General features: G+C 50.7%; 1 protein-coding gene across 1 annotated transcript; it reads left to right on the forward strand.

Annotated features, from left to right (window-relative positions):
• Nucleotides 1-5,518: 5,518 nt before the first annotated feature.
• On the forward strand, nt 5,519-52,296 carry LOC108538098 (uncharacterized). Its single transcript, XM_017885951.1, has 7 exons — nt 5,519-5,660; nt 10,261-10,415; nt 13,550-13,634; nt 18,212-18,262; nt 49,168-49,299; nt 49,656-49,788; nt 51,273-52,296. The coding sequence occupies exons 1-7, from the start codon at nt 5,519-5,521 to the stop codon at nt 51,979-51,981; spliced, it is 1,407 nt and encodes a 468-aa protein (XP_017741440.1). The 3' UTR covers nt 51,982-52,296.
• The last annotated feature ends 18,513 nt before the right edge of the window (nt 52,297-70,809 follow it).

A 70,809-nucleotide genomic window follows, 5' to 3' on the forward strand; every position in this document is an offset into this window, starting at 1 on the left:
TCCATCCATTTATCCATCCATCCATCCATCCATCCATCCATCCAAACATCCATCCATATATCCATCCATCCATACATACATCTATCCATCCATCCAAACATCCATCCATCCATCCATCCATCCATCCATCCATCCATCCATTCATCCATCCAAACATCCATGTGTCATCCATCCATCATCCATCCAAACATCCATCCATCCGTGCATCCATCTATCCGTCCATTTATCCATCCAAACATCCATCCATCCATCCATCCATCCATCCATCCATCCATCCATCCAAACATCCGTCCATCCAAACATTCCCCAAATATCTATCCAAACTCCCTACTTCCCTCTTTGTAGTCTATGACAAGCATTCTTCTTGGCACTGAGGATATAGGGTGGACCCTAGTTCCTGTTCTCAGGAGCTGGGAAGCTCTGAAGAAATGATGACACAAATAATTCTACTGGAATTGTGAGGACCACCAGGAAGGAAGGCATAGCACTCACTAAGAGTGTATAACCAGGCCCCCCTCACCTGGTGCTCAGAGTGGGCTTCTCTGGCAAGTAAGCTGAGATGAATTGGATGAGCCAGGGTGACCTGGTCAGGAGCAGAGAAGCGCAATCCCAGTGGGAGGAACAGAATGTGCAAAGCGTCTGAAGAAAGAAGGGCTTGTTGAAGTGGGAAGAACAGAAAGAAAACTGGTGTCTGTAGGGGTTGGTGGGCAACATAAAGAGGCTGTGGAGGAGGCGGGGGGCTCAGGCACTGGGTCAGGGGGGCGATACTCTGATGATGCTGACACACTTAGGGTCAGGTGATCACTCCGGGGTGTGAATTCAATGTGGCCCCCTTCCAATTCTGTTTTGCAGTCTCTGCTTTCTCAGGTTACTCTGAAAGGGGACCGCAAGGTCAAGATGGGCACGGGGAGGCTTTGGATGCCGAAGCAGTTTTATTTTGGCAAGTCAGCCTAAGGAGCACGTGCGCCTAAAATTAGGCAAGAGTGTGAGCTGCACACAAGTTCACACGCTCAAAACTCCTGTGGGCAGGGCCTGCGCAGCTCTCCTCTGTCTGTTAATGGTACAATCTGTTCAGACCTTTGGAACATTCCTCAGCTTTTATTTAATGTAGGAAGAATCATTTCTGGAATTAGCATATAAATTGGCAGAAGTCAGCAGCTCTAGCAGAAGTCACTCTCTGTGTCAGGACAGGAGAGGGAAGGCCTGTGCATGGATGGGAGGTCCACTCCCCTGGCGCCCTTCTTTCCCCTTCAAGGGGCAAATACATGCTCCATTTAAAACACTCCAGCCTTCCCAAAATGTGCAACTTGGGAAAGAATCTGTGTCCCTTCGGCGGTGGCTGCAAGGGGAGAGGGGTCGTGGCCAGGGACGGGGTGCTGAGGAGAGCATGGGAAGCGTTTCTGGCCAAATGGCTTGCTTCGGGAAAATTTTCCCACAGGAGTGGCCCCATGGCCTGGCTGCCAGCACAAGGTTATTGAAAGGGGAGACAGAGAAATGCCTACTACCCTAAGCTGTCTTGTCTGGTCTGGTCAGGGGCAGATATTTTACACATTTTATAGCTCTATTAGTTTTAGGTCTTTTGGATAGGGGTGACCAGTTGATCATTAACTGTTTGCTACGTGTGGCATTCCGAATTCTGGCCCCAGATAGCTCAGCCCAGCGTGCTGATTCCGCCTGGCCATTGGGCCATGGCTGGGCGGGCCACCGCCTTCCCCAGTGGTTGGGGAGAATTCCCCTGATGCCAGGGCTCGGGCCCTTGTGGAGGCCTCCCTGGCTCCCTCGGGCTCTGATGTGAACACTTCATTATTCTTTCTGGGAGTTCAATCCCCTTGTGAACCCTCCCCCATGAAATCTTCATGCCTACTGTGGGCGTCTTCCCTAAAAAGGCACAAATGATTTCTGACATCCCTACTTTGGCGTGTTTCCCCCAGAATAAAATAGCAATCAGGCTGGGCATGGTGGCTCACGCCTGTAATCCCAGCACTTTGGGAGGCCGAGGCGGGCAGATCACGAGGTCTGGAGATCGAGACCATCCTGGCTAACATGGTGAAACCCTGTCTCTACTAAAAATACAAAAAATTAACCAGGTGTGGTGGGCACCTGTAGTCCCAGCTACTCGGGTGGCTGAGGCAGGAGAATCACTTGAACTCAGGAGGCGGAGGTTGCAGCGAGCCGAGATCGCGCCACTGCACTCTAGCCTGGGCGACGAGTGCGACTCCTCCCCACCCACCCCCACCTGAAAAATAGCAATAAAATAAGGGCTCTGTCTACTTCCTGGACAACCATGGGGTCTGGGTGTCCTCTTCTCCATCTTTCGACCTCCAGGCCTGGCCAGGACACTGTCCTGTCTTCATTGTAAGACTCGCTTTTTTGATGTTCTCTACCTACAAAATGTTCCTGCCAAAGTGCAGCTTTTGGTCGGGTTGGGAGTCCCCAAGAGGCTTCTTGGACAGGAGGGTTGGACAGGTCGCTAGGGTAGGAGTTGGCAAGTGGTCACAATCATGAGTAGATTCTCGTTTTGCATGGATCACATTTTCTACCGGAACTTCCAGAAATGTTCTCTTGCAGAATCAAAGGCAATTGCAAGGCATGAAAAACCAATGTACCACTCCAGCCTGGGCGACAGAGCGAGACTCCGTCTCAAAAAAAAAACAAAAGAAAAAAACCAATGTGCCTTCAGTGTGTGGGCTCCAGTCTCACCCTCAGCTGTTCACGTTGCCACCCAGCCCTGTCTTAGATCTCATCAGGCCACCTGTTCTCCCTCCCCACCCCCAGCTCAGTGCCATCTCCCCTCCTGGCAACTCCCTCTTCTGACTCCTCTCTTTCTGGGGCATGTGGCCTCTGGTGGGCACTTCCAAATGGTCAATGTTGTCACTCACCCTGGGCTTAGAACTGTCTATGGCTCTTCAGGATTCAATCTAAGCGAAAAACCCCAACCTGGTTTGATCCTAGAATGCCTGGCGAAGCCCGGCCCCGCCTTTCCCACACCTGTGCTCAGGGCAGCTTCGAGCAGCCCCTCCTTTCCCCACACTTTCACTCAGGGCAGCCTCGAGAACGTCCTGCAGCTGCCTGGACATGGCACCACTGCCTCTCTCTGTGCATGTCCACTGCTGTTCCCTCTGCTGTCTCTCTCTGTGCGTGTCCACTGCTGTTCCCTTGCTGTCTCTTTCTGTGTGTGTCCACTGCTGTTCCCTCTGCTCTCCCCTCATCCCCACCTGGCCGGCCTGCCTCGCCCCGACGCCCTTCTTCAGGAAGCCTCCCCATCCCCGTCTCTGGTCTCTAGTGCTGCATTCACCACCTTATTCCCTTTCCATGAGTTTCATTTCCTCCCGGGCTTCCTTCCACCTCGGTGCATTCTGGGGCCAGAGGCAGCTCTGAGCACTGTGGCTGTGAGATAGACGGACTGGTGTGTGTGGGGGTGGGTGAGGGGTGTGCAGTTTTATAGCTCAGCCCAGAGCACAGGCGGTGGAGCCAGACAGACCTGGGCTCAAGCCCAGCCCTCGCAGCTGTGTGATCTGAGCAAGTTACCTGACCTCTCTGAGCCCGGCTTTTTCACGTGAGGACGTGAGGCCATGCGACAGCACTTCTGGAAGGTCAGGAAGCCTGTGGCCCGGCCCTCACTAGGAAGTGCTCAGTGATGGGTTTGGAATATTGCGGGGACCGAGGGCTGGGGACATTGTCGCTGACTGCGTGAGGATGGCCCTGGTGTATGGAGCAAAAAGACAAGCTGGCCCCTGGGCTTGGGGGCTGGGGGTGCCACAGGGAGGTGCGTTTATGTTCCTGCCTTCCAGAAGGGGAGAGTCCAAGGCCTCACACAGGAAAGAGAAGGACCTGTGCCAGGTGCCGGCTTCATGTCCAGCTCTGCCACCCTCTTTCGTGGGGACCTAGGGCCCCATTGTTCACATGGGGGTGGCCTCTAGGCTCCTGGTGGTCTCTTGGGAGCTGCCCTTGGTGATGCTGAGCTGTCTACAGGGGTCCTTCTGGGGCCTGAGACCAGGTGGTCACTGGGTCCCTGCCCCTCGGCCCCTTTGTGAGCCTAGCACAGCCTGCACCTTTGGTGAGTGACCTGCAGCTCCTATGGCCACTGTTCCAGAAACCCCTCTGCCTGGCAACGGGGCCTCCACCGAGGACTCCTGGTGCCGAGACGCACGGATCATGATTTCCTTCTGCCTGCACCAGACTTTGCTTAGAAGAGAAAATGCCGGAAACAAAAAGACTTGTCTCACCCTCAGCCTTAACAGGATTTATTATGAATAAATGAAACTCCCTTGCAGGGTCGTTGCTCTGCGGCCAGCGTGGCCTAGCAAGGCTCAGCTCCAAGTGATCAGCTCTGTCCTATGGAGACTGAAGCTTGGAGCAGCTGGTGACAGGACCACGGGCACGTAGCCTGGATTTGGGAGAAAATGGGAGTGACCATCACTAGTGTTTGCGGAGCGCTTGCTAGCAGGCCTGAGCCAAGGATGTTATCTTATTAATGTATGTTATCTTATTTAATCAGAGCCTGCCAAACATCCCAGTCTGCCTCCAAGTCCCAGGCGACGCCTGTCACCCTGGCTTCATCATTCATACCCCCCTGAAGGTGAAAACTCTCAGAGCGCCCTGTGGAGCTGATAAGGAGCATGGTTTCGTTGTGTTTAGTCCTCGGTGGAGCCCTCTGGAATATCCCTATGATGTGGATGAACAAACTGGGGGTCAGGGGAATGGAGGGACTTGCTCAAGGTTACCAGCTGGGAGGCAGGGTTGGCTTCCAGGATTTATAATCTCAGAGGTGGGATTTAAAGGCACGGCCCTCTAATCCTTCCCAAGCGATGGAAGGCTACGGAGTGCATTTGTGGTGTCAGGGAAGGTGGGGGGAAGGCAGGGACGGGGGTCCCTGCAGAGGCCTGGCCTTCCCAGGATCCCTCAGTGGCGGTCAGCAGCCGGGGTCCCGGGAAGAATTCTGCCGAGACAGAGCTTTTTCCCCTTCAAGGAATAAAAAGCACACACACACATTCCTCCGAATCAAAGGTGTGTCCGGAGAGAGGGAGGGCAAGGCCCCTTGACCAGCAGCTGCCAGCAACCTGGGCACATGACAGCCCCCGAAGGCTGCTGGCACCGACTCCAGCCAGGCATTTGCAGTGGACGGTGGTGCCAGGAGAGGGAGGGCAGCCTTTCACCAGCTTGGCACCTCTGCCATGTGACGGCCGCCTCCCTTGGGGGAGGGCGGGGCCGCCCTTCGGGCAGGCGGGTGCAGCCCCAGGGGTTCTCCGGGCCACCGCGGGACCTTCAGGGCCCAGCTCCTGGCACTGGCCTCTGTGCCTTGGCCATGCCTGGGGCGGGGCATGGGTCAGGAACTCGCACTCTCACTCTCGGGAGATAGGAACTCAGTCCCGTTCGTAACCCCACGGTGTAACCCGGAAGGCACTTTGAAGTTTACAAAGCCAGTCATAGCCGGTGTCCTTGAAGGAGGCGCTGTCACTGTCCACTCCCCAGAGAGCAGCCTGCGGCCTGGGAGGGGGCTTCTCTTCCCCGACGTCACATGGGGGGCCGTTGCCTCGTTGGGTTCCAGTGCAGGGCGGTGATCTGGAGTCCAGGCCTTGCTGGCCGGAACCCCCAGGACAAGGGCGGCCGTGACGTGTGTTCTGGCACCTTCAGTACTAGTGAAAGAACGAGCCGGCCATGTAAGCTGGGAGATTTCCTGCGGCTGCCGTAACAAAAGATCACAAACCAGTGCGGGCTGAAAACCACAGAAATGTCTTCTCTCCCAGTGCTGGGGCCCGGAACCCGATATCTAGATGTAGGCAGGGTGGCGCTCCCTCCCAAGGCTCCAGGAAGGGCCCCTGGCCTCTTTCTGCCCTGGTGCCTCCAGGTGCCCTGTGGCTTGTGGCTGCACTGCTCCGGTCTCCGCCTTGTTTTCACGTGGCCCCTGTCCTTTCTCCCTGTGTCTCTCCTCTGAGCCCTTAGGAGGAGGCTGGTCACTGGATTTAGGGTCCTCCAGGATGATCTCATCTCAAGGTCCTTAAGTGCATCTGCAGATGCCTGTTTCCACATAGGGCCACATTTGGTTAGGACGTGGACATATCTTTCGAAGCCACCATGCAAGCCGCTACAGGAGATTTCATGAACTCATCTCAATTTCCAGAGCACCTGGTGTTGCTTGGCTGGCCCCCTCCAGCAGTGACCAGAGGTTGCTGGGTAGCAGAAGCTTTAGGTAGGGCAGTCCCTCACCTGTCTACCACAGCGAACCCCACCCTTGACCCCCTACCCTGCCTGGGACCCCTCACCTGGTCTTCCCAGTCCATTTCACAGCCAGATAAACTGAGGTAGCTCAGGGTGAGTTATTGCCAGGCCTGGGCTGCCCAGGGCACCTGGCCACGGGCAAACCCCAACGCAGCCCTCACTTTACCAAGGAGAAGCTGGGCTTGGTCAGGGGCCACAGCCAGCCTTCTCATCACATGGAAGCCACCTGGGGGCTCCCCAGGGTGTTCTGCCTGCTCCCCTGTCCCCAAGGGTAGCTTGTGTCAGGTTGGGATGACTCAGAAGAATCAAATGTGGCCATGTCTTTTGGGACGAGCAGCCATTTACCGTTTTTCCTGGGGAGCAGGGTTTTTCCCTCTGTAAAGCTGAATACTGTTGCCTGGTGGAGCCCTAGGCAATGTTACTTTGAAGGCTGAGAGAGAATGTGGAAGTGTTTTGGAGCCTGAAGAGAAGAGGAGGGAGAGACCGTGGTGAGCATCAGGGACAGTGCGGCGTCCCCTCCTCAGCCATACGGGGAGTGTGGTTAGGACAGAAGGGAGAGACCGTGGTGAGCATCAGGCACAGTGCAGCATCCCTTCCTGAGCTGTACGGGGAGTGTCCTTAGAAACTTCAGGAACTCGGCCAGGCGCGGTGGCTCAAGCCTGTAATCCCAGCACTTTGGGAGGCCGAGACGGGCGGATCACGAGGTCAGGAGATCGAGACCATCCTGGCTAACACGGTGAAACCCCGTCTCTACTAAAATACAAAACTAGCCGGGCGAGGTGGCGGGCGCCTGTAGTCCCAGCTACTCGGGAGGCTGAGGCAGGAGAATGGTGTGAACCCGGGAGGCGGAGCTTGCAGTGAGCCGAGATTGCGCCACTGCACTCCAGTCTGGGCGACAGAGCGAGACTCCGCCTCAAAAAAAAAAAAAAAAAAAAAAGAAACTTCAGGGACTCCCTCCGTGGAGTTTCCCTGTTCTTTGCACCCATCCTGTGCTCAGCCCTGAGCTAGGCACTGGGGAAGGGGAGAGAGAGAAGGGCCTCTGTCTCTGTCCCTCTGGGTGTTATGTGACTCCAGGAGCTGATTATTGAACGTCACAGGCGTGGCAGCCCTTGGCTGCCCGAGTGGCTGGACGTAGGTGGTGGGTGTGTGGGGCAGGAAGGATGCCTGGCTCAGGCCACTGGGGACAGTGCAGCATCCCCTCCTGAGCCATAAGTGCAGGAGCTGGGGCAGCAGTGAGTCTAGGATGGAGGATGCATTGTGGGGAGACCACAGGGAAGACCGCCCGAGGAAGAGCTCCTGTGTGACTGGTCACCCACAGAGAGATGGTGGTGAGGCCTCAGCATGGCTGGCTCAGAGCCCCTTCCTGAAATGGCCTCGCATCACGGTGGTACAGGAACGGAACTTCGGAGCAAGGGGAGGACTACCATGCCTCTTTTCTGCACTCTTGGGGGCAAGGCCAGAGCAGGAATTGGGTGTGGTGGGGGTCCTATGTTCACTCTCTCCTTCCATTTATTTATTTATTTTTGAGACAGGGTCTGGCTCTGTTACACAGGCTGGAATGCAGTGGTGCGATCATGGCTCACTGCAGCCTCGACCTCTGAGACGCAAGTGATCCTCCCACCTCAGCCTCCCAAGTAGCTGGGACTACTGCTATAGTATAGTCCAGTGCCTAGACTACACTAGGACCACAGGCACATGCTGCCACCTCTGGCTGATTTTTGTATTTTTGTAGAGATTGGGCTTCACCATGTAGCCCAGGCTGGTATCAAATTCCTGGGCCCAAGTGATCTGCCCGCCTTGGCCTACCAAAGCCCTGGGACTACAGACATGAGTCACTACATCTGGCCTAATTACTTATTTTTTGGGGGATGGGTCTTGCTCTGTCACTCAGACTGGACCGCAGTGGCAGCATCATAGCTTAAGCAATGGTTTTGTCACTGTTCTCAAGCCCGGGAAACCTCAGACTCCTGGGCCCAAGTGATCCTCCTGTCTCAGCTGCCTGAGTAGTTGGGATTACAGGCATGAGACACCACATCTGGCTAATTAAAACAATTTTTTTTTTTTTGGTGGAGACAAAGTCTTGCTGTGTGGCCCAGGTTGTTCTCAAACTCCTGGCCTCAAGTGATCCTCTGAACTCAGACCCTTCAGTAGCTGGGATTACAGGTGTGAGCCACTGGGCCTACTTCCTTTCCTTTTAGACTAAAAATCCAGTGTAGGAGCTTTGTGGTCCATTGAGTCAGCTACATTGCCTAGATTCCCTGTTGCTGGAGAAGTGTATCAGTTAGCTTTCACTGTGTAACAAACCATCTCAAAACGTTGTGACTTAAAAAAGCAAGGGTTCATTATTCCTCCAGGTTCTGTGAGTTGGCTAAGCAAGATTTCTGATCCAGGCTGGCCTGGCTGTGGCCGGATGGTTGGGGATGGCCTCTCTCCCATGTTGGGGGCCTCTGCTGGGACAGCAATGCTCTCTCCATGTAATCATTCCTCCTCAGGGGACCAGCCCAGCCTTGCTCATGTGCTGGCGGGAGGTCCCAGTACCGAGACAGCAGCATGCATGTACAAAAGCTTTTCTAGCCTCTGCTTGCATCCTGTTTGCTTCATCCCTTTGGACAAAGCAAGTCACAGGCCAAGTCCAGATTCAGGGGTGGAGAAATAAACGTCATCTCCTGGTGGGAGGAGTGACAGAGTCAAACAGTCATATGGGGGAGTGTGAATAAATTAGGGATCATTACTGTCATGATCTACCACTGAGTGTGTGACTCAGTTCTGGCCAATGAGATCTGAGCAGAGTGGGTCTTTTAGGAAGTCTCCTTCCAGGGAATAGGCACACCTCCTTTCTCCCTTCCACATCCCTTGCTGATTGCAATGTGGATGTGATGACTGGAGTTCTTGCAGCCATCTTAGACTATGAGGTTGAGAACCATGCCCTGGGGGTGGTGAATTAGTTGGAAGGAAGCTTGGATCCTGTTGACTTCTTGGTGCCTTGGACTGCCTATCCCTGGACTTCTTTTACATGATAGGAAAGTTACGTGTGGTCAAATTTCATCCTGCCTGATACATTTGGCAAACACTTCTGTCTCTTAGAACATGAGGATTTGGGTGGCCTCTCGGTGTCCCCTGGGTGTTGTATGGATGGACCTAACACACATGAGGAGGGCAGCTCAGGTGCTTCTCAGGGGCCCAGATACCAATCATGGGCTTCTTGGGAGAGATACTCTGGGGGAACCTCTGGATTTAGGGCATTAGGGGCAAACCAGCTTTGAAGATCTGTGATGGTGAGAGTGGCAGCAAGTACCACTGTGCCCAGCACTGGCCTCACCCATGTAATCCCACCACCAGCCCCTGCAATAGCTCTGTCATTATTTTACAGGTGGAGTAGCCAAGGGGTGAGGTGACTTTTGTATAAGGCTGTGCGACCCAGTGTGGAGTGAAAATTCCAACCCACAAAGGACCTCAGGACCCTGACTCTGAGCCGAGCCTGAAGCAGCTCATTTATTCCTTCACTCACACACTCATCCGTTCATTCAGCACTTTCTGAACACCTTCCTTGAGCCAAGCACATGTCACAGTGCTGGGGCACCGCCGGGGTCAGAACAGACCAAGTCCTGTCCTTGTGGTTCGCATTCTCATGGGATCAGAGACTCAGCCGCCTGGGGACGTGATCTTGGCCCAGCATCAGGATGGGGAGAAACGGCAGCCTTGCTGGGGAGGTCTGGGGGTCTCCTTGGAGTAGCATGTCTGAATGGAAGCCACGGCTGGCTGTGCACCATGGCTGCAGCATGTTAGCTGGGTAACCTCAGGCAGGGGTCCACATTGTGCTTCGGTTTCCTCACCTGTAGAATGGGGCCGTCGACCTTCTGCCAGTGGGGCTGGTGTGAGGAGGTGGGATACCCCACGGTCACAGCAGCACGCAGGGGCCGCTCCTCTGCAGGTGGCTCTATTGGTCCCTCCTAGAGGCCTCCAGTCTTGGTCTGACTATCTCTTTAGCATGGAGCAGGAGACGAAGAGGTGGCCCTGACTATATCACCGTTGCTTTCCCAGGGTCCTGCCGATGCCCGCTGGCTGGCGGGGGTCAGAAAGGCCCGGGCGCCGTGTGGCAAACAGGCCTGGTGCACAGGTCACGTGAGAGAGTCCGGCCGCAAGAGCGGCTCAGAGTCCAGCAGATGGGCTTGGGCCGTTTGCTGCAGAGCCCTTGGGTCAGGTGGCCACACGCTCCTGTCTGCTAGATCCCTGACATGCCAGGTGCAGGTGGAGGGTGCCCGTCTGCAGGTTCTAGAGTCACAAAGGCTGGAATTTAATCCTGGCTGGGGTCCTCACTGGACAAGTGCCTAGCTGGGCACTCACTAGGTACCCGAAGGTGACCACTGCTATAATCATGGCAGCAATAAGTGTGACATACTCCAAGGTGGTTACAATTTAAGGAACTTTCTTATGTGAGCCACACATATACTTGCTCACATGCACACACAGGCACAACACACCTATACAACCATGTACACACACATACATGCTTCCGCACACCAACACACACAGATACATGTTTCTGCACACCCATAGACACGTACCTGCCTGGGCATGCATGCACACACGTACATGTTTCTGCACACCCACACACACGTACCTGCCTGGGCATGCATGCACACAGGCACACAGCACATACCCATAAGACTCAAGCATGCACACACCCCTGTGTGCCTTTGGTCTCAGGCTTGAGCTTCACTTTCCAAATGTGCAGTGGGCAAAGTCATGCACAGGCTGAGGGGGCCGAGCTGCAGAAGGCCCACCCAGGGAAGGAAGTGGCAGCAGCTGTTGGGTACGTGTTATATCCCTGCCAGGCTCTTGCTCAGGGCTCTCTGTAGATTTTCTTCCATAAAGAGAAGTTTTTCTCACCCCCATCATACAGATGTGGGCATCTAGGAAGGGGTGTGACGTGAGAGGCAGGAGGTGTTCTGCCTGGGAGTGGCTGTCCCAGGGCTGGGGTGGCTGTCCTCAAGCCCAGCTGAGCACCTCCCCTGGGATTTTTGGGTAGCTGGTGAAATGTTGGCTGGAGTACTCTGCATCACTGAAGCTCGGAATTGGTGGTTTTGGTCGGGGGAGGCCCTGGGAGCCGGGCAGAGGCATTGGAGAGAAGGAGACGGTGCCACCCTGCACAGGGGCCCTGGGAGCAGTAGCGCATTATTCAGTGCAAGTCATCCCGAGCCCAGGCCTTTGGGAGCGCCTAGCCTCACCACGACCCTGGGGTGCCCAGTGAGAGGCAGGGGGCAAGGTGGGCCTGAGAGCAGGAGCAGAGGCAGCTGGTGGAGGGTAGCTTGGAGGGAGTTAAGCCCCTGCCCATCTATCTGTCTCAGCCTGATCCCCGGGGACTCTGGGGAGGCCCCGGGTGGGGTGTACCGCTCAGAGGGCAGTGGGAGGCATTGCTTGGAGAATTAAAGAAGAGCGTGATCCCAAGTGGCTGAGAACTTGGAGTGAAGAGCAGTGTGCTCAGGACCCATGTGGAAAATGGATCCTGGCTCAGCCATCCTTCCCCAGCCCAGAGAGCCTTCGGATCCGTCCTGCCTTCCCTGCAGCTGTACCCTCACACGTCTGTCTTCCCGGGCTCTGAGGGCCTCCCAGGCAGGTGAGGGCGGATGGCCCCAAGCCCTCTGGAAGCCTGCTGGAGGCGCTGCGCTGCGGAGGGCTTGAACCTGCAGGTTCTGGCCTTGCCACATCCTCAGAGTGTGGCTGACGGCAAGCTGGCTTCTCCATGTGCCCATTTCTGCCTCCCTACCTCGGAGAGGGTGTGGCACAGACAACAGACACCACGTGCAAAGCCCCTACCCAGTGCCTGGCACACAGTGGGTGCTTTGATTCTTGTCTCATTGGAACTGTACAGGAGCTTAGGGTGGCAGGAAGTCCTGTCCCTTTTCCAGGTGAGGAAACTGGGGCTCAGACCCATACGTGGCTTGCCTGCCCCAGGGCACACGGCCAGTTGGAGGTAGGGCCCGTGTCTGCGTACATGATCCGTGATCCCGTCGTGAGACAGCACCTCTGAGCAGCCAGCCTTCCAGGGAGGGCCAGAATACTCTTCAAATCTGCAAGGTTTCGTTTATATCCAGGGACAGCTGTGCCCAGGCAGCGCTTGGCCAAGAGAGAGCACTGTGCTGGGAGTCCAGAGTCTTGGCCCCGAGTCCCGGAAGGACCCAGGGCAAATGCCTTCCCTCCTGGCGAGTGGCTTTCCTCCTCTTGGGCACTGTTCTGATGTTACCTGGGCTGGGCCACGGAGAATGCCGCCCAGGGGCTGGTCCTGGGCCACTGTTTACCCTAGTTCTGCATGGAGGGTTTGACCTCACGCCCGGCTCCCCACCTGCCTGCCCTGCTGTGCGGCCTCCTCCCTGCCTCGGCTGACTCACAGCTCTGCTATGCGTCCTGCAAACATTCCGGAGCCCTCGCCCTGCAGCAGTGCTCTCTGCATCGGTGGATAATGGGGCAGCACTCTGTACACGCAGCAGGAGGCATTTGTGTCCCCTAAGAAGCATTTGTCATTCTGTCCCTGCCTCTGGGGGCTCCTGAGGCCTGTGATCTCAGAAACGGGACTGGGTGTGTCTCTGCAGCCTTCCTGGGGAAGTTTTCTTTTAATCTTCTAGACCCACGGCCGTGGGGCGAGGGGAGGGGAGCCAGAACACCCTGAGCTGTTCCTGCCGGCTCAGGGACCCTGGGCAAACCGAGTCAGCTCCCTGTGAGAGCAGGAGTGGGTGGCATCAGTGGTTTGCAGAGACGTAGGTTGCAGAGCCGGTGACCTCTTGCGTGCAGCCCTGATCTAGCGAGTGAAGGAAGTGCTCAGGCTGGGTGTGTGGGGGGAGCTGGGGGCTGAGCTGGCCTTTCTGTGCGCTCTGCGGAGGCCTCTGAATATCCTCTACCCATGGTGGGGGAAGCCCCAGAGTCCCCTGCACCTTCGAGGTCTCTCCTCACGCCAGCGGGCTGCAGCCCACGGTAGCCCAGGGTCACACAGTGGGGCTTAGCTAGAGTTTGAACTCAGACCTTTGTGACCTTGCACGCTGCAAGCATTCCGCTTGACCGTGAGGGTGGTCAGCACTGGTCCCTGCCGCCAATGCCAGCTCTGTGAAGTTGAGGCCCCTCCCACCACTGCACCCCAACACTGAGCACAGTGGTGGGTGCATGCCAGGTGCCCAAGCGTCCTTTGCTGCCTGGGCGAGGGGTGGGGTCCTCCTACTTCCACCTGCCCTCCCTCCTGGCCCTTGCAGGGGCTTAAGTGCCTTTGCCTCCCTGGGCGCTCCCCCACCGCGCCCCTCCCTGCTGGCCCACTTCCCCTTTCCCTTTTCTGGCCTTCCAGGTCTGCAGTCTCTGGTCTCACTTCTCCCCTCCCCTGCTTCTGGTAGACAGCGGCCAGAGGCGGCGCTCCTGGGGTTGGATTCGCTGTGGGTTTTAGGAACTGAGAAAGGCCCCCAGTCCCTGGGAAAATCCAGGGCACAATATGGCTGAGGAGCTGGAGGGAGGAGGGGAGGCCGGGCGCCCTCCCAGGGCCTCCACCTCAGGCCTGCAGAGATGAGATCCCCCAAGGCCTTGCTTTGTGACCTGGGCAAGTTACTCCATCTCTCTGGGCCCGGAGAGGGACTGATGGATCCTCTCTTGTCGGAATGCTGGGGGCGTTCAGGGCAGCTGGAGAATGTAAGCTTCACTCCCAGACCGGTGCTCGGCGAGGGTTGGTGAGGGTTCTGCTGTGTTTACCACCTTTTCCGGCGAGTTCAAAAGGAGCAAATCAGCGAAGGCTCCAAAACAACACTGGGGCCCAGTAGACATGCAGTTTCCCCTTGAACAAGGCACGTGTTAGGGGTGCGACCCCTCCCACACGCAGTGAAAACCTGCTTGTAACTTTCGACTCCCCCAAAACTGAACTACGAATAGTCGACTGTTGACCAGAAGCCTCACTGATAACATCAACAGCTGATGGACAGATATTTTGTATGTTACATGTATTACATACTGTGTTCTTACAATAAAGTAAGAACATGTTATTAAGAAAATCATAAAGAAAAGAAATATGTTTACTATTCAGTAAGTGAGAGTGGATCATCATAAAGGTTTCCGTCCTTGTCATCTTACATCAAAGAGGCTAAGTCAGAGGAGGAGGAGGAGGGGGAGGGAAAGGAAGGAGGGGGAGGANGAGACGGGGTTTCACCGTGTTAGCCAGGATGGTCTCGATCTCCTGACCTCGTGATCCTCCCGTCTCGGCCTCCCAAAGTGCTGGGATTACAGGCTTGAGCCACCGCGCCCGGCCCGGTTTGCATATATTTTAAAGGTACTAACTGAAGTCTCAGGAATGAGTGGAAACAACTTTACCACTTAGAACTTCTCCCTGACAGGTGTCAGATTAAAGAAATAGCAAACTCAAGGATTAGTGGTGAGAAAAGGAGAAGAAAATCACAATTTATTACTCGCTCTCAATACAGGCTCATTAGCTAAGCCAAAGAAAGGACTTCTTTTCTTCTGAATCTAATACTACAGTAGTAGCTCCTAATCTGAAGTTTTTTTTTTTTTTTTTTTTTTTTCCTGCGGTTTCAGTTACCTATGGTTAATGGATGCCCAAAAATATTAAATGGAAAATTCCAGAAATAAACAATTCCTAAATTGTGTGCCACTCTGAGTAGTGTGATGAAATCTTGTGCCATCTTGCTGCACCTTGCCCAGGACCGGCGTCACCCCTTTTTCCTGGTGATCCACACTGTACATGCTCTCCTTCTGTGAGTCCCCTGGTAGCTTCTAGGTTACTAGATCAACTGCTGGGGTATTGCAGTGCTTGTGTTCAAGTAACCCTTATTTCACTCCCTAATCGTCCTAAAGCCAAGAGCACTGAGGCTGGCATATTGTTATAATTGATTATTAGTTATTGTTGTTAAACTCTTACTGTGCCTAATTTATGAAATAAACGTTTTTGTAGATATATACGTACAGGAAAAAGCATCGCGTATACAGGGTTTGTGCTGTCTGCGGTTTCCAGCATAGGGGTTTGGAACGTATCCCTTGAACGTATGTGGGAGCTACTGTGTTCGATTGCGTGCCCAGAAGGAAAGAAAGGAAAGAGATTGACAGAAAGAGAATGAATTCTGGAAAGTCAGGCTTTTCCTGGGTCTGCTTACTACATAAGTATGGAAAGTAGGAGGAAAAAGCAGAGAGCTCTCGTGGATACACACTTAGTATAATGTGCCTACAATCATCTCCATTTCTGACAACTGGCAACTTCTGTCTTGTGGAGGAGTTAAGAAGTGGTGGGTGAGGAGCAGAAGTGGGTGGGGAGACAGGCTGGAATTGACAGGTCCCAAAATGCATCCTCCACTCTGGGCATAGGTAGTAGTGTGAGGAGAGGAGGGGGAGGGGAATGGGGAGGGGAAGGAGAAAGAGGGGAAGGAGGAGTGGGAGGAGGAGGAGTGGGAGGAGGAGGAGTGGGAGGAGGAGGAGGAGGAGTGGGAGGAGAGGTTGGTTTTTGTGCCTCACGGGTGGTAGAGGTAGAAGAAAACCTGCCTATAGGTGAAGCCTGCAGTTGAAACCCGTGTTGTTTAAGGATTAGCTGTAGACAGATGGCTCCCAACTTAGGATGCACCTTAGGGATTTCTTGACTTCACAATGGTGTGAAAGCCATATGCCTTCAGTAGAACATCAGTAAATTCCATGAAGTAGTAAACATCTTATTGTAAAGCAGGCTCTGTGTTGGATGAGTTTGCCCAGTCGTAGGCTAATGGCAGTGATCTGGGCACACATAGGGTGGGCCAGGCTATGCTGTGATGTTCAGGTGGGTTCAACGCGTTGGATTCAATGGATGGGTTTGTTGGGACATAACCCCATCGTAAGTTGGGCAGCATTTGTCATGCGAACCACAGAGATAATTTAAAATTTTTGAGTAGCCACATTAGAAAGGTAAAAAGAAACTGGTGAAATGAATTTTAATCACGTTTTATTTAACCCACTCTATCCAAAATATGGAATCAGCACATAATCAATATTAAAATTATTGGGATATTTTGCATTCTTTTGTATGTACTAGTCTTAAAAACCCAGTACGTTTTTTACATCGAGAACACCTCTTACTTCAGACACTACATGTTGAATGTCCTGCCTAGATAATAAAGTTGTGTTGAACAAGAGGCCGTTTCACATGGCTTCAGTTTTTTTTTTTTTTGAGACGGAGTTTCACTCTGTCACTTAGGCTGGAGTACAGTGGTGCTATCTCGGCTCACTGCAACCTCCGTCTCCCGGGTTCAAACGATTCTCCTGCCTCAGCCTCCTTACTAGCTGGGATTACAGGTGCACACCACCACGCCCAGCTAATTTTTTTTATTTTCAGTAGAGATGGGGTTTCACCATGTTGGTCAGGCTGATCTCCAACTCCTGACCTCGTGATCTGCCCGCCTCGGCCTCCCAAAGTGTTGGGATTACAGGCGTGAGCCACCTCGCCTGGCCCACGTGGCTTCGGGTTTAAAAATTAAATTTAATGAATTTTTCTGCAGGTCTGTAGTAGGTGTATGTAACTGTGGGGTCCATGAGATGTTTGGATACAGCCATGTGGTGTGAAATCAGCACGTCCTGGGGAATGGGGTATTCATCCCGCAAACATTTATCCTTTGAGTTACAAACAATCCAATTATTGCTTCAGTTTTTAAATGTAAAATAATTAAACTTAAATATGTTTTTTAAAAATCACAGTTTATCAGTCTCACCAGCCATGTACAGAGTGATCAGCGGCCACGTGGCCAGGGGCTGGTGTGTGGGTGACACTGGTCCAGGCATCATCTGTGTCCTTCTACCCTCATCAAACTGCACCTGTACAGGGCCCTGTCCCTCCAGCCTGTGCCTCTCTTGAGTGGCTCCTGGCTCACCTGAGGCTCTCAGGCACACTTGTCTGTGAGAGGCTGAACCCCACCTCCCGTGTAGAGGCATTTAGGGGACATTCGAGGGCTAATCAGATGGGGCTTCAGGCTTTTCAAAAGGGAGGCAGGCAGGGGAGGGGTTTTGCCTTGGAGCCCTATCTGCTGTGAGGTTGAAGAGGGCTCACACCTGGTGGGGTCTGAGTCCTTGGGCTGGGCGCCTGGGGCCGCACGCAACCCTTCTCTGGGCCTGTCCAGAGGGCTCTGACGTCCCCTCGGGCTACAGTCTGTCTACCTAGTACTTGCCAGTGCCCACAAGTCAGGAACTGGAGTCCTTCCCAGAGGTCTAGCAGCACCAGACGGTGCCTGACGGACAGACGGCCCTTCTTGGTGGCCTGGTACATGGATACAGGTGCAGGCCTCACTGTGGAGTGTGGTCCGGAATGGCCTTTATGTCTCACCTGCTGCAGGGGTCTGACTCTGACCTTCCTCAGGGACGCTGCCATTCCAGGGTTCTGTACCCTGTGCAGTGACTGTCCAGCCTTGCTTGGGGCCTGCCTCTCCCCACACGCTGATGACCCCGTCTTCCTGACCATAGCCTGAGAGGCAGGTCCTGCGTGGGTCGTACTCTGGATGGGGAGACTGAGGCACAGGGTGGGGAAGCGATTTGCCCGGAGTTGCAGAGCTCACGAGCGGCAGAGCTGGGAATTGGACCCGCTGCCTGGCTCCCACGCTCCTGAGAACTGCTGAGCGACTGTCCCCTCTGATAGCCAAAACCCTGGCTCTAGTCTTGGCTGTTCAGCCTCCTGGTGCCAGCTTCAGTGTCTCCAACTGTACCATGAGTGAATGGGACCCTCTGATGGCTAAGTTCTATCCAACTCTGAGAGCTTCTGTATCGCCTGTTACTTTTTATTTTTAAACTGATTTTGTTTTGGCGCGAGGCTGAGGGAGGGTGAGGCCAAGTGGGTGGGAAAATACATGAAATCGCTCAGCCCCAGGCCCTCCGAGCAGCTCAGTCCCTGCAGATGGATGAGAGGCCTTGCACACATTTCCCAGAGGCCATGCTGGGAAGCCCGCCCAGCCGGATCCCGGCCTCGGAAAAGCCCACTCTGTGTCTTGGCACTCGGGCCTCACAGCTGCCGGGGGCTGGCTGCGTGAGGTCCTGGGGCTGGCACGGCTGCGGCCGGGTGGGTGTGGGGTGTGCCGAGGGGCACGCATCCATCACTGCCAGCAGCTTGCGTGGGCCCTGCCAAGTCATGGTGGAACCGGGCCCAGGTGCCAACGTGCTTGGTAACTGGCTTGCTATTTGAAAAATTAAAGAGGTGTCAAGAATATCTAACCTCCGCATTCATATCAGGAGTCTGGAGCCGAGCGGGTGGCAGCCAGAGTGGGGCTGTTTGTGCAGGGCGGCCAGCGGGAAGGCACCCTTGGAAGGAGCAGATTATAGCAAAGAACATTATCCACCCAGTGCCCGGGAGGAGGCACAGGCGATAACCGGGGACGGGGAGTAGAAAGCACAGGCCAGCTGACCTCTCTCTAGCTGCTGGGACCCCTGCAGCAAGGCAGCCTGGTGCATACCTACTGTGTGCCAGGAGAACGTGCCAGTTGCTGGGGTGGACGGAGATGGGTTGGTGCCTCCAGGATGCACAGTGCCTGGGTCCATGATACTTGCAGGGACCCACAGTGATGTTTTAATGTCTTTTAAAATCGAAAGAAATAAATGAACTTTTTGGTTGAAGAAATAATGGTTAATAATGTCCCCACATATGACCTAAAGTGATCTACAGATTCAGTGCAATCCCTATCAAAATAGCAATGACGTTCTTCACAGAAACAGAAAAAAAAAATCCTGAAAGTCATATGGAACCACAAAACACCCCAATAGCCAAAGCAATCTGGTGCTAAAAGAACAAAACTGGAGGCATCACACTACCTGACTTCGAAATATACTACAAAGCCATAGTAACCAAAACAGCATGGTACTGGCTAAAAACAGACACATAGACACATGGACCACAATAGAGAGTCCAGATGCAAATCCATGTATTAATAGCCACTTGATTTTCAACAAAGGCACCAAGAACATCTGTTGGGGAAAGGACAGTTTCTAATAAACGGTGCTGGAAAAACTGGATGTTCACATGGAAAAGAATGAAGTTGGACCCATACCTTACACCATACACACAAAAACTCAAAATGGATTAAAGACTTACTATGAAACTACTAGAAGAAGACATAGGGGAAACATTTCAGGATATTGGTCTGGGCAAAGATTTTATGGCTAAGACTTCAAAAGCACTGGCAACAAAAGCATATAAAGAACTTGAACAACTCAACAGCAAAAAATCCAAATACGATTAAAAAATGGGCAAGTATTCTAAGTAGACATTTCTCAAAAGAAGATACACAAAGGGCCAACAAGTATATGAAAAAAATACTCAACATCACTGATCATCAGAGAAATGTAAATTAAAACCACACTGAGGGGCGGACGTGGTGGCTTATGCCTGTAATCCCAGCACTTTGGGAGGCCGAGGCGAGCAGATCACTTGAGGTCAGGAGTTTGAGACCAGCCTGGCCAACAAGGTGAAACCTGTCTCTACTAAAAATACAAAAAATAGCTGGTCATGGTCATGTATGCCTGTAATTCCAGCTACTCGGGAGACTGAGTTGGAAGGATTGCTTGAACCCAGGAGGTGGAGGTTGCAGTGAGTGGAGATGGTGGCACTGCACTCCAGCCTGGGTGACAGAGCGAGACTTCATCTCAAAAACAAAAACAAAACAAAAAACAAAACCACGATGAGATATCTCATCCCACTTAAAGTAGAAATAAAGTTATCAAAAAGACAAAAACAACCAAACAACAAATGCTGGTGAGGATACAGGGAAAAGCAACTCTTATACACTCTTAGTGGGAATGTAAAATAGTCCAGCCATTATAGACAACAGTATGGAAATTCCTCAAAAAATTAAATGACCCAGCAATTCTGCTAGTGGGTATGTATACAAAGACTAGGAGATCAGCATGTGAAAGAGACATCTGCACCCACATTCTCACTGTAGTGCTATTCACAATAGCTAAGAGATGGAATCAACCTATGTGTCCATCAATGGATGAATAAAGAAAATCAAGTGCATATACATAATGGAATACTATAAAAAAGAATGCAATTCTGTCATTTGGAGAAAAGTGAATGAGCTTGGGGACCAGGGAATGGGAAGGGTGATGGGGACAGGGGAATAGGGAGAGATTAGTAAATGGGTACAAAATTACAGTTGGACAGAAGGAATGAGCTCTAGTGTTCTATGGCACAGTAGGGAGACTATATTAATAATTTATTATATATTTCAAAATAGCTAGAAGAGAAGAATTGGAATGTTCCCAACATAAGGAAGGGATAGATGTTTGAGGCAACAGACGTTCCAGTCACTCTGCTGTGATCGTGATATGTTGAAATAGGATCATATGCATGTATTGAAATATCACATGTGCCCCATAAATATGTACATTATTACGTGTTAATTAAAAAAAATATCCCCACAAAATTCACATCCATTTGGAGCCTCAGAATATGAGATTCTCTGGGTCTTTGCAGATGTAGTCAAGTGAAGAGGGGACAGTTCTGGAGCAGGGTTGACCCTGACCCCATGGCTGGTATCCTCATAAGAAGAAGAGACCCAGAGACACAGGCTGGGAAGACCACGCGCCGATGGAAGCAGAGATTGGGGCAATGCGGCCATAAGCCAGGGAATGCCAGGAACCAGCAGAAGCTGGCAGGGGCAAGGAAGGACCCTCCCTGATGAGCCTTCAGCAGACCCAGCCCAGCTGACACCTTGAGTTTGGATTTCTGCCTCCAGAGCGGTGAGAGAAGAATTTCCACAAATTTGAGCCACCTGTGGTAATTGGTTATGGCGTGCCCAGGAAATAATACTATGCATAATATTGATATGTCTCTATTCTGGCATAGTTAGATCAATAGAATTCTTTGCAGGGTGCAGTGGCTTATGCCTGCAATCCCAGCACTTTGGGAGGCCGAGGCAGGTGGATCACATGTGGCCAGGAGTTTGAGACCAGCCTGGGCAGCATAGTAAGACCCTGTCTCTACAAAAAATACAAGAATTAGCTGGGTGTGGTGGCGCATGCCTGTGGTCCCGGCTACTAGGGAGGCTGAGGTGGGAGAGTTGCAGAATTGCTTGGACCCTGGGAGGTTGAGGCTGCAGTGAGCTGAGATTATGCTGCTGCACTCCAGCCTGGATGACAGAGTGAGACCCTGTCTCAATAATAATAATAATGTTAAGAAAATAATACATTCTTTTCTTTTTAATGGAAGAAGGAATGTAAGTGTTCTTTCAAGGTGATCAATCTTGCCATCCTTCCAAAAACTCACTTCCTGGGTGGGGGCCTTGATGGGGGTGACGGGAGCAGGAGTGGGATTTTCCTGGGTAGGTGGAATCTGCATGTGTAAGGAGGAGGGCCAGGGAAAGAGATGGAGTGCTGGCATCAGAATCTTGCGCTCCAGTCCTGGCTCTGCCGTGTCTGGCTCTGTGGCCTTGGGAGGGAACATGACTTCCGTAAGCCTCAGTGGCCCCTCTGTTTACTCAGGCTCCCTACTGTAGAGGACGCTCCCAGGGAGTTCGGGAGGAGGTGCTGTCCGATCCCAGGAAATCCATCTTGCAGAAGCTCAGTGGGCTTCGAAGGCTGGCAGGGTCTACCGCCTGCTCAGGGATTGGGGCACCTCATAAATAAGGATATCTGTCTTCTGGAGTTTTCCATCCGTGTTTCAAAAGGGCCGAGTCCTCCTTCCATCAGAGCAGGTCCTCTCCAGCATTGTGTTCCCCTGTGACCATGTTTCGATGCATTTGTATCTATTCCTGACTTGGGAGGTCTGGTGACATCAGAGGCCTGTCAGCTTGTGGTCCCTGCTGGCTCTTGTCCTGGAGGTCCTCTTAGCAACGTCCTGTCCTAAACAGAGGCTCCGAAGGCAGTCCCCCACCTCTGCTGTCCCGGAGCCCCTTCCCTCCAGGTGTCTGTACATCTAGGCTAGGCCTTGCCCGAGGAGGGTGCAGGCAGCCCGGCAGGGGAGCCTCCTGACGTGAGCTGGCCAAGGTCCCTGGCACTGTCGCAGCTGCCCAGGGGTGGCCCGGAAAGGTTCCCAGACTGTGATATCTCGATGGGCCACTGTGTCTCAGCGTGGGCTGCCTGGTTTTCCATGGAAGACATCTGGCCAGTCCCAGAGCCACCAAATTTGCAGGCAGTGGGCTGTCCCATGTTCCCAAGAACAACCCTGGGCTGGCGGCCTCATGGCTACTAGCTGTGTGCCAGGTGATGTACTTGACATACACCATCTCCATTAGAGACTGGGGTGTAGATAGGATTGCAATCCACAATTCCCGGATGGGAAACCAAGGCACAGAGAAGCTGGTAGGTGGCCCAGCCATGATGGGAAGCTAGGGTGGGAAGCGCTAAGAGACAGAGGGAGCGGCTCTCCTCCCCAGGTGTTCAGACCTGCCTGATGGTGCAAATGCCTCAGCCACATTCCTGCCTCTAGGTGGGGCATCTTGCACGTGAGTTCCCGAAGGCTTTGCCTGCTGGCTGGGAATTCCTGGGTTAAAGAGCTGAGCACTTGCATTTTGGAACTCCCAGAACTGTTGATCAGAACCGAGGTGGGGTGTAGAGGTCCTGCAGCCAGCCTAGAAAGGTCTGGTGCCTGACCCACCCACCTGCTGTTGCCTTTCCCTGCAGACCGGGAAATGCAGTGTGGACTCTCACTGCTTCTCTGGCTTGGAAACAGCGTTCCTCTCTTCACCCTCTCCTGGGGCTGGAATCCCTCCTGGACAGGCCTGAGGCATGTCTTGGGTCCCCCTCCCTCCCTGCTGTAACCCTAGCGCCCCTATGGGGAACCCCCAACTTCCATCATCACCAAGGTCCCAGTGTCGCTTTCAAGAGGGAACTGCAGAGAGGTGTTTGCACCTCTTGGGTGTGTCTGGGGAGCCACTTGCCCAGGGTCTGGGAGGTGACCTTGTGCCAGATGGGACTGGGAGCTCCTTGAGGGCAGGGGCGGGGCTCACCCTGGTGCACCTGTGTTGCATGCGGCCTCAGACCTTGTTCCTGTCATGGCCTCGGACCTTGTTCCTGTCACGCCTTGGGGTCTTTTCTATTCCCAAGGTTGTCATAGGAAGGTGTTTGTTGACAAATGAGGCCTGGCTCCCTCTGCATTCTGATTCTGTCCCTCTCTTCGTGAGCCTGGATGGATCGGGACCCCTGAGTCCTCATCCTTTCCTCTGGAAAACAGGAGGAGGAGGCTGGCTTGATACCCAAGGTCTCTCCCAGGACAGCTTTAGTGGTTTGGGGGGTGACGCTGGAGTCAGTCCTGGGTGGAAGTCCCAACTCCATTCCAGCCTTCCTGGGTGGCACTGGGTGACCTGGCACCTCCAGGCCTCTGTTCACTCATCTGTAAAATGGAGAGAACCCAGGGCTTCCTGGGTACCTGACCACAGGGAATGCAGCTCCTCGGTTGTTCAATGCCATTTCTGCCATGTAGGGAGTGCTCCTCCCCTTCCTTCAATGTCTTTACTTTCAATGAGAGGACAGTGAAGTGATTTTTTTTTTTTTTTTTTTTTTTTTTGGTGGGGTGTTATTGAGCCATAATTAGCACACAGCAAAAGTGGCTCTTTTTACAGTTTGATGACTTCTGACAAAGACACAATCGTGCAACGACCACTTTGGTCCAGGCATAGGACAGTGCTGTCTCCCAGAAGTCCCTCAATGCTGCCCCTTGGCCGTCAAAGCCTGCCCCCACCCCAGCTCCTAGAAACCAATGACCTGGTTTTCATTCCTGTGGTTTTCCAACATGTCATAGAAATGCAAGTGTGCAGTGTGCAGCTCTCTGCCTGTGACTGTATCACTTGTCATATGCATTTGAGATTCACCCATGTTGTTGCATGTATCTGTAGATAGTTCCTTTTTACTGTTGAATATTGTGTGACCATTGCATGAAGGCTGGGTTGTATGAATATGCCACAGCTTGCTTTCCCACTCACTGGTTAATGGACATTCAAGTTGTCTCCAGTGTGGCTACTATGAATAAAGCTGCTACAAACATTTGTATCTGGGTCTTTGTGTGCCATATGTTTTCATTTCTTTTGGACACGTGCCAGAAGTGGGATTATCACTGGATTGTATGTTAAGTGTATATTTAACTGTATAAGAAACTGCCAAACTCTTTCCCAACATGGCTGCATTGTGTTACATTCCCAACAGCAAGGTATGAGAGTTCCAGTTGCTCCACATCTTTGTCAGCACTTGGTATTGTCAGTTTTAAATTTTAGCCACTTTAGTAAGTATGATAGTTTTAATTTGCCTTTCCCGACTCTCTAATGTTGTTGAACTTTTTATCAGTTTGCCATCCAGTTGCTTATTTGCCATCTGTTTTCTTCTTTGGTGAAGTGTCAGTTCAAATTTTGTGTATTTAAAAAATAGATGTTATTTTATGACTGAGTTGTAAGAGTTCTATGTTCTAGATGAGAGACATTTATAATATATGCAATTTGGAAATATTGTCTCCTAGCCTGTGACTTGTCTTTTCACTTTATTAGCAGTGTCTTTTGAGAATAAATTTCTATTTTGATGAGGTCTAATTTATGATTTTGTTCTTTTATACTTTGTACTTTTTGAGTCCTACCTAAAAACTCATGCTTAACTCAAAGTCACAGAACTTCAGCTCTGTATTCTTCCAGGTTTGCAGTTGTAGGTTTTACATTTATGTCTGTGACCCTTTGATGTGAATTCACTTTTGTCTACAGTGCCCTGCAGTGCTCATGTCCTGTGGCCACCAGCAGCTGGCCAGGGTGTCCCTGTCACAGCTGCCCTTGTCCACCTGGGCAGCTGTTGGCCAAGGCTGCTCTGCCACATGTGAACAACAGATGCGAAGCTGTTGGGCCACCCTGCGGGTTTTGGTGCTGGCATCAGCCTTTGCCCAACTGTTTGCCCTCAGAACTGCAGGGTGACTGTATTAGTTCATTCCCACATTGCTATAAGGAAGTACCTGAGATTGGGTTATTTGTAAAGAAAAGAGGTTTAACTGGCTCATAGTTCCACAGGCTGTACAGGAAGCATGGCTGGGGAGGCCTCAGGAAACTTATAATCATGGCAGAAGGTGAAGGGGAAGCAGACATGTCTTACATGGCTGGAGAAAAGGGAAGAGAAAACAGGGGGAGGAGCCACACACTTTTAAACAATTGGATCTCGTGAGAACTCACTCACTATGACCAGAAAAGCAAGGAGGAAATCCGCCCCTGTGACGAAATCACCTCTCACCAGGCCTTTCTTTTTTTTTTTTTGGAGACAGAATCTTGCTCTGTTGCCCAGGCTGGAGTGCAGTGGTGCAATCTCAGCTCATCACAACCTCTGCGTCCTGGGTTCAAGTGTTTCTCCTGTCTCAGCCTCTTGAGTAGCTGTGACTACAGGCATGCACCACCACACTTGGCTAATTTTTTGTATTTTCAGTAGAGACAGGGTTTTGCAGTGTTAGCCAGGATGGTCTCGATCTCCTGACCTCCTGATCTGCCTGCCTCAGCCTCCCAAAGTGCTGAGATTACAGGCGTGAGCCACTGCGCCTGGCCTCACCAGGCCTTTCTTCCAGCACTGGGGATTATAATTCAACATGAGATTTGGATGGGAATACAGAGTCAAACCATATCAGTGACCTTGTCCAGGGGACCCCAAGGCTGGATCCTGCCCACTGCTTAGAAGATACAATTGCTGAATGAGCCACATCTGCCTGTCCTTTCCAGCCCTGGGCAGCTGCTGCTTGCCTGTGCCCCAGGGGTTCTCCTCCTCCTCTCTGTCCAGCCTGGGGGCACCTTCCCTATCAGTGTATGGGCTGAGCCACCCAGCCCAAACACAAACATTTTTATCAGACTCTACCCACTCTCCTCACCCCCCAGCAGGTTCCTGGCCCCATTTCTCAGGGTGGGGAAACTGGGTTTACAAGAGAACCACTTATTTGTCTAAGGTGGAACAGTGTGAGTGGCAGAACTGGGAATCAATCCCTCCATGCCATGTAGCTTTCCCAGGTCAGGTCTCACCACATCAGGCCTCCTAGATCTGCATCCACGCGGGAACCTGGATGTGATTTAACCAACGTCATTGGCAGGTGGTTATTTCAGGATGAGGGTGCTGCTGGCCCCCCTCCTGGACCCTGTTGCAAGTTTCTTGTGTTTTGTGTCTCTTCCCTCAGTGACCCAAGGGGCTTTCATGTGGAGTCCCCAGAACGGCACCAACTCCTCACAATGCTCCTGGTGGACAGACTCTCCATGCCCTGATGAAGTTGTGAGTCACATACATCCCTGTCCACAGCACCTGATACACAGTAGGTGGTCCAATAAATGCTTGTGGCACAAGTGAATGAACTTGGAACCACCCATCTAGTGGAAATAGTAAATTATAACAAAACCCAATGGACCGTGAAAGCCAGGGTCAAGGCCGGAGCCTGCTGAGGCTCTGTCATCGAGGGGGTTTTTGTGCTGGTAAAGATGATGACTGCCCTGGTGCAGGGCCCGTGTAGCCCAACATGTCTAGTCCGTGGCAGGCTCTTAATGGGGATGAGGGGCCTCCAGCAGGAGCAGGCCTGGGCACAGACTTCTGACCTGGGCACAGGGGAAGCGTGACGAGGGGTCAGAGCAGGCTCTCGGCCTCAGGTCAAAAGACAGGAGTCCTCCTGACTCTGCTGTGTCTGAAGCCCACAGTTACGCACTGCAGAAAAAGAAGTGCTTGACCCTTTTGTTTTCTCCATGGTTGGGATCCCTGATATGGTTGGGCTGTGTCTCCACCCAGATCTCGCCTTGATTTGTAATGATCCCCACGTGTCAGCAGTGGGGCCAGGTGGAGATCATTGAATCATCGGGGCGGTTTCACCTGTGCTGTTCTTGTGGTAGTGAAGAAGTCGCGAGATCTGACGGTTTAGTCGCGAGATCTGACGGTTTATAAAGGGGAGTTCACCCACACACGTTCTCTCTTGCCTGCTGCCACGGAAGATGTGTCTTGCTTCTCCTTTGTCTTCTGCCGCGATAATGAGGCCTCCCTGGTCATGTGCAACTGTGAGTTAATTAAACCTCTTTCCTTTAAAAATTACCTCTTCCCGGGTATGTCTTTGTTAGCACCGTGAGAACAAACTAATGCAGTCCCACAGAGAACAGCACTAGTGGTCAGAAGGAAGGTTCTGTGTTTGAGGAGGGACACTCAGGTCCCACCCCAAGCCCATGCCGTGACTTGGGGCTGCAGGTATTTTGATTCTCGTTATGTGGGGAACCAAGACCCAGAGAGGGAGGACACTTGCCCCAGACTGCCCAGGTCTGGAAGGAAGGTACTGCCCCTCAGCTGGGGAGGCTGGGGAGGTGCAGCAGGAGAGGGACCTGATGAGTGAGTGCAGGCTGCATGCAGCCTTGCTGGGACCTTGTGGGAGGGGAGACCTTGAGTCCTGATGGGTGTTCAAGAAACCCAGGACCAACAGAGGTGAGGAATTAGGCCTGGGCTGCTTTCCTCCTGTCTGTGTGCTGGCTGTGGGTTCTGCTGACATGACCCTGCCCTGGGACCTGGGTGGACAGGCAGAGAGGCTGTGTATACCTCAATGGCTTGGGGCCCTGCAGGGCTCAGGGTCCCCTGGTCTCAGCAAGGGCCTCAAGAACAGCTGGAGAAGGGAATACACCTTTGTCAGGGACTGTCCGGCTGCCAGGCTCAGTGCTGCAGCCTCTCCAACTGCAACCTCGTCAAGTCCTCCAAGCCGGGGTTTCTCCGCTGTGGCAGCACTATACACGTTTTGGACAGGGCCACTCTTTGTGGAGGCTGTCCTGTACATTTTAGGATGTTTAGCAGCATCCCTGGCTTCTACCCACCAGATGCCAGTAGCACCCCAACCCCACCCCTGCCCAGCATGACCACCAAATATGTCTCCAGACGTTGCCAAATGTCCCTCTGTGGGTCCCCTGGGTGACAGCCCCTGCTCCCCATCACTCCCCATTTTGAGAGGGCAAACTGAGGCTCTCGAGAGGCTGAAGACTCACTCACAGGCACCTGGCATGTCCAGGGGGAGCTGGGGCTTGGTTAGCTCACAGTCTCTCTCCCAGCTGGGCTGGAAGCCCAGGAGAGCTTGTCACATTCCCCGCTGTGTTTTCAGGGCTTAACACTGTGCCTGGCACACAGTAGGTGCTCAGGGACTTTGCGTGTGAACAGCGAGTGAGTGAATGAGCTGATACAGGAATAGGTTCTGGGTTGGTCTCAGGTTCCCAACTCTGCCCTGCTTCCTCCTTGCGTGGCCTTCCGAGTGGCTTAGGTTCCAGGTGGAGGGTGTGGCTCTTGTCACCGTGTGTTCCCCTGTGAACATGCTTCAGTGCATTTGTATCTCTTCCTGGCTTTGGAGGTCTGGTGACATCAGAGACCTGGGGTGGGGCTGGGTGGGTGTGCTGAGTTTGTGCTGGTAGTATGAGCCTCCGGCTTTGGTGCACGCGTGTGGGTGCGTGCAGTGAAGGCCTTCGGAGCATGGGGGCATCGAGGAGCAAGCAGGAGTGGCGGTGCCTGAGACAGGGCAGGCAGGGCTGGGTGGACACTGGAGCCAACAGCTGGTTCCAGTCCTGGGCCAGACATGGCTGAACTGAGTGACCTTGGACAATGAGCTGAAGCTGCCTTTGTCAGTGGCATGGGGATGCCAAGGATACCCTCTTGCCCCAGGGAGTCAGTGGGATACTTGTCAAGTGTGTAGCTTGTCCCTGCCTCTACCTAGCAAGGGCCTGGTAAAAGCGAATTCTCATTCTCTCCAGAGGCAGGAGTTGCTCCAGTCACCCTCCTGCTGAGGAGTCACGAGTCTGCTCTGCTCTCTGATGCTATCGTTAGTATCATCTGCACTCCTGTACCAATGATCCAGGTTCAGGGGCATGAGGGAGCCAGCAGGGTCTTGTCCTCCGGGCCTCCTGTGTTGTGGAGGCTCTTTGAGGTTGTGGGAGTGGACACCATACCAAAGCATATGTCAGGTTCACTGTGTGGGGCCCAGGGGAGGGTAAAATTGTGGCTAACCATCAGAGCAGTCTTCCCAGGAGTGGGAATGGAGGTGGGCTTGACCCTGGCTTCTGAGGAAGGGAAGGACTCTGAAAAACCAAAGGCATATGCATCAGTTGTTTATTGTTGCACAACGATTTTCCCCAGCACTTAATGGCTTAACACAGTAAGAAACATCTATTATCTCACACAATTTCTGTGGGTCAGGAATTTGGGAGTGGCTTATCTGGGCAGTCCTGGCTCTGGGTCTCTTATGAGGTTGTGATCAAGGTGTTGGCTGGGCTGCATCATCAGAAGGCTTGAGTAAGGCCAAGGATATGCTTCAAATGCAGATTCTCATGTGTTTGGCAAACTGGTGGGAGGCCTCAGCTCCTGGCAATGGAGACCTCTCCACAGCAATGCTTGAGCATCTTCACAACATGGTGGCTGATTTTCCCCAGAGCATGTGATCCAAGAAGCCACAACATCTTTTACCATCTAGTCTGGAAAATCACACCCCATCATTGCTATTTGTTGCAGAATAAGTCTTATTAAGTGTGGGAGGGCACTACACAAGGGTGTGGATACCAGTGGGAAGGAATATGGAAGACATCTTAGAAACTGACTACAACAAAGAAGGAGATGCATTCCTGGTGGGGCTGCTGTGTGAGCAGTGGAGATGAGTCTGAGGAACACGGAGACTGGCCTGGCCTGAGTGAGTGAGATGCTGGCATAAAGGACGACGGTAGGAGTACTAGCCAGTGTGGTAGGGACCTTGACCGCCAGGTGAAGAGTCAGGAGCTTGGTCCTGTGGGTCTGGGGGAGAGAGTGTGGCTGAGAGACTCACACAGACCAGCTTTTCCCTTCTGGCTTCACTGATTAGGGAAGTGGTTCCACTGACCAGCTGTGGGGCCTTTGTGGTGTTACATAATCTCGCGGAGTCTCAGTTTTCTCATCTGCCTGGTGCAGGACCCAGTAAGTGGATGTGCTCAGGATCAGTCTCGAAGGGTTTAGAGTGTAGGGTGGGGGTGGTTCATGCACATGGCATTTTTGGGAAGATTAATGTGGCAAGGATATGCAAAGAGGACTAGCAGGGGAAGACCCACCACCAGGAACCTGGGTTGTGAGTAAGAAGAGCTGAACATGCCTGGCAGTCTCTAAAGAGACAGTGGTGTGACAGCAGCCCTTCACCCTCCAGTGGCTTTATGGCACAGCGTCTCTACATGCCCAATTGCAGGGTGAGGTGACTGATGCCTGGGCAGTGGCTCTCAGCGTAGCGTGGGAGTTATCAAAATGGGCCAGATCTCAATGGAGTGGGAGGTGCCCTAAACAAGGGGAAGCTCCCACTGGTCCTGCCACCCCCTCTGCTGGGACTCCCATGTCTAAGCCTCTGTATGTCCTCATCCAGCACATCCTCTGAAGAGGTGGAGGGCAGCTGGGGCCACCACCCGGCCCTACCCACTCCCCATCTGCTGTGGACACCTCCAGCTCTTCCCGCTGCTTTTAGGGGTATAGTGGCACCCAGATTTCTGCAGGTCTTGAAACCCCCTGACCTCTCCTTCTGACCCCACCACCCAAGTGCTGCAGGAGCTTTGGGAGGTATGGGGCTGACAGTCTCAGGAAGAGCTGCCCCACGGCCGTGCCAGAACCCAGATGTTTGCTCAACAGGAAATATCAGAGCCGTGGGCTACCCTGTAGAGGGTTATCTTAATCCCTGGTTTCCTTTTCGTACCCCCTAGCTCTCCTCCTGCTCCTGAAACAAATCTCAGCATTCCACAAGAGATTTTAGGAGCCGGTAGTGCTCAGGCCTCATAGACTTTCCATTGTGGCCAAAGGGGTTCGTTTCCTGATAGATGGAGAAGCGTCCTTGCTGCCTTATGCAACGTGACTTGGCTGGGGAGCCTGCATTGTCCCGAGCTCCCAGTCACAGAAAAGGACATTATTGCACTGAGTTACTTGGAAACATTAGACACATCATCCAGGCTTAGCCTGTACAACGTGTGATTTCAGATTACCTGGGTAAAAGTCGGAAATGAGGTGGTGGTCTTGGGCGGGCAGGGGTGGAGAAGAGGGAGGAGGGAGACCAAAAATTCCTCCTGGCAGCCTTCCTTACCTGTGACAACCAAATTTCTACCTAAAATGGCAGAAGCCAGGTTCAGAGAAAGAACCTGGAGACCCCTGATTTAAGTTCAGATCCCAGCTCTGAGGAGCTTGGTTCACGTTCCTCAACTTCTTTGTGCTGTAGTTAAAAAATACCTGCCTCATGGGAATGATTGTGGAACCATCTCGAACTGCTGAGCACGAGGGACCATGCTGCCAGTTGGGGGCCCACTGGCTGGTCTCCCTTCTCCCTTCCTAAGAGAACCCTGGAGGCAGTGGTGTTAGAAATGGGCCCAGAGAAGTTTCCTGACCTTCCAGCTGCCTTGAAATTCAGGGCCATGCAACACTATTCTGGCTGAAGGGATGTCATTGGAAGTCTACAGAGGACTGTCCAGTAAGCGTTTGCTCCCTTGAGATAGGCATCACTGCCTCCTCCTGGGCTCTTCTCTTCTTCATGAAGCCTAGGTTAAGGGCTGGCATCGTGGCAGTCATTTTGAGCCATGAGGTTGAAACTGCAAGCTCTGCATGGTGGGGGTCAAAAGTGCTTGGATATTGAAGGTGTCAGGAAGATGCTGCCCAACCCTCGTTATCAAAGACAAATTCCATGGGTGAAGTTTCTATGGAGGGTTTCGGAGGCCTCCTAATTGATATATATTTGGAATATAGTAGACACCCAACAAAAGCTAAAATCATGCTTGCCCTTTTGCAGGCACTTGAGGTCCAGAGGCCGGAAGTTGCCTGCAGTAACATATTCAGTAAGGGGGGCACTGGTTCTCAAGCCCAGCACCCTGGGTGTTCAGGCCAGTGTACTTTCCAATATTCCCTGCCCTGAAAGAGGGCATGGGTTCCAGAGTCCAGGATCCTGGGACCAGGGGTATATGAATGTGGACTCAGGTGCCTCTTAATCCTTCCTTTTTCATATGTCACTGAGCACCTGGCTACCAGGCTCCCTTCGAGGTGCTGAGTGAGGCTCAGGGGAGAACGAGGTGTGTCCCTGCCCTCAGGGAGCTTACAGTCTATTGGTGGAGATATTGGCGAGTGAATGCACAAACCAAATACAGCTGATTCTGGTCATTCACAGTAGCTATGTTCCATAAAATCACTGCAAACACTGCATTAGGAAACACTGACCCATAGCCCTAGGGGAAATATAGGGTTAGTATATTAATCTGTTTTCACACAGCTGTAAAGAAATACCTGAGACTGGGTAATTTATAAAGGAAAGAGATTTAAGTGACTCACAGTTCTGCATGACTGGGGAGGCCCCAGGAAACTTACGATCATGGCAGAAGGCAAAGGAGAAGCAAGGACCTTCTTCACAAGGTTGCAGGAAGCAGAACAAGGAGGAACTGTCAAACACTTAGAAAACCAGATCTCGTGAGAACTCACTATCATGAGAACAACATGAGGGAAACTGCCCCTATGATCCAATTACCTCCCACCTCGTCTCTGTCTCGACAGGTAGAGATTACAATTCAAGTTGAGATTTGGGTGGGGACACAGAGCCAAACCTTATCAGTTAGGTTCCTACACACCGTGGCTATGTTTTTACCAACTGATCAATATGCAACTTTGTCTTACATGTGTTTCTGTTTGAAGACACCTTATTTTCTATCTATGACTGACTCATTAACACTGAACTCATGGCCAGCAGCACCATATACTTCATTCCTGAAAGAGGCTTACCTAGCGCAAGTCTATCTCCATAAGGCATGTCACAGCCTTTCGATTTAGGAACATTAGACAGCACTTTAAGTGACAGAATCACAAGCAAAATGCACAAACACATGGATAATGTGACATTAAGTAGATCGCAGAAATAACACCTGTTTCAGTACAACAGGTTGAGAGCCAAGACAAGAAGGCTGTGTGTTGACTGGTTCAGCCTCAGCTAGGAACGTGGGCGTCAAGTAGTGCAGATGCTTTGCCACCTGCGCATGTCTGTATGTGGCTGTAGAGGCACTGCAAGTGTTGATTTGAGGCTACACATGATTTTTAGCAAGTGGGCGCAGTCACAAGTGTGGAATCTGCATATGACAGGGATGGTCTTCACTAACCGAACAGGACCACACCATGAAAGCAAAGAGATGGGAAGTGAGCTCAGCCAGGGAGGTTAGCAGGGGCCTCTCTGAGAAGGCAGCATGAACTCTGCAACCCGAAGGACCAGGAGCAGGCAGCAGGCAGCAGGCAGAAGGTCTTTTCTCTAGGTCAAGTTCAGAGCACTGACCAGGTCTCGGTGGTTGCCATTACATTCAATGTAACTTTGGGGGATTTGTTTCCACTCTTTGAGTTGGCCCCACAGGTAGTTTTTTCTCTCTTTTTGTAGCTTCATTTAGATTTATTTTTGAATTTTGATTTTTATTTTTTGAGACAGAGTCTCGCTCGGTTGCCTAGGCTGGAGTGCAGTGGCATGGTCTCAGCTTACTGCAACCTCCGCCTCCCAGGTTCAAGCGATTCTCCTGCCTCAGCCTCCTGAGTAGCTGGGATTACAGGTGCTTGCCACCACGCCCGGCTAATTTTTTGCATTTTTAGTAGAGACGGGGTTTCACCATGTTGACCAGGGTGGTCTCAAACTCTTGACCTTGTGATCTGCCCTCCTTGGCATCCCAAAGTGCTGAGATTACAGGTGTGAGCCACTGTGCCTGGCCCAGATTGTTCATTTTCCTTCTCATTTTATTTTCCCCTCCTCTATTACTTTGGAACTCATATATTCAATTTCTGTTCTCATGGTGGTGACCCTAGAAATTTTGGATCAACTGAATAATTTGTCTCTTAGATGAAAAATTTGTCTGTGAATATTTGTACTAAAACATACTAAGACCAAAAGTAAAAACATCATCTTAGTTAACAGAAAATTGTTGTGATGTAGGCAATAAAAGGGAATTGAAAGCATTATGATGATGATGATGATGATGGTGATGATGATGGTGATGATGAGAGAAGGTCTTGCTCTGTTCCCTGGGCTGGAGTGCAGTGGCGTGGTCTTGGTTCACTGCAACCTCTGCATCCTAGACTCAAGCAATCCTCCTGCCTTAGCTCCCCCAGCAGCTGGGACTACAGGCGCACACCACCATGCCTGGCTAAATTTTGTATTTTTTGTAGAGATGGGTTTTTGCCATATTACCCAGGCTAGTGTTGAACTCTTGGGCTCAAGCAATTCACCCACCTTGGCCTCCCAAAATGCTAGGATTCTAAGCACGAGCCACTGCACCCAGCAGAAAGCATTATTTTAAAATCAGTTGTGCCATACACATTTGGCCAAATACGAGGCCAACAAATTGTTACTGAGCGGTGGGCTCACCATCCAATACTATGGCACAGGCTTTTGGAGAAAAGAAAGCTTTATTGCGAGTCAACGGCAAAGAGACAGGAGGCAGTGTTCAAATCTGTCTCTCTGATCTGGCGTGGGTGGAGCTTTTATGGCATTTATAACTAGTCCCAGTTGATGCCCACACAGCTGGTCTGCCAGGCTGGCAGCGTTAACAGGAGGTTAACGTGTTTTATCTTGTGCACGCCTGGACAATTCTGGCTCTGTGTCACCAGTAACAACTCACACAATGGTTGATCAGTTTGAGTTGATCTCACGGTTACAATATATTGTAGTATCTACATTACCCAAAACCCATATTTCCCTCTCTGTAGCATGGCTGTGATGATACTTGATTTGTGGCTGAAATAGGACTCTTGATTTGCCAGTAATGACCTGGACCACCAAACTGTGTCAGATGCCATTTAAAGTAATGCTTGCATACATCACAACAGAAATTATAGATTTTGACCACACTATGAGCTGAAATTCTAGTAACAGCAGTAGGTGCTTTTTTGTGACTTCTGTAGATCATAAGAATAGAGGTGAAGCCATGTTTTCAGGGAAATGTTGGATTTTGTGAGAAAAGCTCCCTTCCAGAGGCCCACGACAATTGGCAATTTCTCTGAATAGCCATCTTTGCAATGATGTTGTACCACCCACTGTAAGTATTGGTGACGTGAGGAACATTCAGGGGCCATAGATAACAACTTACCTTGCTTCAAGAGGTCAGTGGCTGGGAGGTTTGAAGCCTTAACAATAATTGGCTGAAGTGTATCATGAAATAAACATCTACCCATTAGAAGAGGTAAAATGAAAATGCCCTCAAAAATAAAACCGCTAAAAAATAAAATCTGAATTTGACCTGCAGAAGTTGATCATAGTTGAAGAATTTGATCTGCAGTACCTGCAGGGATAAGTTGTTAAACTGATCTGAAATTTTGACCAGGTATACTAAACTTGTAAAGGTTGAAGTTAAACAATATTTCATGCTTCTTCCAAAAGGTACAAAATCATAGAATCATCTCCTGTCTCTCCTCTTCTGACTTATATGCAATTGTGTTATATAGTTTATATTATGGTCTGGCTGTGTCCCTACCCAAATCTCATCTTGTAGTTCCCATAATACCCACATGTTATGGGAAGGACCAGGTGGAGATATTGAATTATGGGGGTGGTTCCCCCATCCTGTTCTTGAAGATAGTGAGTTAGTTCTCACAAGATGTGATGATTTTATAAGGGGCTTCCCTCTTTTGCTCAACACTTCTCCTTGCTGCTGTCACGTGAAGAAGGATGTGTTTGCTTCCCCTTCCCCATAATGGTAAGTTTCCTGACGCCTCTCAGCCATGTGGAACTGTGAGTCAATGAAACCTCTTTTCTTTATAAACTACCCAGTCTCAGGTATGTTTTTATTAGCAGCGTGAGAACGGACTTAATACAGTTTACTTCTAATTTTGACTTCCCTAAGCAGACCTGACTTTTCTCGTTTTATTTGGTCAGGGTTTGCTTAGATTTCCCCAAATATTCCCCATGCTCTTTGCACACAATCTTTTCTTGCATCTTAAACATTCCTTCTGTGGTAATTTCTCTTTGACCTGAAATATATCCTTTGGAATGGTCTTTACTGGCAGTTAATTAGTGCAAACATCTTAATTTTCATTTGTCTAAAAATACATTGACCAAATTAGTCCATTCTTTTCTGTTATGATTGGTACTTTTTATGTGTTGTTAAGATGTCCCTGCCCCCAAGGCTCTAAAATGTTACTCTCTATTGTCCTTTAAATATTTCATAGTTCTGCCTTTCACGTTTAATTGTTAAGCCACCTGAAACTGATTTTTGGGTAAGGTGTGAGGTAGGGGTCTATGGTGGTCATTAGTGTTCTTACCACAGTATTTGCAGCTTTAAACAGTTCAGGCACATGGTAGGATTTCCAACCTCCACCAAATTCTCTATTAGTTATCTATGCTGTATAACAAATTACACAAACTTAGTGGCTTAGAGCAATACCCCCTTATTAGCTCACAGTTCTCTAGGGCAAGAAGTCCAGATTGGCTAGGTTCTCTGCCTAGGTTCTCGTAAGGCTGAAATCAAGATGGTGGCTGGGACTGTGGTCCCCAACTGGAGGCTCACAGGAGGAATCTGCTTCCAAGCTCATGGGGTTGTTGACAGAATTCAGTTGCTTTTGGTGTAGAACTGAAGTCCTTGTTTTATTGCTGGCTGTCAGCCAAAGCCACTCTCAACTTCTAGAGGTTGCCCTCAGATTCTAACCTGTGGCCTCTCCTCTCATAGTATGGTAGCTCACTTTTTCAAAACCAGCGGAAGAATCTCACTCCACTTGGCTATGATGGAGTCTTATATGGTATAACCTAATCATGGGAGTGGCTATCCAATCACATTTGTTAGGCTTGAACATGTGACTTGTTTTGGCCAATGGTGTGCAAGCAGAGTGGGGCATGTCACTGCCTGAGAGAAGCTGTAAGAGCTGTCTGGGACCTGCTACATGTCCCTCCTTTGGCTTCTGTAATTGGGGAAGTGTTTGTGGAGATGAAGCCTCAGGTCCACAAGAGACAGTAATGGGCAGTACTTTCTTCCTGAGTTTCCCACACTGACTTTCTAACTTGAAACCTTGGTAGAGTCTGTTCTTATTTTGAATAACTTGTTTGTAGATTATTTTGGAATTTCAACATAGATATTGCATTATCTGTGAATAATAACAGAATTTTGTCTTCTTTTCCAGTCTTTACATGTTTATTTTTTTTTTGCCTTATTGTCCCAGTTGGGGTCTTCAGTGCAATTGATGAATTCGACCACATTACAATTTAGAGTTTATGTTAATCAAACAACACCATAAGGGCCAGGCACAGTGGCTCATGCCTGTAATCCCAGCACTTTGGGAAGGTTAGGCGAGAGGCTCACTTGAGGTGAAGAGTTTGAGACCAGCCTGGCCAACATGGCGAAACCTCATCTCTACTAAAAATACAAAAATTAACTGGGCATGGTGGCGCATGCCTGTAATCCCAGCTACTTGGGAGGCCGAGGCAGGTGAATTGCTTGAACCTGGGAGGTGGAGGTTGCAGTGAGCCAAGATTGTGCCACTGCACTCCAGCCTGGGCAACAGAGCAAGACTCTGTTTCAAAAGCAAACCAACCAACCAACCAACCAACAAAAAACACCATAGGAAGCATGAAAAGACAAACTGCAAACTGGGAGAAGATACTGCAGTGCTTAGAACTGACAAATGATTTGTATGAAGAAAAATTTGTGTTGTTGTTAACTGTTGTTTTTTTGAGATGGAGTCTCACTCTGTCACGAGGCTGGAGTGCAGTTGCACGATCTCGGCTCACTGCAAACTCTGCCTCCCTGATTCAAGCGATTCTCCTGCCTCAGCCTCCCGAGTAGCTGGGATTACAGGCCTGCACCACCATGCCCAGTTAATTTTTGTATTTTTAGTAGAGACGGGGTTTCACCATGTTGGCCATGATGGTCTCGATCTCTTGACCCCATGATCTGCCTGCCTCAGCCTCCCAAAGTGCTGGGATTATAGGTTTGAGCCACCACGCCCGGCTGCTGTAGGTTTTGTTATTACTCAGATATGGCGAGGCCAACAGATCAGGAGATAACCATCATTGAAAAGATAGATTGTTACTCACAGATCTGAAGAGGATGGGACATACCGCAACCCAGGGTGCATGGGGGGTACAGGGAAGCACGGGAGTTGGTCTGGAGGGATAGGGACTAAGGGGAAAGTGTGGGCAAGAGCCTTGATTGTGGTTTCTGTAGGAAGAAACGAGTGAGGCAGGACAAGCAGGCATAGGATGGACTAGTTTGAGTAATGTTACAGGCTCTGGGGCACAGGGGCTGTCCCTGCCTGTCTGATAACTGGCCCTGGGGTGATTACGGCAGGAGGATGGTAGCCCTGAGTATGAGAACCTGATAGAAGAGGTAGTTGCAAGTGTGAGCTCTGGATTAGTTGATTTGCATTTGAAAGGTGCACTCACAGGTGACTTCATTTCTAGAAATTGGCGAATCCTGTGAGGGGCCATCTCTCCAGGGTCAGCAAGTTCCCAGATGTCAGAGCCTCAGAATACAGGAAAAAAAGGGTAATGGTTAATACGATGAAGAATGCCTACAAATCCCTATGAAAAAGAAACAACCAAAGACTTAACTGGTACTTCACAAGAGAAGAAACCCCAAAGGCAATCAGCATAAGAAAAGTCAGTATGAAAATGCAACCCCGAACGACACTGGGACACCGTGTCTCACCCACCAGATTGGCAAGCACTCAAAAGCCCGTGTTGGTGAGGATGAGAAGTGTCAACCTTAAACAGTGAGATTCAGAAAATATGATTAAGTGTAGAGATTCTTTGAGCCCAAAGCGTGATGATAGCTGCTTGGGAAACACTGACTCCAAATGAATGGGGTCAATGTTCCAAAGTGGAGAAGTTAAGGTTTCTCTTACATAGGCAGAGACAGAGAAATTTCAGCAGGATTACAACATTTTCCATACAAGATCAGTGCGTACAGTGATTTGATTGGTTGCAGATTGCTACATTCCAAGGAAAATGCTTTATTACTCCATGAGGAGGGTTAGAAATTCAAGGGATTCTTATCTCTAAAGTCGTTTGGTCTTCTTAATTATTTATGGGGAAAAAAAGGCAGAAGTTGCAGTTGCATTCCACATGACTCAAGTTGCATAGTCACGTTCCTCTCAAGGCTCCAAATACAGTTCCAGCAGCTTTAAGTCTGAATTCTTTAATTTCATAGAAGCAACTGGAAGGAACCCAGACTAAGCTATTGTTGGAAGCGTCCATGAAGCCAGATGCGTATTCCCTTCAACTAAGCACATACACTCATAGGTATGTTCCCAAGAGAAACCTCTAGCATGTGTCATTATTTAAACATTTTTGGTTGATTATACAGTTCTAGGTAGTCACTTCACTCTAGCACCTTAAAGATGTCATTCCACCGTCTTCTGCTTATCCATTGCTGTTGAGAAGTCAGCTGTGGGCCAACCTTGCCTCTCTGGCTGCTTCTAAGCTACACTCCACTGTAATAATCATTCCTGATGTCCTGTAATTTGGTGTCTTGAAATCATGAGCCAAACTATAGCCAGGCTTGTTTCTATCCTTACTATCCTTGCGTTTTCATGGGTGCACAAAAATCATATCACAAACCCTCTGGCCACAACCCCCAACATCTGTGTTTTGCCTTCTGCCCGATAGGGGACACCCTCATTTAACTTTCTACCACCAAGGGGAGAGTCTTGACTATTACGGTACTTTACTAGTATTATTACTATGGTATTATTGCTATTATTAATATGGTAATAATAATAACTATGGTAATAGTAATAATAGTAATAGTGAACTCTCCCCTTGCATTGCTCCGCTCCTTCTGCCTCCTGGCCAACCCTGGTGCTTTCCCATGTAGCCTGCGTAGCATGGTATGCCCCTTGCTCCTGAACTGTAAGTAATAAACTTCTTTTAAGGCAGCTGTCTCCACGTCTGCCATGGTAATGTACCTGATTAAAACAAAACCCCAGGTACATTTAAAAACACCTCTTGGTATCATATGGTATCACTATGATGTCCCCGGTATGGATTGCTTGTCACTCATCCTATGTTGGATTATCTGGGATGCCCAAATCTGAGGATTGATGTCTTTCATCTGTTCTGAAAACTTCTCAATCATTTCTCCTTCAGATCTAGCCTTTGCCCCATTCTAGTCTCTCCTACTGGAGCTCCTGGGACCATACAGTGTACCTTTTACTGCACCCCTCATGCCTCTTGGTAGCTCCTTCTTGTCTCCCATTGTCTCTCTGTGCTGTATTCTGGGCCATAGCTCAGATCGGTCTTTCAGTTCACCAACATAATTTTCAGCCATGTCTGACTATATGTTAATATCACTTAATATATTTTCATTTCTGGAATTACATTTAGGTCTTTCCAAATCTGCTTGGTCATTTTATAATCTTTTGCTCTTTATGTTTTAAATATTTTCTCTTAATCTTTAATCATGCTTATTTTGTGTTATATTCTGATAATTTTGACAGGTCTTTCTGGGTCTGATTCTACTTTTTGTTGTTTCTGCTGGCAGCAAAAACTTTTTGATAGACTACTTTCATCGAGAGGTTATTCATGCTAACATCTCCAGCTGCCCAGCGGAGCTTTTCTTCTTCTTCTTTTATTTTTGGTTTTCTTTCTTTCTTTTCTTTCTTTTTTTTTAAAGCTCTTAGCATGGTGGAGCTTTATGGCATATTCTGAGCAATGTCCTGGTTTCTATTGCCTTCAGTTGCACTGCCCAGTGTGGGACAAGCAATCTCACGTACACAACAGCTTCTGGTTTCAGTGCTGCATTGTACTGCAATGTTTTTGAAGTTATTTTATTTTATTTTATTTTCCAAGACAGAGTCTTGCTCTGTCACCCAGGCTGGAATGCAGTGGCGCAATCTCAGCTCATTGCAACCTCCACCTCCTGGGAAGCTCAAGCGATTCCCTTGCCTCAGCATCCTGAGTAGCTGAAATTATTTAAAGTGAAAATTAGGAATCCAAACTTAGGTTACGAGTCAACCAGGTGTGGGGACGCAAGGCAAACACCCGGTGGAGGTTGAATAGATTATGGTTTATGCTCAGCTAGAGTTCATACAAAAGCAGGGAATGGCAACTTTATTTCTGTCTCCTCCTTTCTGCAGTATCTGAAAATGAGTTTTAATATCTACTAGAAGCTATACTTGATTTCAGAATTATCAAAGTCTGAAAAATACATGCCTTAGAACTGAGGACTTACGGGATTCTAAATGTGCAATGCCTTGGAGGGAACCCCAGTGGCCTTTGGTCCCACACGAGCCATCAGATAGCGAATAACATCCCTACTTTGAGTGGTCATGTCCATTCTGAAAGGTCCACCAGTTCTCAGTATGAGGTCCTCTGGTGGTGCTGATGTCCAGTCACACACAGGGGTCGGTCAGGCTGGGCTAAGTCAGTTAGGTGACACATGACCCCATGGCGCAGTGGCTCTCAGCAGGACGGGTGGATATCTCTGCCACATTACGCATCCCACCTGGGTCGGCTGAGACTGCTCCATGCACTCTTCACTCCAGGACCCAGGCTAGCAGGGCAGCCTCCTTCCAGAATAGTGCTCTTGTCCTGGAAGAGGGAAAAGAGAACGTGGTAAACCATGCCCCAGCTTATTTATTTATTTATGTATTTGAGATGGAGTCTCGCTCTGTCGCCCAGGTTGGAGTGCAGTGACACGATCTTGACTCACTGCTACCTCCTCCACCCAGATTCAAGCAATTCTTCTGCCTCAGCCTCCCAAGTAGCTGAGACTACAGGAGCGCGCCACCATGCCCGGCTAATTTTTTTTGTATTATTAGTTGAGATGGGGTTTCACCATATTGGCCAGGCTGGTCTCGAACTCCTTACCTTGTGATCTGCCTGCCTCGGCCTCCCAAAGTGCTGGGATTACACATGTGAGCCACCGCACCAGGAAGCGACAGGAGTATTTCCTCCCTCATCTCACTGGCCAAAGCGAGTCTCGTGGTCACTCCTGAGTTCAGCAGGGCAAGGACAGAGAGTCGTCCTGCAGGGCAGGGAGGCCAGGGCATGGGGAAGGAGTGATAGAGCCGCCTCCCCTGGCTCAGCATCTTCACCTGGGGCTCAGTGACAGGAGCCTGGGTGTGAACTTTCAAGTCAGGGCTCCCAGAGGCAACAGATACGTCCCACCTCTCCGAGCCTCCCATGCTCTATGTGTGCCAGAAATGGACACTGGATATGGAGGCAACGTGTGGGTTGTCACGCCCTCTGTGACTATACAGGGTGGTTGGTGTTTTCGTCTTTGTTAATAGCCCCACAGTGCTCACTGCTAAGGACGTTCAGTGGCACTTGGAAATGTGTTGCACGAGTGTGTGCACATAGGTTAGAGGTGGGGGCCGGCCACATGTGCTCTGCTTCTCGTGTGCCTTCTTGGAGCCCCCACAGCCATGTGTGTACCTCAGCCCTCAGCAGGTTGGTCAAGCTTGGACTCTGCCTGTGGAACCAATGCAGGGGCTGCTGGGCCCTTCCGATTCTCTCTCGGGAGCCTGGGGCTGGGAGGCCGGGACAGCAAAGTGTGGGTGCTGGATTTATTTATGGGTGAGGCTGATAGTGCCTTTAGGCTCAGGCAGAGCAGAGGGAGCCAATGAGCAGAGAGAAAGTGAAGCTGGAAGAAGTCAGGCAGAGAGACCCAGTGCCTTAGAAGGAGAGGTGGCCACCGTGCTTCCTGGTGAGGTTCCAGGGGATGTGCCTGACCTAGCCCCCAGTGGAGGGATGTGCCTGGGCTAGCTTCCAGCCACAGGACGGGCCTGAGCTAGCCTCCACTGGGGGTCATGCTGTGTCCGGAATTGGTTCCTTCTGGTGGATTGTTGGTCTTGCTGACTTCAAGAATGAAGCCGCGGACCCTCGTGGTGAGTGTTACAGTTCTTAAAGACGGTGTGTCTGGAGCTTGTTCCTTCAGATGTTCAGATGCGTCCGGAGTTTCTTCCTTCCGGTGGGTATGTGGTCTTGCTGACTTCAGGAGTGAAGCTGCAGACCTTTGCAGTGAGTGTTACAGCTCTTAAAGATGGTGTGTCTGGAGTTTATTCGTTCAGATGTGTCCGGAGTTTCTTCCTTCTGGTGGGTTCATGGTCTGGCTGACTTCAGGAATGAAGCTGCAGACTTTTGCAGTGAGTGTTACAGTTCTTGAAGGTGACGCATCCAGAGTTGGTTGTTCCTCCCGGTGGGTTTGTGGTCTCGCTGACTTAAGGAATGAAGCCGCAGACCCTCGCGGTGTTACAGTTCATAAAGGTAGTGCAGACCCAAAGAGTGAGCAGCAGCAAGATTTACTGTGAAGAGCGAAAGAACAAAACTTCCACAGAGTGGAAGGGGACCAGAGTGGGTTGCCAATGCCAGCTGGGGTGGCCAGCTCTATTCCCTTATTTGGCCCCACCCACATCCTGCTGATTGGTCCATTTTACAGAGTACTGATTGGTCCGTTTTTACAGAGTGCTGATTGGTGCATTTACAAACCGTTAGCTAGACACAGAGCACTGATTGGTGCGTTTGTGCTGATTGGGGCGTTTACAAACCTTTAGCTAGACACAGAGTGCTGATTGGTGCATTTTTACAGAGTGTTGATTGGTGCATTTACGAACCTTTAGCTAGATACAGAGAGCCAATTGGTGCGTTTTTACAGAGTGCTGATTGGTGCATTTACAAACCTTTAGCTAGACAGAAAAGTTCTCCAAGTCCCCACTCAACCCAGGAAGTCCAGCTGGCTTCACCTCTCAATGCCTAGGCTAGCCCCCAGCCACAGGATGACCCCCAGTTAGCCTCTAGCCAGGAGGTCATGTCTGGACCAGCCTCCAGTGGGGGTCATGGTTGGGCTAGCCTGAGCAGCCTCCTCTTCCTGCTAAGTGAACACTGTCACCCACTGACAATGGAGTCTCTGGGAGGCTCTGAACACACGTCCCTCAGGGTGGCTGTGAGACCACAGCATTTCTTTTTCTCTCTCTTTTTTAACTTTTATTTTAAATTCAGGGGTACATGTGCAGGTCTGTTACATAGGTAAACTTGTGTCATGGGGGTTTATTGTACAGATTATTTCATCACCCAGGTATTAAGACTAGTAACCATTAGTTATTTTTCCTGATCCTCTCCCTCCTCCCCTCCCATCCTCCATCTTTTAAACGGCCTCAGTGTCTGTTCCCCTCTTTGTGTTCATGTGTTCTCATCATTTAGCTCCCACTTTTAAGTGAGAACATGCAGTATTTGGTTTTCTCTTCCTGCATTAGTTTGCTAAGGATAATGGTCTGTTGCTCCATCCATGTCCCTGCAAGGGATGTGTTGTCATTCTTTTTTATGGCTGTGTAGTATTCCATGATATATATGTGCTACAATTTCTTTCTTCATTGATGGACATTTAGGTTGATTCCATGTCTTTGCTATTGTGAATAGTGTTGCAATGACTGCACATGTGCATGTGTCTTTATAATAGAATTATTTATATTCCTTTGAGTATATACCTTGTAATGGGATTGCTGGGTCAAATGGTATTTCTCTCTTTGGTCTTTGAGGAATTGCCACACTGTCTTTCATGATGGTTGAGCTAATTTACACTCACACCAACAGTTTATAAGTGTTCTTTTCTCTCCAGAGCCTCACTAGCATCTGCTGTTTTTTTTTTTTTTTTTTTTTGACTTTTAGTAATAGCCATTCTGATTGGTGTGAGATGGTATCTCATTGTGGTTTTGACTTGCATTTTTCTAATGATCAGTGATGTTGAGCTTTTATTCATATGATTGTTGGCTGCATGTATGTCTTCTTTTGAAAAGTGTCTGTTCATGTCCTTTGGCCACTTTTTAATAGGGTTGTTCCTAAGCAAAAAGAAAAAAGCTGGCAGCATCACTCTACCTGACTTTGAACTCTACTACCAGGCTACAGTGACCAAAACAGCATGGTACAGGTACAAAAACAGACACACAGACCAATGGAACAGAATAGAGAACCCAGAAATAAGACCACACACCTACAATTAAATAATCTTTGACAAACCTGACAAAAACAAGCAACAGGGAAAGGATTCCCTATTCAATAAATGGTGCTGGGATAACTGGCTAGCCATATGCAGAAGATTAAAACTGGACCCCTTCCTTACACCATATACAAAAATTAACTCAAGAGGGATTAAATACTTAAATGGAAAACCCCAAACTATAAAAACCCTGAAAGACAACCTAGGCAAGCCTTTCAGGACACAGGCATGGGCAAAGATTTCATGATAAAGATGCCAAAAGCAATTGCAACAAGAGCAGAAATTGACAAATGGGATCTGCTTAAACTGAAGAGCTTCTGCACAGCAAAAGAAACTATCAACAGAGTAAACACGCCCTAGAGAATGGGAGAAAATTTTTGCAAACTATGTATCCGACCAAGGTCTAATATCCATAATCTATATGGAAATTAAACGAGACTACAGCCTTTCTAAGGTGACAGGAGATTTTCCTTGTGGCACACACTTGGTGACAACAGGGTACCTCCCGGTAACTCAGTCTGACTTTGAGAGCCCTGGAGCATCATGGGATTCTCATGTCCATTGTCCTTGGGCTGGGGTCCTGTTCCGAGGCACACTCCTGCTCACTCTCACAAAAATCATTTTGTGTGCACATGGCAGGCCTCAAACGTGTCTCCCTGTCCTTGTCCCCACCGCTTGGTTTCTTGTTTTATTTAGAAATCAAGAGAGAATCTAGGCTTGGGAAATGGCAGAGATTTCTCCAAGCTTAGCGCAATTCTTTTATCTTTTTTTTTTTTTTTAATTTAATACCATTAGGTCATCTCCTTTAAAAAAAAATTTCTGGGAAAATCTTTATTTTGTGTATTTCTCAAGCATCTTGACATTCCGTCTCAGAGTAATGGCCCAATCACTTCCTTCCAGCTCCCCTTCAAATTCCCTGTCGGCTTTATCTCTTGCAAATGTCTCCGTGCTGCAAAGCAAACTCCCCCTCCCCGGCCCCTCCACCCCCCTCTCTGGGGACAAAGAAAAGGCCCCATACTCTCACTGAGGCCTGGGCAGACCAGATACATCATCACAGCCTAAGACGAGGAGGAGGCCTGGGAGCCTTCAAAGGTGCCTGCTCCAGAGTCCGCACAAACCTCTGCCTATTAACTCTTTCAAAGAGCGTTTGTGGGCTGTGAAAGCCGTCTGGGTTCATTGATAAAAAAAAAAAGATATTGTCTTTAGGGCTGCTGAATATATTAATGAGTTGTCACGGCGGACAGTTAGGATTTGCAAAGGACGACAGCTACTGTTCACCTGCTTGTTGCCTTAAAATTTAAAATCATGTCCAAATGAAGACAGAGGTTTCAGGCACCTCTACCAGCGCACGCTACATTTGAGCCGCCGGCAGGGATGTTACTCTTCCTAAAACCCCAAAGAGTTAAGCTGAAATGGTTAATATCCCTGTCTCTGCCCCCCTCCTCCTGTATTCTAATGTATGAACCCGCTCATTCAGATGTGAGTGGGTCTTGGGGACAGCTTGCCTTCCCTACGCAATTGTGTATGATCCCCGCTGAAATGTTCCTAAAAACACGATTTTGTAAACGCTTATGCTCCACTAGACATCTCGTGCATCTAAGTACGTGTAGCCCAGCGTCCCGAGTGGGGTTCACTTTGCCTCTTCACACCCAGGGACTCTCAGCCCGAGGTGAGGGAAAGGAAGGGGGGTTATTAAGAATTCTGACAAGGTAGGCTGAATAAATTGTGTTTTCTTTGTGAGCCTTAATCCGGTGTTGTATTGGCTTCTTGGACATGGCTAATTTATTTGGAATTTCATTCTGTTCCTGACAGCGTCCTTGACTAGCTGTTTGATCACCCCGAGCGAAGTTACATACCAGCTTTCAACCGTTGGGAGGGCAGCGGCGTCCTTTTTCTCAAGTACCTTCTCCTGGGTCGGGTTTTATGCCTGCAGCAGGGCGTTTCAGACGGCTGGGGCCATCCCTTGTTAGGGAGAGAAACTGCCCGGGCAGGGGTCTCCCTCAATGAGGAAGCCCTCCACTTCCCCCACTCGTCCCACTGTTCGTGATTTTAATCTTCTTTTGTGGTGCAGGAAGAAAGAAAATTAATTTTCGCCCGTCTGTGTGTAGGGAGCATTTCAGTGGAAACCCGGTTTGAAATGCATGTGCTGTTGATTTCGGCAGCCTGCGCCGGCTGGGGTTTGAGATGCAGCCTTCTCAGGGGAGGAGGTGATGGGCTGCAGACCTTCATGGGGTGGGAACTCAGGCTCCCCGTAGGCCCTGGACGGGGTCCTCATGTCCTGTGCTCCGTCTTGGCAGAAGTAAGAGTTGATGATGTGAATGCTCTCCCAACTCACCCATCTCTGCCATGGTTGTCTTTTCTGGGGGGTGGGGTGGGGAGCGGTTAAAGCAAGCACATTTTGCTGTTGCAAAAAGAAACAAAGAAAAAAAATAGCGATTTTCAACAGGACCCTGACATGTCTGAGAATGTCTCACTATCAACAAGGCTGTAGGTGGTGGTTTTACAATTTTGGTGGAATCTGGTCTAAGGAAAACACGTGCTTCTTTTAATTTGGCCTCCCGGCTCTGATGCACGTGGCCGTCCTTGCTAAGAGCCTTCTGGGTGCCTGGAACTGTGCTAAGTCCTGGGGGATTTGGTGAGAGCTCGAGTTCTGGAAACACATGGAAGAGTTCAGAGGATGTTGGTGCTATGAAAATAACAAACAAAACCAACCAACCCACTGAAGCCCTGGGGGATGTGCCTGGCGGCCCCTGGGGGATGTGCCTGGTGGTCCCTGGGGGAGGGCGTTCAAGGTTCTTCCTGGGGCCTGCATTCGAGTCAGCCAAGTCCAGCTCATCTCTATGACATTTGGGCAGGGATTTCCCCTGCGAAGCCCTCTTATCCCCATCCTTGCTTGCAGAAGATGGGGAGGGATTATTATCCCCTCACCTTTTTTTTTTTGAGGTAGGGTCTTGTCCTGTTGCCCAGGCTGGAGTACAGTGGCTCGATCATGGCTCACTGCAACCTCTGCCTCTCAGGTTCAAGCGATCCTCCTGCCTCAGCCTCCTAGCTAGCTGGGACTGCAGGTGTGCACCACCACATCCGGCTAATTTTTTTTTTTTGTAGAGATGGGGTTTTGTCATGTTGCCCAGGTTGGCCTCGAACTCCTGAACCTTCTCACATCGGCCTCCCATAGTGCTGAGATTATTTTCCCCTTTTACTGAGGGGAGGAAACTGAGGCCCAGTGATGCTTCAGTGGAGACCAGCTTGCCTGGGGCTCACAGGAAGCGCTCATGAGGTTCTTGGGGGCTCTGTCCAAGGCTGTCACCTGGACTGAGGGCTGGTCCTGGGCGGGGCCAGGCTTTGGGGGCAAGAACTTGCACCTCCTTGTTGCTTCCACCCCAGGCCTTCCTCACGGAGCTCACCTGTGGAGAGGTTTCCTCTGCCAAGCATTTCGTCAGGAAGCAGTGAGTGAGGGTGCGTCACTCACTGCTGTATCAACATTGAATATTTGGGTGCAGGAAGATGGCTTGGCTGTTGGAGGTCCCGATGGCAACTTGCATTCCTGGATCCATCCTCAGAGGCCCGGGGCTGGGAGCATCCCAGATCCATCCTCAGAGGCCCGGGGCTGGGAGCATCCCAGATCCATCCTCAGAGGCCCGGGGCTGGGAGCATCCCCTGATCCATCTTCAGAGACCCAGGGCTGGGAGCATCCCTGATCCATCCTCAGAGGCCCAGGGCTGGGAGCCGCCACCGCCCAGCTCCATGCATTCCCATTGGCGGGGTCTGGGTCCACGCTGATGGGGAGCTCCTCTTGCTTATCCTGGATTATATTCACAGGTGGCTAACTCAGGGGGTGGTGTGATGGGGAAACACAGGAAGGAGGAGCAGGGAGGGCAAGATGAAGGGAGGCAGGCTGGGAAGAGGGTGACTCCAGGCACAGCCACACGTCCCTAGGATTGTCAGGGGGAGCTCTGAGGGCTCAGAGTGGCTTCTAGTTTGTCCTGCCCCGAAGCAGGGAACCCGGGCTACGTCCTGCCCAGGTCAGCCTTAGGTTAAGGGCTGCGTGGGGGAGGGAGCTTCCTGGGCCTTCGAGTCTCTGTGCATTGGGGTGGCTCCCGTGGCCCAGGATGCCCTGGAGAAGGGTCCTGCTGGAAGCGAAAGACCAGGGCAGCAGGCGGTGAGCCACAGGAGCTGGCGGAGGCTCCGAGCACAGGTCGCAGCCCCAACCGCAGCACTGCTGATGGTGAGACTGCTGACGGTGAGGGGACGTGGGGAGTTTCCCCTGAGAGTGGGAGGTCTCACAGTCCCCACGCTGCAGTGCTGTCAGTGCGCTGTGTCCGTGGCTTGCTCATGGTCACTCGCTTTTTCCCTGTGGCCTCGGCCACTTTATCCAGCAAGCAACCCCCTCTTGGGAGAAGGTGAGCCTGGACACCACCGGGAGGAGGCCACTCCCTTCCTCTCTCGAAGGGCACGCCGTCCTCGTCCTTGCTGATTCCCAGAGGCCCAGGGACGTCTGAGGGGGAGGGGCCAGGCCTCCTTGACCCCTGCGTGTGGACACCATGTGACTGGGGTGTGGCTGACTCTCTGTGTCGATTGGGTGCTTGGCAAACACAGAGTTTTGTCCAAGGCCACCTTGGTCCCCACCTGTCCAGGTTGAGAGGTGCCCTGCCTGGTGTGAGCGCCTCTGGCCTGAGCAGACGCCCCCGGCTCCCCCAGGACATGTCACCTGGAGAGGTGACCCTCTCAGGTAAGGGACATGCCGCTGGCAGCAGCCTCTGCCTCCTCCCTGGTGCACAGCTGCTCCTGTCTGGGGACCCGCACTCCGTGTGCCGATGGGCTTCCCCAGGAAGTCAGCAGGACTTTCCCTGGCCTTCTGGAAGGCCCCATCGCAAATGCACTGTTGATGACTCACTGTGACGGGGTCCAGAGAGCTAACTCCCCACCTATGTTTGAAGTGATCTTCAAACCTCTGTGCATGGAAAACAAGCCCAGAGCTAAATGTTCCTTAAGTGAGTGGCCTCTGATAGCAGCGCTGGGCAGCCCAGTGGGTGCAGGGCACACCACGGATCGAGGAAGGGCCAGGCACGCTTCCCAGACGGCCTCTGCCAGTCCAGGCAGGGGCTCCAGGGTGGCAGCAGGAAGGCAGCTTAGGCAGTGCTCTGCTGAAGGTGAGGTAGCATCGCGCTCCACACTCCGTTTGAACGCGTGGTCCCGTTTGAATCTTCTGGAAAGGCTTGGCTGGGAGGACACTCATTGTGTAGATCGGGAAGAAACTAAAGAGCTGGCTTCCGGCGACCAGCAATGGGCCCCAGAGCCCTGTGGCCAGGAAGGCCCCCGTTGCTGTTCTCTGTAGCTCAGGCTGGACATTTCCTGGTGAGAACTGGCTGAACTCCCAGGACCCAGCCACCAGAGACCTCTATTCCTCACGCTCAGCCCCATAGCTCCAACGGGGGCCCCTTTGCTTCATGGGATGTAGGCTTAGATTTAGAGGGGGCAGTGCTGGCGGTCTATCTCTCACCCACAGAAACTCGGCTGTGAGAGGCCAGAGCTGGACTTGGGGGGCAGAGCCTGTAGAGGTCAATGTGCCCTTATTGTGTGTGCACACGTGTGAGTCCGTGTGCACACAAATGTATACATGTGTATGCACTCCCCCAGTGCTTCAAAGCAGGAGGTATTTGCTTCACTTTTTTTTTTTTTTTTTTTTTTTTTTTTTTTTTTTTTTTTTTTTTATTTTTTATTTTTATATTTTAAGTTCTAGTGTACATGTGCATAACGTGCAGGTTTGTTACATATGTATACTTATGCCATGTTGGTGTGCTGCACCCATCAACTCGTCAGCACCCATCAATTCATCATTTTTTAACGCAAGATCTGCAGCTCTGGGAGGTTGCACAACTTGCCAGAGGTCGCTCAGCTAGTAGAAGGCGGGACTGGCGTCGGGCCCAGGGTGACTGTGAGGATGTCAGGGACCTGCAGGCCTGTGCGCTCCAGCTTAGGGCTACAGGTCCCGTCTAAGGCTTGTTGGTGGGGGGTGGTGGGGGTGAACTGGAGGGAGGTGCTGCTGCAGGTCCACCCGTCCCCTTCCTGGGGGATGAAGCCAGTGTCCGTGCTGGCCCCCTTGCTATCAGAGGCCCCGATCGCGGCCCTGTGCTGCTGAGCTGTGTTGGGGCGCCTGGGCTGCGGCCGCCGTCCTCATCTTCTCCCTCCCTCTCCTTGGTTTTTCATCCACAGGATCCGTCCTCCTTCCCCGCGGTGGCCCCAGCCTCCCCGCCAAGCTTCCCGGCCCCCGCCCCATCCCGGGCCTGCTGCTGCGGAGACTGTGGGCCGGCGCTGGACGGCGCGGCCTCCAGAAGTGATAGCTAATTGGGGAGAGAAAAGGGCCCAATTGTCTGGCGGGGCCGGAAGAGCCGCGTGGGCTGCTGAAAGCGCCGGGAGGAGGTGGCCGCTTCGCCCAGCAGCTGCCGCCGGGGATGTTTGCAGATTACGTCAGCGCTGGCGAGCAGGGGGCGCAGGGACAGCGAGGGGGGCCGGCTCCCGGCGGCCTCCCGCCCCCCAGGCCCCTGGACAATGCTGTCATTGTCAGCACAGAGAGTGGTTAATTCTGGATGAATGGTACACGGGCCTCTTGACCAAGGAGGCCGCTCGCCGTCCCCAGTCTGTCCTCTCACATGCCAGGGAGGCCCCAGGCTGGAGTCTGGCGGGCAGGTCTGGCCTGCTTGGTGGCACCGGAGAGAACAGGGCGGTCCCTTGGGGGCGCCGGTTGCAGAGGCCTCAGGCTGGACGGAGCTTCCTGACCCCGGTCTGCACGGCGGCCACTTGGCAGTGCTGGGCTTGGGTGGCAGGGCCCCACTGCATCTCGGTTGGAGGGCAGAGGCTGCTGCTGCCCTGTGGTGCCGACCTCAGGCATGACCTCCTGGCCAGGTGGCAGCTCGGGCCCTGACCCGCTCCTGGCCCTGCTGGTGGTGATCCTCCTAGCACGCCTCATCCTGTGGTCCTGCCTCGGGACCTACATCGACTACAGACTGGCCCAGCGGCAGCCCCAGAAACCCAAGCAGGACTAGGCCTCTGCAGGCAGCGGCCTCCACGCGCCCTGTCTCGAGACTCAGCTGGCCCTTCTGGTGGTGGTGGGAGGCGAGGGGAGCAGGACAGGCACATGACCCCCATGTCCCACCCCCGGGGCAGGAGCTCAGAGAGGCCTGAGATGGATTGTGCCTGCCCAGACTGACCAGGGCTGTCCCGTAGAGGCAGTTGGCCATGTGGGGAGACGGAGGGGCCAGCCTTGCAGGTCCATCACCAGGTTCTGGGGTCCCCGGTTGCAGGGAGTGGTCCTGGGGGTAGGTCTTGTTTTAAGACCTTCTCTGCCTCCAATTCCTTATAAATATGACTGCAGGGAGAGCTGGGTAAGCCAGAGGACTCAGGTGGAGGGACCACAAAGACAAAGGTGCAGATGGCTGTCTTGATTTCCCCAGAGCAGACCCCTGGGAAAGGTCTCAAGACGCACTTGTGAGACTGAGTTGACCAGCCAGATGCACTTGACTCTGGTTGAGCCTCTGCACACTCTCTAACGGTCTGAACCTCCGTTAGGGAACAATGATCCCTGCCTGCCCCCCTCAGCAGGACGTCATATGGGGGATGATTTAGGGGACAAGCCAAGGGACCTACCAATGCCCTCTGTTCATCTGTTCCTGCAAGTGTGGGGCTGGGACGTGGCCAGGAAGGCTGACAGGGCAGAGAAGTTGAGTTGAGGCCAAGCATCCAGGGCTCCTGCCCCGCCTCCCTAGCACATTCGCCGTGATGCCAGTGACCTAACCCATGGCTTGGGGAAGCTCAGTGGTTCTCATCCTGGCTCCATATTCGAGACTCTGGGGGAAATTCGGCAAACACCCATGTCCAAGCTCCACACTGTATTTCCTGGGATGGTTCCAGCGGATTCTGGATTGCAGCGAGGGCTGCTGACTATATGTGGAACTGTGAGATGGAAGGGACGACGGGCAGCAGCTCCAGGGAGGAGTATCGAACCAGATATCGTCCCAGGGAGACTGGGCCTGGTGATGTGGCAGTATCTTGCTCCCTGAGAGGTGATGGGTGTGCTAGGGATGCTCGCTCAGGGAATGTGGGCCAAGTCCTCTGAACACGAAGCTTGCACAGGGGGTGATTCCTGTGAATTCTGAAAGGACTTGGGGACATCCAGCAAGAGCAGGAGCTTAGATGGTGGTTCCAGGACTGGTGTTGCTGACTGGGGAGAGTGGCCCCCCAGGGTGGGCATGGAGCGGGGCACTGGCTGGGAGCCTCTGCCTTGCTGTATCCTGGCTGAATGTCCCCAAGTGAGGGCCAGAAACACCATTATCACTGTTTCTGCAGCACCTGATACACTCACCTATGCCAAGGAAATCTTTTTTTTTTTTTTGGTTTCTGCAGGACTTGCTGTGCTCAGATTGTTCATTCAAGAGAGCTACAGACATGGGGGTGCTGGTGAAGCAGGAGCAGAAACCATCTGGGAGGGCGACCGACTAGAGTTTGAGGTGTCCAGGGGTGGTGTGAAGATGACCTATTGCAGAGGGTCCCTTCTTATTCACACTCTGAAGTGTGCACAGGGGCAGGGGCTACCATGCTCTGTTTCAGTTTGGCCTCTGTTGTATCAACTAGAGGCCAGCAGAACTCTATGGCCACTCCCCCCTGCCACGGACAATTTGCCACCCCCACCAGCTGCAAGGACTCTGTCTGAATATTCTCGCCTGATCGTAGGATTGTGGCGAGGGATGTTCTTATTGATCTCTAAGGAAAATATTGTTCACTTTTTAAAAACATGATCTTGTACAATTTTATTGATCTCTTTAAGGAAGAAAAATCACATCGTTGTCATGAGCAGGTACAGACGGAGCTAGGATGGCCAGCTGTTCTGGGTTGCCCAGGGCTGTCTTGGTTTTAAAATGGAAAGTTCCACGTCCTGGGAAACCCCTCAGTCCTGGGCAAACCAGGTCACGCTGGATGGAAAGAGTTAGACGTTCATCCGATGTGCTGATGTCTTGCCAGTTGTAGAGTTTTGTGTAAACCTGTGTGTGGCCTGTGTGTTCATATGGGTGTGTAGGATGGCACCTGCACACATACCTGAGGTCACCTCTTGGTCCAGTGAGCCAGAATCCTGTGACTTCTCCTCCTTCTCCTCCTTCTCCTGCTTCTCCTCCTCCTCCTTCTTTCCTCCTCCTCTTCCTCCTCCTCCTTTTCCTCCTCCTCCTTCTTCTTCCTTTCTTTCCTTTTTTGTTTTTTTTTTTGTTTTTTTGTTTTTTTTTGTTTTCTTGAAATGGAATCTCACTCTGTCACCCAGGCTGGAGTGCAGTGGCGTAATCTTGGCTCACTGCAACCTCTGCCTCTGGGGCTCAAGTGATTCTCCTGCCTCAGCCTCCCGAATAGCTGGGATTATAGGCATGTGCCACCACGCCCTGCTGATTTTTATATTTTTTAGTAGAGATGGGGTTTCACTATATTGCCCAGGCTGGTCTCGAACTCCTGACCTCAAGTGATCCGCCTGCCTTGGCCTCCCAAAATGCTAGGGTTACAGGCATGAGCTACCGTGCCCAGCCTCAGAATCCTGGGACTTCTGCTGGAGCCAGGGGTCAGAACAGACTCCTCTGCTGGGGCTGCCTGGCAGAGAGGACAGAAGCTCCAGACAGCCCCATGAGAACCCGTCGACCTGTAAAGATGGTGGAAGGGAAGATTCTGCCAACCTCCTCTGACTCCCTATCTCAGTTACACTGGTTCATAATTTCTTTTCTTTTTCTTAAGCCAGTTTCATTGGTTTCTGTTCCTGGAAAATAGACACAATTCTGATGAATTCATGTATTCTGCATCCACGTGTCAGCATCTCCAGCCTCGTGATGCAGTGCCTGGCTCAGAACAGGCACTCAGGCCGTGGCAGCTGAATGAATGAGAGGGTGTGCCCTGGCTGTATCTCAGGCAGCAGATGCATTCAGCTGCAGGTAACAGACACATAGACAAACAGTGGCTTAAAAAAGAGAGGCTTTAAAAATATTTTGTTTTTCTTTCTTCACGTAGCAAGAAGTCTGGCGTTTGACATTCCCAGGCTGTGGCGTGACAGCTTCGTGAAGTTATCAGGGTCTCAGATCCTGCCATATTTCTGCTCTGCCACCCTCAGCACGTAGCTTTGACCTTCATGGCTATAAGAAAACTGCTGCTACTCCAGGCATCTTACACACGTTCCAAGCAGGAAGAGAAAGGAAAGGGTGGCAGAGACAGAAAGCAATGTCCCCAGATACCCTTAGTTTTCCATCTCATAAGCCAGAAGGATGTCACGTGGCACCCCTGGATGCACAGGAGGCTGAGAGATGGTGGTGTTTGTTAGCTGGTCTCATTGCCGTCCTGAATGCCAAGTTTGTTATAAAGAAACAGAGGCAAAATGGTGATCAGGCGGGCAACTGGTGGTCTCTGCCACGTGCTCCTTGGCCATTCTTTGTAATGGTGGTCTTTGTCTTGGACTCTATTTTGGATATTTGGGCATCTTTTGTGGTACCCTTATGTGCTGGTTTTGCTGCTGTCTGCCCTTCAGGAATAGCAGCTGAGTCAAGCTGTCTTTGGCTGCTCCAATCTGGAGTCAGAGGTTGGAGATTTCCATGGCTTCCCATGGCTCCTTGGGGCCTCCTAAGAAAATGTTTTAATAAGGAAGTCCGAGGCTGAGACAGACACGCTCCTTCTTAGAGACACATGGGAACACGCCTCTGCTCACAGCTGGTAGCCACAGATGCAAACTGTAGCCCATGGAACGGAGACAGTGAAGAGCTGATGGATAAATGAATAATGATGATGGACAGCAGATGCATAAAAGGCATAAAAGGATAGTGTTAGGGCTGGAACATGTGCCCCCAATTCATATGTTGAACCTTTAATGCCTAATACTTCAGAAACAGACTGTATTTGAAGATATGGTCTTCGCAGAGGTAATTAAGTTAAAATAAGGTCATTAGGGTGAGCCCTAATCCAAAGGATCAGTGTCCTGATCAGAGGAGGAGATTAGGACCCAGACACACACAGAGAAAGAGAGCCAGGTGAGGACACAGGGAGAAGACAGCCATATACAAGCCAAGGCGAGAGGACTCAGGAAGAACCAACTGACTCCAGCCTCCAAAATGTGAGAACATAAATGTCTGCCGTTTGAGCCATACTGTCTGCAAGCAGTCAGCAAGCATTCATTGAGTGCTTGCAGTATTCAAGGCACCACAGATACAATGTTGAATAAGGCAAAGCACCTGCCCTCAGGTAGCTTGCAGTCAGAGAGGTAAGGGTAGTGGGCAGAGAGACCTGGAAACAGATACTAGACCAGCACTAAGCGTGTGTGGTTATTGAACAGTAAAAATGTGGCCATCACAAATTGCGATATGATGTCAGTAAAATACATACTGGCTGTTGAAGACTCAGCACAGAAAAATAATGTAAAATCTCATTAGTAATGGTTTTATATTGATTATGCATTGAAATGATACTATTTTGGACACATTGGGTTAAATATTACATTGGATTTCACCTGTTTCTTTTATTTTCATTTTTTATTGGCCATGATATTTTATTTAACTTTTAACTTTTATTTTTGGTTCAGTGGTACATGTGCAGGTTTGTTACATAGGTAAACTCATGGGGGTTTGGTGTACAGATTCTTTGTCACCTGGGTACTAAACTTAGTATACAAGAGTTATTTTATCTGATCGTCTCCCTCCTCCCACCTTCCACCCTCAAGTAGGCCCCAGTGAGTGTTTGCTGTTCCCCTTTATGTGACCACATGTTCTCACAGGTAAGAACATGTGGTATTTGGTTTTCTGTTTCTGCATTAGTTCGCTTTGGACAATGGCCTCCAGCTCTACCCATGTTCCTGCAAAGGACATGATCTCATTCTTTTTTATGGCTGAATAGTATTCCATGGTGTATATGTATCGCTTTTTCCTTATCCAGTCTACCATTGATGGGCATTTAGGTTGATTCACCTGTTCCTTTTAATAGGTCTTAATATGGCTACGAGGAAATTTAAAATCACATAGATAGCTTATATTATTTTTGTTATGGACAGTGTTGTGCTGGACCTTCATAATGTAGTAAAAGGGTGGTGGGTGAATGCATGGTGTGTTACAGGAACACAGGAGGGAGCTTCTTGGAGGAGGTTCTTAGTCCATTTATGCCTGAGGTTGCCTTTTTTTGAATTTTGCAATCAGACCTTGGTGATTACCTTGAGCAGTAGGATATATAAATAACTCCCACATGCTTAGCATTCCAGTAATGGAACACTAGGCATAAATGGGTTGAGTGATAATGTTCAGACTGCAAACCAGAACCTATGAGATGCAGCCAAAGCAATTCTTAAAGGGAAAGGTATAGCCTTAAATATTCATATTAACAAATAGGAAGAATGAAAGCATATGGATTAGGCATATGGCTCAATATATGGAACATAATAGAACAAAACTAAGAAAAACAGAAGGAAGAAATAAAGGTAGAGGAAATGTATGCATTAAGAAGTGATGGAATTAACAAATGTACCCAAGTGCCAGATTTTTGATGGGCATAAAAAAGGATGCTGTTAGTCAATCCTATCAAGAAAAAAGAAGGAAACGTAAATGAAGTAAAAGTCTGTGGGGAAAACAACCACGGAGACATAAAATGGCAGATAACCACAGGAAACTGGCACTGGGACACGTAAATGATTTTGAGACTTTGAAAACATAGAAAGCATAATTTATTTAAAAAAAGACTCCAGGCCGGGCGCGGTGGCTCACGCCTATAATCCCAGCACTTTGGAAAGCCGAGGCGGGTGGATCACGAGGTCAGAAGATCAAGACCATCCTGGCAAACATGGTAAAACCTCGTCTCTACTAAAAACACACAAAAAAATTAGCCGGGCGTGGTGGCGGACACCTGTAGTCCCAGATACTCGGAAGGCTGAGGCAGGGGAATGGCATGAACCCAGGAGGTAGAGCTTGCAGTGAACTGAGATCATGCCACTACACTCCAGCCTGGGCAACAGAGCGAGACTCTGTCTCAAAATAAAGTCTAAACAAATTGATTACCACAGAAGAAATAGAAAGTTGTCAAAGTCAACCTTCCTTAAAAAAAAAAAAAAAAAAAAAAAAAAAAAACAAACAAACAAAAAAAAACACACACACACAAAGGCATCAGGCCCAGAATGTTTTATAGGAGGATCCAACCACACCAAAAAGGAACAGGTAACACTATTTAAACTGTTCTAAAACATAAAAGAAGAAACTTTTTAACTTCTTTTATGTAACAAGCCTATCATTGATGCCAAGATCCATCATAGATGGCATGGAAAGGGAAAACACATACCAGTGTTGCTCGGGAACATTGATGTAAAAATATTAAGTCCCTGAATTAAGCAGCACATGAGGGGAATAAATCATTGCAACAACTGAGTGGAATGGATTCCAGAAATGCAAGGATGGTTGGATATTAGAAAAACAATTAGAAAAGAGGAAGAAATCAGAGGTGCAAGCACTGGGAAGGAAAGTCATTATTTACAGAGAGATGGATGATTTTCTTGGAAAATGGAAGAGTCAACTGAAAGCAATTACAAATGCTAATACCAGAATTCAGTCAAGTGAGCGGGTCTAGATCAATACAGAGAAACCATACACACAGCTATTCATTAGGAGATGAGAAGCATGAAAGACCCCATTTATAAGAGCAACATAAGGAGCAGAAACATGGTTGGCCACTGTGGATGATCAAGTTAGGGTTCACCGTGATTTCCTTTAGTCTGTTTTAATGTGCGATCGCCATGGGTGCTCTAGACGAGATTTATTATGGACCCAAGACCCTGACAGTGTCAAGGCTGGTGGAGACGCCCACACAAAGCTGGTGTCCAGCCTGGGGGCCCAGGTGACCTGCAGGGGAAGCTGGTGGCTTTGTCATGTTGCTGAGACTAGGAGGCCTGGATAAGCTAGAGGAACAGCCTTGCTGGAGGGGCTGCAGCTGGGGACCACTGTGGGCTGGGGACTCCACTTGAACTTTCAGAGCACAGAAGCTGACTCTCCTTCCCCACGGCTGCCAAGTCCTGTGCTCCTGTAGCTGTCACTACAGTGTAGTCAAGAAAACACAGAAAGAAGCCATCGCATTTTTTTGCAGGTGGCGATGGTGGGTGCTTCCATGTAGGGTGAGTAATTAGGGTGGAGGTATTCCCTGGGCCATGGGACTTTCAACACTAAAATGGCCACATTGGGATGGCTGGTCATCCTGTTTATAGGACTTTCTGTGTAGTAAAGAATTAATCTGACCCAAATAGAAGTCTAATCTTTGTCCTTGGTTCCTAGGAGGGGATCTCCAGGCCCTTGGGATGTCCCGCTTGAGATGAGCATCTTTGTTTGCCTGTTGTGAGGGGGAGTTTGGGTCATGTGGTCTCCATTTGATCTCTGGAGGGGCAGAAGAGTAAGGGTCAGTCACTTGCGCATCAGTCCATCATGCCCATGTGTTCGTGGTCAAGCCCTAGTAAAAACTCTGGACACCAAGGCTCCGGGGACATCTCTGCTTGGCAATACTCCATGTGTCTTGTCACGCACCATTGCTGGGAGGAATTCATGTGGTCCATAACTCCACTGGGAGAAGGAGATTGGAACTTCCTTGCACTCTGCCCCATGCATGTCTTCCCTTGGCTGATTTTAATCCTTTCACTGTAATAAACCATAACTAACCATTACAACTTTCAGTGAGTTATTGAAATGGAGGATGATGAACTTAAGGATCCCTGAACTTGCAATTGCTGTCAGAAGTGAGGGTGGTTCTGGGGACTGTTTCCTAATTTCTGCATCTTCATTCCCTGTTTCTTCTTCTCTTTCTCCTCCTCTTCCTTGAAAACTGCAGAAGGATATACCATGAGCAAGGATTCTGTCTCCCCCAAGCCATCTTGTCTCCCTCCATCAATGCAGCCCGAGCTGCCTGTTTCTTGTGTCTCATCCAGAGCTATCCCGTGTGCTTCCAGGCAAATGCAAACGTCTTCTCCCACCCACCCCATTTTCTCCCATAATTAATAGCATGTGTGCATACCCCATCCTTATTGCCCCATATGAAGTTTTTGTGGATTTTCTAGTTTTCCTGTAATGAGCACACATTTTTTTAAAATGAAGAAACAAGTGGGTTACATGGATTGGAAAGTACAGTGAGCAAGGCTGTAGGAAATGAGTAGTTAAGGGTAGTAGCAGCAAGCTTAGGGAGCTGTTGTTCCCTTACTTTTTGAGACAGGGTCTTGCTCTGTTGCCCAGGCTGAGTGCAGTGGCACAATCAAGGCTTACTGCAACCTCCACTTCCCAGGCTCAAATGATCCTCCTGTGTCAGGTGATATATATATATATAGTAGAGATAGGGTCTCACAATGTTGCCCAGGCTGGTCTTGAACTTCTGGGCTAAACAATCCACCTGCCTTGGTTTCTCAAAGTGCTGGGATTACAGGAATGAGCTATCACACCCAGGGGTGAGGTGGACTGAGGGCAAAGGTGAACTGTGGATCCTCGGTCCTGGGCACGGATCTCATCACCAGGAATTCCTCCTCCCCATTCCCCCACCAAAGGGGTCACAGCCCTGGGAAAGGGCTAGCTCTTCTGGGCCCCCAGAGTGTTTCCAGCTTTTCTTCTATGGAGGCAGGTATGTGAGGAAGGATGCCGCCAGGCAGGTGCAACACACCTGGGCAGCCTGTGGCTGTGGCCATGGCAGTGGCCGGTCTGCATGTGGAGGAAAAGATGGTGAGGTGAGGCCCTGAGAAACAACTCCCTGGTCTCATCCACATCTCCCCTCCTAGGCGGGATGAGACGGATGCACCCTCTGTCGCAGCCGCCTCTTCTGCAGGTGCCCGGCTTCTCCAGACTTGCTATTTTGGAGGGGCAGGTCGGTGGGAGCGACCGACTGCCTTGCATCTCAGCCACTCGTGGGCCCCAGGGTGTGGGCAGGGGCAGCTGCAGCCCTCTCGAGCCTCTCACTCCCTGCTTGGCCTCTGTAAGTCCGCCCGTGAGCAGCTCACAGAGCCCCCGTGGTGGAGATGAGTCACTTGTTCTAAAAATAAAAGAAGTGAAGTCATGATATAGTGTATTTCCTTTTTAAGCCCGATGTGCCTGCAGAGGGCTCCCCAGCAGTGTACTGGCGGCAGGGAGGGCCAGGAACCCTGACAAGGTCTGGAGCCTCAGAGTGCACCTGCCCCCACTTACAAGCCCCGGCCTTGGGGATTGGGTGGGGTGTCCCCTGCCTCCAACGGCTCCCAGATGAGTGAATAAAGGATGGCACGTAGGCCAGGAGTGGGGGCTCACACCTGCAATCCCAGCACTGTGGGAGGATTATTTGAGCCCAGGGGTTTGGGGCCAGCCTGGGCAACATGGTGAAACCCCATCTCTACTAAGAATACAAAAGAATTAGCCGGCGTGGTGGCACGTGCCTGTGGTCTCAGCTACTGGGGAAGCTGAGGTGGGAGGATTGCTTGAGCCTGGGAGGTCAAGGTTGTAGTGAGCTGAGATTGCACCACTGCACTCCACCTTGGGTGACAGAGTGAGAGAGAGCCTGTCTCAATAAACAAACAAACAAACAAACAAACTGATGGCATGTAAATAGCTCCCACATTGGGAAGACAGTCTTAGGCTGTAAGAGACGGCAGAGTGCCCTGGAACACACACAAGGGAAGGGGCGCTGCTCGCTCTTGGGGTCTGCGGGAGGCTTTCTGGAGCAGGTGTCCCTAGAGGTAGGACTGGGGGGACTCTGCTAGGCCAGTAGGAAGGGAACAGCATTCCAGGCAGAAGGAACGGTGTGAGCAAGGGCCTGGAAGCTGCAGAGCTCCTGGCAAGCTCAGGACATGATCCTCTGCAGGTCTCCCCAGATCACCTAGGGAGCTGGTGACACATGCAGATTCCCAGGCCTGAAGACCAGCTGGATTCCAAGAGCAGGGCCCAGGAATATGATTAGTAATTCCCCTGCACGATTCCCATACTCTGCAAAACTTGAGACTCTCTGGTTCAGACGCTAGTGCATAGAGGAGGGGATGAAGACGTACGATAGCAAGGCAGGTCGGGTCCAAATTGTGAGGGTTTTGAGGGTTGCCTAGGAGTTTGGATTTTGGTGTACAGGCAGGAGGGGGCTATCAAGGGCATTTAAGGAAGGGAGTGCTGCTCCTGGACCTGCATCTGAGAATGGCTCCTGGGAGTGACGTAGGTGGCTGATTGATGGGGTGGGAGGAGGCTGGGCAGACGCTTGGGCAGAGGCTTGGGGGGCTGGGACTGTAACAGTTATGTGAGAGGAAGCAGAGGTCTGAGACAGTTGCAGGGGCAAAATGTAGGCCCCCCACCCCTGGTTCAGGAGAGAGCCCAGGGATAGTCACCAGGGATCCAGCAATGTGTGTGTGTGGAGTGTGAGCAAAAGGTGGGGAATTACATGCTTGTTACCAGAAGTGGCGTTAGGGTGAGGAGGGAAAGAGCAGTTTTGGTTCCTGGAGAAGCAGGGCAGAGGGGTTCTGCAGATGCCAAGCACTCAGGGCACAGAATGGGGCCCGGATGCTTGATGGGGGTGTGGGGAAGTCCTTGGAGAAAACAGAGCCCAACAATGGGCTTCAGGCACCCACTGAGGGTCTTGGGTGTGGTACTGGAGGGGCCAGGAGGCAGGGAGAGGGTAGCGAGGGAGAAGGAATTGTGCACAGACTCACCTGGCAGGGAGGTTGTTCCAGCAATATGTTCGGAGATAGCGATGGCCTGGGCTTGCATCCCATGCCCTCCACCTCTACCCGCGTGGCCTGGGCACGTGTGCTAAGCCTGGGGCCCAGCTTCCATCTGTAAGAAAAGGACAGAACGACCATGTTCCTCAAAGCCCTCAGCACACAGCCTGAGCACACAGAGCCCTCCAGCGCTGGCAGGTTGCATTTTTTTTTTCGAGATGGAGTCTCGCTCTGTTGCCCAGGCTGGAGTGCAGTGGTGTGATCTCTGTTCACTGCAACCTCTGCCTCCTGGGTTCAAGCAATTCTCCTGCCTCAGCCTCCCGAGTAGCTGGGATTACAGGCACACATCACCACGCCTGGCTGATTTTTGTATTTTTAGTGGATACAGGGTTTCACCATCTTGGCCAGGCTGGTCTTGAACTCCTGACCTCAGGTGATCTACCCACCTCAGCCTCCCAAAGTGTTGGGATTATAGGTGTGAACCACTGTGCCTGGCCTGCATTAAAGTTTTTAACACAAAGTCCCAAAACTTCCCCAGGATGCATAGGACAGCATGTCCGATGGGACTTTCCTGTCTCTAGAACCGGATGAAGCCACAAAGCTGAGACCCAGAGGTGACGATAGCCCCTGCGTTCTCAAGAAGCACAGGCACCCTCACCGGTCCTGCCAGGTCTGCGTCTGCCAACCCATCAGCCACCTCCAGCCTAAAAGAGACTAGAAAAAGGGGGAGGCTCCCTGAGCGGCTTCAGTGAGGCATCCAAGGCGACTGTCCCTTTCGTAGTCAAGCCACGTTGGGGCTCCCAATAAACCTACACCAGCCCCTCCTCATCCACAGGTCCACTTTCTGCAGTTTCAGTTACCTGGAGTCAACTGCAGTCTGAAAATATTAAATGGAAAATTTCATAAGTAAATAATTCCTCAGTTTTAAGTGGCATGCCATTTTGAGTCGTGTGATGAAATCCCGTTCTGTCTCGCTCAGTCCCCCTTGAAGCATGAGTGATCCCATTGTCCAGCGCCTCCACACCTTGATGAGTTACTTGGGAGCCCTCTCAGTTATGGGATCCACTGTCTCCATATTGCAGGGCTTGTGTTTAAGATACCCTCCTCTTCTTTTACTTAATAATGGCCCCAAAGCACAAGAGTAGTGATGCTGAGGTCGGGCGTGGTGGCTCACGCCCGTAATCCCAGCACTTTGGGAGGCTATGGGTAGGCAGATCATTTGAGGCCAGGAGTTCGAGACCAGGCTGGCTAACATAGCAAGACTCTGTCTCGACTAAAAATACGGAAATTAGCTGGGCAAGGTGGTGGGCACCTGCGGTCCCAGCTACTCAGGAAACTGAGGCAGGAGAATTGCTTGAACCCGAGAGGTGGAGGTGGCAGTGAGCTGAGATAGCAGCACTGCACTACAGCCCGTGTGACAGAGGGAGACCCCGTACCCCCCCCAAAAAGTAATGATGTTGACATATTGTAACAATTGTTCTATTTTATTATTGGTTGTTGTTACTCTCATTTGGTGTCTATTCTTTAGATAAAACTTTATCATGGTACGCATGTATAGGAGAAACGTATATAGGTACGTATGTACACAAAAATTGTATATGATACTATTCACGCCTTCCAGCTTCCGCTGGGGGTCTTGGAATGTGTTCCCTGTGGATAAGGGGGACCTCTGTACTCATAGAAACTGGCGTGCCAGTTGCAGAGTTATGGAGTGCTAGCCCAGGGCTTTGTGAGCCCAGAATGTGGTGGAGTGAGACAGGGCTTGGCCAAGCTTGGCTGGGATTGCATGGGACATGGGTCTCGCTGGCAGGCAGTGACTGGTGTCTGCATCTCTCCTTTGAACTCCAGAGGTGGGAAGCTGACTGGAGCTGTCCTCAGGGCAGAAAGAGGAGACAGGGCATCAGTGAGCCCCTGTGCTGCCCTGTTAGGGGTGGCTAAGCCTGGCTGATTCCACTTTTCCTCTAGGGAGGAGTTGTTGCCCCCATTGTTAAGGATGGAGAAGGGAGATTCCATGGAGTGCAGATGATGCAGGCAGCAGATGGAGGAGAATGAAGCTATTATCTGTTCTGAGCCTCTTTTGTTACACAGCTTCATCTAGTCCCTGACCTGCACACCCTTCCAGGAAACCTGTCTCTAACCTCCTCACTCATAATATAGACATAGGCTGCCCCACCTCCAAAAGTCTGGAAACAGCGAGGACACACAGCCAGCCTTTGTGATGTCTAAAGGGCAGCTCTTTCCCCCAAATGCCTGTCCCCCCTTCCCTGGAATCTTTCTGAGGCTAGGACCCACAATGATGGCCTGGCCTAGCACCACATCCTCCACCTCCTCGGAAGCATTTTCTGCCTGTCGGGAACACAAATCCCTCTGACCTTTGGCTATTCCTATCATGTCCTCAGAAGGACAGAAATTAGCAAGGGAATCAGGCAGTGAAAATGGCCACCGTCTCCCCCTACTCCCTCTTTTCAGTCAACAGCAGGGCAGGACGAGGGCGTGGGCTTGGCTGCTACTGGGCCTCTATTTGGGGTGTCTTTATGGGTGGCGGGGGTTTCACATTCCACCTTTTGTAAAGCCTCTGCTCATGGGAGTTTGAGGTAAGCCGAGGTGGGCTGGAGCTGGCATGGGCTGGGGGCAGGTGACGCCATATCCCAGGTGCCCTGAGGCGTCAGGCCTGAGTGAGCTGTCTCCAGCAGCCCAAGCCATCCCAGCGGTGATCTTAACATTGGCGGCAGCAGGTTCCTCAAGTTGTCTTTCCTGATGTCTTCACCCGCAACCCCAGGTCCCCCTTCCTCCAGCCCCCAGTGTGATGGTTAATACTGAGTGTTAACTTGATTGGACTGAAGGACACAAAGTATTGTTCCTGGGTGTGTCTGCGAGGGTGTTGCCAAAGGAGATGAACATTTGAGTCAGTGGGCTGGGAAAGGCAGACCCACCGGTGGGCACCATCTAATCAGCTGCCCACGAGGCTAGAATATAAAGCAGGCAGAAACATGTGAAAGGAGCGCCTGGCCTAGCCTGCCAGCCTACATCTTTCTCCTGTGGTGGATGCTTCCTTTCCTCGAACATCAGACTCCAAGTTCTTCAGTTTTGGAACTCGGATTTATTTGTTCTCCTTGCTCCTCAGCCTGCAGACGGCCTATTGTGGGACCTTGTGATTGTGTGAGTTAATACACTCCCATGTAGATATATTGCATTAGTTCTGTCTCTCTAGAGAACCCTGACTAATACACCTGGTATCTGGCGAGTGCCCACTGTGACACTGTGGACAGCTGCCTGATTGCAGTCTTGAGCACGTGCCTCTCTGATGCCCTTTCTCCTCTTTCTGCCCTGGGGGCGGCTCCAGCCAGTTTCTCACCTCTGGAGTTGGAGTTCAAAAGGAGAGATGCAGCCAGCTCCTTCCCAGCCAGCGGATTGGCCAGGGGCCAGCGGAAGGGGAGGGAAAACCCTCGGACATGTGGCCTGGCATTTTGAGCTCACTGCACTTTGTGGGAAAAACATGCAGTAGAAGAGTAACATTCACCTAGAATTAGGAAGTCAGGGCCAAGGGAAAAAAGCAGCTACGTTAGGAAGGCGAGTCCAGGGACAGATAAGGAACCCACCATGTCCTCCATGGTTGCTGTAGCCAACCTGCAAGTTCCTGGCGGCCAATGGGAGCCTGGAAAGAAGGAAAGGTTTAAGGTTCTCAGGGCCGTTGGAGAAAATACTTTGGCTGCTCAGGAACCGTAAATCTTTCCCTAGCTCTCATTTGTAAAAGAAGTTTTCCTTAAGGGGCTTCACCAGCAACTCATCGGGAGTAATGGTGATTGGATTGGTCAGTGTTCTCCAGAGAAACTGAACCCATAGGATGTGCTGATATACAGACAGAGATTTATGATAAGGAATTGGCTTGAACCATGTTGGAAGCTAGCAAGTCCAAAACCCACAGGGTGAGTCCACAGGCTGGAGAGTGAGGAAAACCGATGCCATGGTTTTAGTCTGAAGGCTGTCTGTGGTAGAAGCAGGTGGAGCTGACCTTGCAGATGGAGCCTGAAGGCTGTCTGCAGCAGAATTCACTCTTGTGTTTGGATTCTAATCAGGCCTTCCACTGATTGGGTAAGGCCTACCCACATTAGGGAGGGCACGTTGCTTTACCGAACATCCTCCAGTTTAAATGTTCATCTCATCCAAAACTCTTGCAGAAACACCCAGAATCATGCTTGACCAAATATCTGGGCACCCTGTGTCCCATTCAAGTTGCATTAGTCTATTTTCAAGCTGCTCATAAAGACATTACTCAAGACTGGGTAATGTATAAAGAAAACGAGGTTTGATGGACTTACAGTTGCATGTGGCTGGAGAGGCCTCACTATCATGGCAGAAGGCAGAGGAGGAGCAAAGTCACATCTTGCATGGCAGCAGGCAAGAGGGAGCATGTGCAGGGGCACTCCCCTTTGTAAAACCATCAGATCTTGTGAGACTTATTCACTATCATGAGACCAACATGGGAAAAGCCTGCCCCCATGATCCAATTACCTCCCACCAGGTCCCTCCCACGACATATGGGGATTATTACAATTAAAGGTGAGATTTAGGTGGGGACACAGAGCCAAACCATATCACAAGTTGACACATAAAATTAACCACCACAGGGATGGGAAGTGTTGCCCCCATTTCTACAGCACACACAGCCCTGGACTGTCCAAATGGGTCCCCCAAAGGCACTTGTGTGGGTGCACCATGGTTCTGATCGGAAGAGAGATGAGTCTATTACCCATCTCTGGGGCTGGCGTGCATCTCAGGAAGGTCTGAGATTCTTCAACTAGGCTGTTGACCATACAGTCATGTGGTGACATAATTTTGTTTTGTTTTGTTTTAACGAGATGTTAGGTTTGGAAAATAAGAAAATGAACACATCAGATGCCTGAGTGATTTTAAGGGCAGAGCCTTAGGCAAGTGCCTGTTGGGAATCTTTGGCTCTTCCAGTCAGCCAATTAGCTCCTTCTCACTTATGAGCCAAGGCAGCAAAGGAGGATGGGGTTGAGGAAAAAGAAGTCCCAATGACAGAAAAGAGAGAGAAGACAGCTGAGGAGAAATGGAACCTTGCTTCACCTTAGAGCATTGTGTCCCACACCAACCTGCTGGGACTGCCACAGGGAACAGGGAGAGAGGGGAGAAAGTAGCTGAGATTCTGCTTCCTCCCAGCCTCCACTCTTACCCTGGGGCCTCCCATTGGCTGAACCTACCTAGAAGCCAGAGGGCAAAGGACTCTGGGAAATGTAGTTCCCTTTGGCATGTGCGCAGGCAGGGCAAGGTTAGCAAACCACTTACACACCCAGATGATAGCTCACTCATTTCCTTCAACTGTCTGCCCAGCTGTCACCTGCTGGGAAATGCCTTCCTTGACACCAAACCACCCCCTCAACCCTGCCAACCTGGCCTGGCTCAGCACTCTCTATTCTTCTGCTAGCCTGCCTTTATTTTTCATTATAGAATTTAGTACCAGCTGATGTTGCTTTATGTATCTATTTATTGGATTGTCTGGTTCTATTTTTTAATTGGATTGTCTAGTTCTATTTTTTATTTATTATATTGTCTGGTTCTATTTTTTATTAATTGGATTGTCTGGTTCTATTTTTAATTTAATGTCCAGAATGCAAGCCCACAAGGGCAGGCCATCTGTCTGTCTTGCTCTCTGTCTCACTCATTTGAGAACAGTACCTGGAACATAGTAGGTGCTCAACCACCATTTCTGGGTAGATAGAATCTTCTTCCAGGTCTTCTCTTCTTTGGGTACATGTCCTTAGTTTCTTCGGCCATTCCCCAGGACATGCTTTCTGGCTGGCCCCTGCACTGGCCAGCTTCTCCTGGCCCAGCCCTCCGGGCAAGGCAGGACTGATGGTGAGGGCAGTCCCAAGGTGCCAGTGCATCCTGCCTCGAATCCAGTGGCCAAGTGGCCATCAACAGACACAGGCTTAACTCAGCTTCTCTGCGGCTGGTCGAGCTCTTGGTTCTGTTCCATGTGCAGCTCACTGAGTGCTGGACTCCAGGCAAGTTACCAGGGAGGAGCATGTGGGCATCATCCTTGAGGGGTTAACAGGTCATTGTAAGAGCCAGACACAGATGCAGTCTCTACTTCTGAGGACAGTCCCAGGACCAAGGCTTATTGAGTGATGCATATGGGCCAGGGGCCTTTCTAAGAACATTCCATGCATCCTTTCATCTGCTCTTCACAAACATCCTTCAGGAAGGGCCTGTCATGGTCCCTGAGCTTCAGAGAGGCAAAGCAACTTGCTCCCACCCCTGAACTGGTCAGTGGGCATCTGGGATGTGGACCTGGTTGGTCTGACTGGGGGACCCTCATCCCTTCACCCCTAGGCAAGCTGTCTTCTGGGCACTGCCAGGCTGAATGGGCAGATGCCCACTACAGAGGGTCAAAGACCTATAGGGACATAGGATGGGTGGAGAGCTCTGCACTGGTGACACTGAACTCAGCTTTGAGGCTGCAGAATGTGTTGTGGTGGCAGAAGGCGGGGGGCTTCCATCTGGGGGCAGGGCTGAGGACTGAGGACCTTGTGTAGGCTGGGACTGGGGAGGGTGGGTTTGGAGAGCTGGGCTGCTGGAGGAGGGGGATGCCTGGTGGCTGGATCCTGACTGCTTTCGGGAGAAATGAGCTCTTGCTTGCAAAGAAACATCTGTTTGGAGCGCTGCGTGCCTAAATGTTTTTACACATGCCACACAGAATGCGGGAGAGCCTGACTCCACATTCTCTACGTATTTATTGCAAAATAACCTTATCCTAACAATAACAGGAAAAATTTCACCCACATTCCCACTACGCTGACAAATCAACTGTCTACATTTTTCCCGTTCCCCTCCGGGCCACACGCTTGTGTGGACAAGACTTTGAAGCCACGGTCAAAGAGCAATTGTGTTTGTGCATTCGTTTGTTCAGCAAAGCCATTTCCCAAGTACCTACCTCCTCTGTGTCAGGAAACTCGCTCCTAAAACTAATGGCCTATATTTTCCTTTAGAGTTTTACCACCTACGCAAATATCCTTTATTAATCAGGGTATATTAACTGTTTTAACAAGCAACAACTAATTGTAGCACCCTAATTCAATACGTGTGTATCTCTTGTTCATGACAGTGCAGGGCAGGTTGGGTTGGGGTCTGCTCCATGCAGCCATGTAGGGACCCAGGCCTTTTTTTCTGAGTGGCTTTGCCATCCCCTACAGCCATGGAGTCCTCCATTTGGTGCACTGCATTGGATCAGCAGAGGAGCGAACAGAGAGAAAGAGCAGACTGGATTGTGTAGGAAGCTTTTTTAGGCAGGCCTGAAGGTGGTAGACGTCATTTCCATCACATTCTATTGGATGGAATGCAGACATGTACCTGTACCTACCTGCAAGGGAGGCTGGGAAATGCAGTCCAGCTGAGTGTCCAGGAATGGGGGAGGAACAGGCTTGGTGATCATCTGGCCAGCATCTACAAGCTTACAACACATTGTGTAGTTCTAAAAAATTGAAGGAAGCACAAAGAAAATTGTGTAAGGAAATGGCAATGTTGTCACCAAGAGTTGAAAGCTCCCAGAAAAATGTAAAATACAAAGGCCAGCTGAGTTCTGGCAAACTCAGGGCAGCCAGCCAGGCTCTGCCCCTCTCTGAGAGAATTGAAGATCAGACTGTCATTGGACAAAGGCATGAGTGAACCCTGGGAAACTGAGGTCTCATGATAGCTGGGCTATCTGATGAGGCTGACCTCTGGGATCATGGCAGAAGGATGGCCAAAGAGAGCTGGTTGCTTCGTATCATCAGCTTCTAAGCTCACAGTGGCCAGTTCCTGCTCTGAAGAATAGATCAAAGTTCTCAGTTGGTGGAGGCAGTCCAGCAGGAGAAACAGCAGGAACTTTGTCATCCTCTGGTCAATAAACCCAAGCAAAGATAAGACCCTCACCCCATACTCTGTCCTCAGGTCAAAAAGGGGCACAGTGGCAGCAGAAATCTTGTCACATAGCTGTCACCTGCACTGGCAGCCTTCTATGTGGAGTGCATCATGGTCATCAGGGATCTTTTGGGGGACTGCCTTCACCTGCTA

Source organism: Rhinopithecus bieti, unplaced genomic scaffold (genome assembly GCF_001698545.2).
Source record: "Rhinopithecus bieti isolate Rb0 unplaced genomic scaffold, ASM169854v2 scaffold_1014, whole genome shotgun sequence".
NCBI lineage: Eukaryota > Metazoa > Chordata > Mammalia > Primates > Cercopithecidae > Rhinopithecus > Rhinopithecus bieti.

Excerpts from the sequence above, each read along its gene's own strand:
- LOC108538098 (XM_017885951.1), top strand. The coding sequence starts at position 5,519 with ATGGGGGGCCGTTGCCTCGTTGGGTTCCAGTGCAGGGCGGTGATCTGG. Across the intron at positions 5,661-10,260 it reads TGAAAGAACGAGCCGGCCAT|GGTCCTGCCGATGCCCGCTG; the intron begins GTAAGCTGGGAG and ends TTGCTTTCCCAG. Across the intron at positions 10,416-13,549 it reads GTTTGCTGCAGAGCCCTTGG|GTCTGCAGTCTCTGGTCTCA; the intron begins GTCAGGTGGCCA and ends CTGGCCTTCCAG.